The 72,089-nt window shown below is 32.7% G+C and overlaps 4 protein-coding genes across 21 annotated transcripts in view; 2 read left to right on the top strand and 2 right to left on the bottom strand.

Annotated features, from left to right (window-relative positions):
* Positions 1 to 3,529: 3,529 nt before the first annotated feature.
* On the bottom strand, positions 3,530 to 53,551 carry LOC102618551 (alternative NAD(P)H-ubiquinone oxidoreductase C1, chloroplastic/mitochondrial). 3 transcript variants are annotated; one of them, XM_052444619.1, is made up of 12 exons: positions 10,176 to 10,306; positions 10,065 to 10,143; positions 9,756 to 9,940; positions 8,673 to 8,768; positions 7,262 to 7,328; positions 6,952 to 7,135; positions 6,480 to 6,573; positions 6,145 to 6,357; positions 4,720 to 5,127; positions 4,498 to 4,574; positions 4,028 to 4,131; positions 3,530 to 3,940 (listed from the first exon to the last, which is right to left on the bottom strand). In XM_052444619.1, exons 2-12 carry the CDS (start codon positions 10,111 to 10,113, stop codon positions 3,801 to 3,803), a joined length of 1,617 nt encoding a protein of 538 aa, XP_052300579.1. In that variant the 5' UTR covers positions 10,114 to 10,143; positions 10,176 to 10,306; the 3' UTR covers positions 3,530 to 3,800. The 3 variants fall into 3 exon arrangements, with proteins under 3 accessions (XP_052300579.1, XP_006464939.1, XP_052300580.1); XM_006464876.4 differs by having other exon boundaries at positions 10,065 to 10,256; XM_052444620.1 differs by lacking the exons at positions 8,673 to 8,768; positions 9,756 to 9,940; positions 10,065 to 10,143; positions 10,176 to 10,306 and adding an exon at positions 53,546 to 53,551.
* LOC127903775 (uncharacterized) lies at positions 22,982 to 26,775 on the top strand. 14 transcript variants are annotated; one of them, XR_008056545.1, is made up of 6 exons: positions 22,982 to 23,331; positions 23,513 to 23,605; positions 23,939 to 24,066; positions 24,283 to 25,123; positions 25,219 to 25,974; positions 26,051 to 26,775. XR_008056545.1 is itself a non-coding variant. In XM_052444622.1 (6 exons), the coding sequence occupies exons 4-6, from the start codon at positions 25,395 to 25,397 to the stop codon at positions 26,285 to 26,287; spliced, it is 699 nt and encodes a 232-aa protein (XP_052300582.1). In that variant the 5' UTR covers positions 23,088 to 23,331; positions 23,939 to 24,066; positions 24,283 to 25,123; positions 25,219 to 25,394; the 3' UTR covers positions 26,288 to 26,775. The 14 variants fall into 14 exon arrangements, 6 of the variants coding, with proteins under 6 accessions (XP_052300581.1, XP_052300582.1, XP_052300584.1 ...); XR_008056542.1 differs by having other exon boundaries at positions 23,513 to 23,592; XR_008056543.1 differs by lacking the exon at positions 23,513 to 23,605 and having other exon boundaries at positions 22,983 to 23,331; positions 25,219 to 25,488; positions 25,603 to 25,974.
* On the bottom strand, positions 52,471 to 53,539 carry LOC102618076 (protein DOG1-like 2). Its single transcript, XM_006464875.3, has one exon. It carries the CDS (start codon positions 53,479 to 53,481, stop codon positions 52,618 to 52,620), a length of 864 nt encoding a protein of 287 aa, XP_006464938.1. The 5' UTR covers positions 53,482 to 53,539; the 3' UTR covers positions 52,471 to 52,617.
* Positions 53,552 to 69,403: 15,852 nt separating the features above from the next.
* Positions 69,404 to 72,089, top strand: part of LOC102617414 (uncharacterized) — a 5,108-nt gene continuing 2,422 nt past the window's right edge. The window contains exons 1-3 of one of the 3 annotated variants that reach the window (XM_006464874.4): positions 69,404 to 70,521; positions 70,591 to 70,754; positions 71,865 to 71,939. In XM_006464874.4, the coding sequence (XP_006464937.1) occupies positions 69,870 to 70,521; positions 70,591 to 70,754; positions 71,865 to 71,939 (891 nt within the window). In that variant the 5' untranslated portion in view covers positions 69,404 to 69,869. Of the gene's footprint in view, positions 70,755 to 71,864; positions 71,940 to 72,089 lie in introns of all 3 variants that reach the window. The other 2 variants (XM_006464873.4, XM_006464872.4) reach the window with 2 other exon arrangements.

Raw genomic sequence — 72,089 nt, forward strand, 5'->3', positions numbered from 1 at the left:
TTACGTATAATCAAATTTGCAAGTTTCCTAAGCAGAAGAGAAAATTTACATTGATTTTGTCTTGGGTGGTTATACCCAAAGTTAATCAAAGGTTGACTAAATAAATTGTCTTTAAATAATAAGAAATCTTGTAATTAATTTTTCAAATTAAATTATGATTAATCTGCTAGTAAATTATTATTATTTAAATAGCAGCCATGCTTATTAAATGGAAGTGAAATGGGCCGTTGTCCATCTTTTGCATCTCGTTTTTCAAACAACTCTCCATTCAATTCAAAGGTCCTACCAATACAAGTTGTGGAAATAATTGGGCCTTAAAGATTTTGTTTTTTTATATGTATGCTATAACGTAACGGCACAACATTTAAGCATGATTTTACTGCGTCTGCACGGCGGTCCTGGTGGATTGGGACCATTATTAAATGTTGACAATTTGTGTCGACATTTGGGGATTATTCTGTAATTTCAACTTCACCGTGTGAATAAATATATGCTACTAGTACAAAAGAATGTGAAATACTACCAACATTGGATGCATCATGCATGTGAGCTCGTAAGTTTGCATTTAAAGATACTAGCATCACATACATCACTCATAAGTTATCAATAAATAAATTTTAATATTTGTGTCGTTGATGTGCGGGTGGTAAAATAATAATTTTCAATTAAAAATAGCTGGTTATATTAAAATCAGAGATAAATTAAAAAATTAAAATTAAAATCAGAGATAAATTAAAAAATAAAAAGACACAAGTTTAATATAGTATATTTTACCTTATAGTATACTAAAATTTGTATTCTTTTATCTTTTAACTTATCCTTAATTTTAATATGGTTGGAAATCTCTAATTACAACTCTCTCTCCCCCTATATGTGTGTGTGTGTGTGTGTGGAGACAGATTCAAGGGATACAATATTAAAGATAATTTTAGGCATAATTTTTAACCATTAGATAATTTAGATTGAGACCAAATAAACTGTGAAGATTAGATATATGATTTAATCATATTTCTTAATTAGTTTTCTCTTTCTTATTAAAACTCTCTCACACATTTTACCCCTCTTTTTTTTCTTGTCCTAAATTACAATTTTTTTTTCCATTTTACCCGTTTTTTTTTTTTTTGGTCCTAAGTCCCATTTTTTTTTCTTCTCTTCCACCACTCGTTTCTGTACGACTCTTGAACTCATGCTTATGATTATAATCAAGTCTTTTTTTCCCCCAATAACCAAGAGTATGAATAATCACTAGGTTTCCCCTTGGCTTTACTGGTCGATTGTTGTTTGAATATTTAGGGTTTGTTTGGGATTAATGTTAGACAGCTATATCTTAGAAGTTACCGCATTGAAGTGTTTGGTTAGTTGTTGTAGTTTAGAAGTTACGTTGATATAATTTTATACTTGTGTGATGAAAGTTCTATTATATCTTTAATAATATTGTCAAAATTATTATTTAAAAATTGTATTTACTACATATTATTAACTTTTATTTTATAGTTATATATTTTTTTTACAATAATTGTAAATTAAAAGTTACAGTACCTCAATCTCAAATAACCCCTTAATATAATAAGCCACCATAATTTAAGCTCTGGTACTGGTAGAGAGAAGGAGCGACCAAATTAAAATTAGACAGCAGCAGCTAAAATTCTTAACAATTTAATATAACAGGTGAAGCTTGCGAATGAAGTATGCGTAATGCCTTTGGTAATTGAATCTGATACGATAAGCACGGTAAAATAAATTAATTGGGAGACTAATTAATCTCTAGCAAATAGCAATTGTGGAGTGGAACTCAACATGCCTTTTCCAAATCTTGTGATACAGCAGGCCACTGCTTGGCATATCAAATCTTATCAAAAGCAGTGTGACAAGTTTTGATAATTTGTCCGAATACGACATAAATTGACTCACCATTTAATAAGTAAACTTAACATAGATAATTTTTTCTTTTTATTCTAATTAAAATGGACGTTTAAACTGTAAGAAAATTATGCAACAGAAGAAGGTTTTTGCAGTTGGAACGCTTTTGGGAAAAAAAAAGGTCAAAATAGGTTTGAAGTGATGGGAGAGAGAGGACATTTAATAAGGCCAGGTCCACATTAATTAATTAATTTTTAAAATTATAAAATTATATATCAATTTTAATATTAACCCTTATATCAGTTATAATTCAATGATTAAAAAGTTGCATTTAAAATTGTGGATGATATATATGTATATATATATATATATATGTGTATGTATATTTTCAGTTGTAGGTGCTTTTATTTTCATGTGGATATACTATTAAGTTATATAGTTTAAAAGGGTCAATACATATAAATTATTAAGCCAAATAATTTTATAATGAATTGAATACTGATTCTATTAAAATATATGACTTAGTAATATATCTGTATAAAAAAATTAAGAACACCTGCATTTAAGAATTTTGATATATATATATATATATATACATACACGCACAAACACAAATAGAAATCAATTAAGCCAAAGTGCGTGTGCATGTGCGCGTGTGGGCTTAGCAGATTTTAACCGTTTTGAAGAAATGTGACCTGGCGTGAAAGCAGTAATGAAAAAGCTTGGCTCTTGATATGGAATTTGTTTCGAGCGGTGCTGCTACCCCACCTTCGAAACCCACGTGAAATCATTTTCGTTTGTTAAAACACCTCATTTAATGATTGTTGGCATTGGCTGCATTTTCCAGATCAATATCTTGACTGAAACAGCCGTCAAGACAGCTTTCCTTCGTTACGAATTTCAAGAGGTGCGTAAACCCTATGTCAGTTAAAATTCTTTGCCTATTTGGCACGACGAAGAGTCAGCAAAAAGAGGGTCCACTGCCAAGCTAACCGAAGTTTAGTTATAACTAACTTGAAAAATCTGGAAATCTAGTTTTTATAAAATTGGTAAGAAATTTTTGGGAGGCTTATGCTAGTTTCTGGGAAATTTTGTACGGTTGATACCTCTGTACGTTTCTTTATCATAAAAGCTAAAAGGGACAAGCTGTGTTTTAGCCGCGGATGTAGATGCTTTATGTACTGAAAAACCACATAAATTATTTAGAGGTATAAAAGAAACTATTTGTGGGTTATTGTGTGTTACGATTAATTTTTAGTTCAAAAAACAACATATTAGTATCGGAGCCTGGGGCTCAAGACTGTCCAATATGTCAGGGTCTGAGTTTCATTTTGACAAGTTTAACGGAAATAAATGACTTTCACCAGTGAACGCAAGATTCGAACCATTTTAGTGCAGCAAGGCCGTGAATAAGTCTTGGAGCCTGCATCCAGTTTAGGCAAGAAAGTGGGTGCATCCAGCAGGTCCAGACTTCAAACTAATGAAGTTTGGAGGTCTTTTCCTAAGAATCAAAAGGGCTTTATGTCATTTTACCTAAACATTAGGGTCCAACTACCAAATACCAATAGTCCTTTTGCACTTCATTTATCTATAGATCCAACAATTTCATCTAATCGTCGAAGTATCCTTTCGCAGGCAGACACCACAGACCAAACTAAAGATACCAACCTTGGAACAAACCAAAATCTATTTTACTATTTATTGCAGTTTGTGGTCAATTTATACATTGTTAAAATGCATATTTGGGTTGATTAAATCAAAGAAAAATAATAGAATTAAAGCATTTGAAACACATTCAATTTAAAAAGGTACAAAACAAAGAGAAAAGAGCTCCGTACAGGACATCGACTTTCGATATTCCATCGACAAATTGACAGGAAGCAGTTGTCTACGAAATACAACAAAGGCATGTGCTACTCGGCCTCGTCTTATGAGAGAATCTATGAGCTTGATAAAACCTTTGTTAAGGTGCTCTGTAATAAAGCAACTGAATCTATGGCAGACTTGGTGAGCCAGCTGACTCCAACTTTAAGCCGGTGCTCATCGGTCGGTAATCTGATCAAGTATGCTAATTTCCTCGCTACAATTAAGGAAAAATTAGTTGCTAAGAATATAATGCCAAAGAAAAGAAAGAGAATCAAATGTATGAGGACACGGAGAACCTTACCGCTGTGACCAATAGGGCCATCTAACGTTACCCCCTCAACAAAACTTGGTGAGACAGCAGCATCGTTTCTACCAAGAGTCATCATCTCCCCTAAATTTTGAAACCTGGAAATTGATGGGCAAGGGTGCAAGGCCATGATGACAGATGTTTTCAGAACTGATCCAGTTGGCGTAAGTTATGAACAAAATGTGCAGCCATTCAAGATATCAACAATGAAAATATTTCTAACACCATGTTAGGATATTGCTCAAAATAGCCAGCATCCCACTGGGAAAATGACAAGAGGAAGATAAAAGTTCATGAGAAGGTAGTTCAAATCTTTCCAATCTCACATTAAAGTTCCAAAGCATGCAGTTCCATGCTAGTGATGGCTACCAATTCTATCTAGTATAAGTTACGCAATTTCATTAGTTACTACAAAATAAACTCAAGTAGTGCCACTAATTTAAGGAAATTCCTTGACCACCAACCTGAAGGGTAACAATGGCCGATCATTGATTGCTGCCCACAGATTCCAACCAGCAAAGTCAGCCTGTTGAAAGGCAACCTGAGAAGAGCATTTAAGCAAGTCATCAAACTGAGGCAAGTGGAAAGATGTACATAGCAAAATGAGTAGACAACCTCAGTTTCCCTGGTCATCATTAAGGCATTGCAAGTTCATCATGTATGAAATTGAACCAAGAGCATTATACCTGTGCGGTTGCTGGAAGAGGCCTTCCACTTGAATCTCGTAGAGCAGAAGAGTCACCAAGTGCAAATATACGAGGATGGCCCTTAACACAGAGAGTTTCATCTGTTTCTGCTTGTCCTCGAGCATTAAGGGGAAGATCATGGAGTCTGTTATTGGGTGGCTCCACATGAGGAAGAAGAGGTTTGGACCCGACAGTCCACAGTACCAGGTCTGCTTCAAAAATTTGACTTTCTAGCCCCTTTATGGCAGGTTGAAGTTCCAGTATATATTTATCTGAATTTTTGTCTGCTGCAATGTTCGGAATAGCTCCGCTCTCTGGCTGCTTCACTGAAGCTTCAAACTCACCCACTCTCCTAATACAGCGGACAAAATAACCCAAAACAAGTTGAACTTTCCTGGCTGAAAGAACCTGAAATCAGTAGTAAACATAATATAGATTAACAGTAGTGGCTAAAATTTTAAAATATAATTTCCTCAAGTAAAAGGTGAAAGCATCAAACAAGATGTCATGCGCTGTAGGTTCAAACATTTGGACATGATGTTTAAAAGCACCCTAACTTGTCAAACTATTAAATTCATAGGTCACATGCTTCCTGCTATTAAAATGTAACTGTTTTTGTTAGTTGAGAACAGATAAAAATAAACATTTCATACAGTTTTCACTAGAGATGCAGACAACCTTCCGTAAAACCCAAATCCCTCTCTAGCATAATCTTCAGCACTTTCCTTCCAAAACCAAGGAAAAAAGGAGAAAACCTAAATTTTGGTCAAACATGTTAACTAAAAATATAATAAGTTTTATATATATCCCTTCTTTCATTATTTTCTCCCTCTTAAGAAAAGCTTTGGTCCAACATATACCTACAACAAAAATCAAAAGCCAACATAAGCAATTCAAATATAAAGAAAATGCCTATGACTGTTATTCTCTTTGACATTATGCTTTCTCTCATTTTTTAAATGAATACATTTTCGTCAGCCATTGTTAACTAGGTTTGGTTACAAGAAAATCAGTGCACTTCCCCTTCGGGTCTTCGGACTCACCAGAGCAGCTGACATGGTTGGGAACCAAATTTTACTCAGTTTCACTAGGTCAATTTCACCAGAAATCAAACTGTGAAGTTAACATATGAAACTACTATCAACCGAGGTAAATGATGATTATAAAATCATTGTCGAATTTTAAAAACCACAAACCAACTGCATTTGGTAGGACTCTTAGATCTTCAATTCGGCTACTTATAGAGGGTACCTACTATATCTACTATAAATATATTTACTTAAGGAGCATGAATTAATAAAATGACGGGAAAAAGAAATGGAATCACTTGATATAGTCTTAGAAGAATGCATAAAAAGGTTATTGTTAAAACCAACAAGAATACCATGCAATAACTGTCTGTGAGCCAGCATCTAGATTTCTTACCTTTAAGGCAGCTTCCCTATTGCCTGGGGTACCAGTTGGGCAGATGGTAGTTTCTACATTAATAGCTTGAACTATTCCTTTTTCTTCCAGTCTCTCTGATACAGTTGCAGCTAACTCAACTCCAGAGTAACCACAGCCAACAACAGCCACGCGAATCAGAGAGTCCTTACCAAAGTTCCTCCGCTCCAATTCACTTAACTTTCGATCAACTCTCTGCATCAATGATACAAAAATGGAGAGGAAGATAACAATAAATCTGTTGCAGTATTGAGAAACCAGATCTGTCTGCATACAGTATGATAGAAGGGATGTATTTTATCAAGTCAAGCTCTTACACATGCATCTTCCAGAGTAGAGAAAGGGAATGCAAACTCTGCAGCACCTGGTACAACATCAAGTTTAGGTTCAGCTCCCAAAGAAAGAACCAGCCTGGCTGCCCAGGGAAATAAAATAAATTAGTTGGGGATTCTTAATTAACTCAAAGTCCAAAAGCAAGGTAGTTGATATGCTTAGAAGTCTGAAAAAAGGAACCATACATAATAGACATATCCTGCAAAGTCTTATTTAACTTTCCACACCATACTTCTGTAGGCAGAGTCAATAATCTCAGTACAATCTGATGCACCTATTCTCTTACATATTTTATGAGAAAAAAATAAATAATATTATGACAGACATCAGCCAAGGCCTGATAATAAATTTTTGTGATATGTATTTAGTTTTATTATATTATTTTATTTCAACAAGAAACAAGAAAAAGCTATATAAGTAACAACTGAAAGAGGCCTGGTAAACTTCAAACTATACCAGTCATATTCAACGATAAGGCCACTCTCAAGCAGAACAGTCCCTCCACGGGTACATGTCATTGGCCCGTTTACACCCAAATGGTCAGAAGGACATAGCAGTTTTACCCTGTCTTTGAAAAACTGCACACCAGTATTTGCAAGCAAATCTGCAAAACGAGGAGCTATCTCCCACGCATCTACTTCTGCAAGAAAAGCACTTCTTATTATTTTGGCAGCCATGTAAAATATTTCTCATATGATAAAAAATCCAGTTAAATCATCACTAGAACCTAGGAGGAAATATCAATATAACTGTTAGTACATCAGACCTCCAGAGAGAAGCTCATACAACATTGGTTTGAAAACAAAGCGCTCAGACTGATCAACAAGAAGTACCTGGTCCCACACATTCAACAAAAATTTAATGCATTATGAGTATGATTTGAATGATAAAATGGAACTGAATAACTAATCAGACAGCGTCAATGCATGAGAAATCACTGAATTAACATCCAATTCTGTGGGTATCAGAAACGTTTAGAGATTTTCGGTGTCAAAATTGGATCGTTTACTCAATAACATGGCATCTGCTTAAAGCTAATTCTTTAGAATTAGTACACATCCACCAAGATCACTTCTTGATAGTTGGTACATATGGAACTATTCACATAAGGGCATCAGTTTTCAGAAAAACAAAATTGGACACGTATTAATTCATTAATTCATTGTAAGCCATTGACAATGTATAATAAGTAGGCGATTAGATTTCTGTCAAAATCTCAAACCTTCAAATTAATGATCTTCCACAATAAGTTTTTCTTTTGAAAAATAAAACCATTCTTCAACCTCTTCAATTTAATTTCATGAAAATATCATTTTACATTACCAAAAAAAATTAAGAAACACAGCAGGTCCCTACCTAAGGAGCAATCTGATTAAACAGCATAGATGTAAAAACATACTATATTTTGTCTTGGTAAACTCTTAATAACAATATCAATTATATCATGTATTTCAGTTTGCAATAGAGGAATACTAATTGCTGAACAGCACTTGTCTATATGAAACCTGCAGATATTTATTGTTTATGCTTTATTAAATAAAATACTGTTCTTTCAAACTAACAAAGTCCTTGCAACAACCAAAGAAGGAGAATCATTAATGAAACAGAATGTAATTTATGCCTCCAAAGAAGCTGATGTGCATTCGAAAAGACTAATGGAGAAGTTTAAAAAACAAAGCTTTCAACTGCACGGCACATGAAAATAGCTTAAAAGTCTTGATCCTGGGAAGTATGAGGAAATTATGACAATCTCGAGGATGTTAGACAACTGAAGACAGAAGTTATCAAAAGGTTTCTTCACTTCTTTTATGCAATCCACACCAAAGAGAAGAGAGACACATGAAAGGAACCTTTGAATCACTTCTCTGCAGTTAACTTCACCTTGTACCAAGGACCAAACATAGACTTAAATTTGGGAAAAAATTCTGGCCTCCCAAATCATAAAGGTTTAAATTCACCGAAAACAACATTGTTTATCAACCAACCAAATAAGATTCCATGAGTAGTCTTATGCCTGTAACAACCAGACTACATCTATCTTCTTACAATTCATCAATGACAGCATTGCCTATCAAACCTATAATGGATGCAAATTTTTGATGGAAGAAATATACCAAAGCAATAGGAGAGAGAGAAAATAAAATTAACAGCAACCAACAACAATAATAACAACTTACTTGCGGCTTTTTGTCATCTTGCCATACAAGTGATTCTAGTCTTAAAGCAGTATACAAGCCTCCAAAGCCACCACCTAATATACAAATCCTTGGCTTCTGTAATAAAAACTTGTTGCTGTCAGTATATATGGTTCCTAAGAACTAGAATTGCTAATTGATCTCTCTGCAAGAGGAAAAGGTGCCATAAACTCAAGCCATAAGGTGGGGATTATAGGAAAGATAAAATAAAACTAACATTAAACTCAAGTGTCCTATAAAATTTAACAATGCTGTAATTTTGTCTCTACAAAAGGCAAAAGAACCAGAAAAAAGAACCAAAAAAAAAAAAAAAGAGTTATCTTCTTAATACATAAATTAAAAGAAAACAAAAGACTTAATTTTTTTTTACCAACATAAAATAAAATTACATAATTACAAAAGATTTGATAGGCATCTCCCTTTCAAGAGAGATTTGAAAGATTAAGTGTATCTCCATTTCATGGAGAAGTCAGGGGAAATGGTTGTTGGCTTGGAACACTATGGCAGCAGGGGTGATTGATTCATCGGTCGGCGAATAATTTATTTAGGCCAAAGTTCTGCTAGTAACTAAAAAGAATGGTGATCGATAAGGGTGAGGGATAAAACTAGTTTTTGGAAGGAATTCCATGGTCTCTACGAGCTTTGTAATCTAACTTGGCGCGTATTTGTTAGTGGAATATTCAATCTGGTAACATTTGCTTTAGAAAAATCTGTGCATGCAAGGGTCACCTAGAGTGCGCAAGAGTTCAAATTCAATGGTCTAACTAGGGATCCCACCTTAAGGATCCAATTCTGCATGGAAGATATTCACTTGGTCCAATCTGGGAGTAACTCTGCAGGTGTATAAACATGAAACCTTAACTACTGTTACTTCTAAGTCCTAACAAATGCTCCATTGTTTAAGATTCTATTGCTGTAGTGTGGGAATCAAAGCATTCGCTATCTGAACTCATGTCCAGAAGCATCTCGCTAAATTCCAAATCATCAAATGCATCAGTTGTGAAATCATTAACTTAAAAAAAAAAAATTACTAAGCACGAGATTTTGAGAGGAAGCCAAACAAACCTTCTTATCAGGCCACGTGTACGTTTGAGAAGCTGATTCGTCTTCGGATGTCACTACTAAATCGCCATTTCTACCCGATGAGTTCGAAGCAGCAAAACTAATAAATCTATTCTTCCGACAAGTTTTAAATGACAAGTAACTTTTTGATGAAAAAGGAAATAGCTTACTCCACGCACCCGAATTTCCTGATTAAAACGTTTAAAGGACAAAAAAAAAAAAACAAAATTCGATTCGACTTAATTTGAGAAGAATTAAAAATGAAACCTCAATTGGATTTCATTTGAAGCAAGAGAGAGGAAACAAACTTACGTTTTAAAGGTAACAGCGCCGCTGAAGCAGATAAAGCAATGGAGGCCATATAAGATGCTAGTAATGCTGCTTAATACAGGTCTCGAATCCAAGTAATGCTGCTCAATACAGGTCTCGAATCAGATTTAAATTCATAAAGTCTGATGGTTTGTGAATTTTCTGACCCGTCTATGGCTCCATTTTTTCCACGCTGCTTGCCTACAAGCAGAAAAGAAAACAGTATTATCGAGAATGAGCTCGCTTGCCTCGTTAAAATATTTCGGGGCCACGACTTAGTTAACTTACAGCCATCAAATTTCAGGCGTTGGATTTTAAATTCATCCATCCAACGGATGGAAATTACTGTATGCTCAAAAATATCAGTGGGCAATCAACCGAATTGACGATGGTATAGGCACAAATAAAATGGTTAGACATATTATCAGATTATTATCATTTTGGGTTAACTTTATTTTGTCCCCTATTTAGATTTACAAACTTCAATTTACTGATGAAAATTTTAATTTATTGTCAACTACCGTTAAATCCCTATTAGTTTTAATATCCAAAACAATAAAATTATATTTGAACACATACTGTAATAGTCATTAGATCCCTAGTGCATGTTAATTCAACGTCAGCATCTCTCCACATGTCATATCTAACCCTTAATATTTTATTTTATATATTTTAATATGTTAAATCATATATTTTTTTGAACAATACTGATGTTTTTCCTGGGTCAAATCCCGAAAGTTCAACAAAACGACGCCGGTTTTTTTTTTTTTTTTTTTCTTCTCCATAAAACTTTGCCATTTGACTTAGGCAAAAGCAACAATAGAAGCCAGCTGTTTTTCTCTTCCTCTTTATTTCACCACACACTTGAACGACAGAACCCAAATGCAGAATCCTTAAGCTTTATCTTCCTCCAAGGCCATAGGATTTGGCTTAGATAAGGCAAAAACAAAAGCTTGAATAAAGATGACTTTTGGCATTGTCCCTTAAAGATGAGTTTCTACATTAACAGTAGCTGTAAATTTTTTCTAACAGAAGATTGAGTTTCGGCATTTACCCTAAAAGTTGAGTTTCGATTCTACGTGGCTTTGCATAAGCTAAGGTATTGTCTTCTTTGGCAGCATATTATTTTCGAAGCTTGAATTTTGATTGAATTTGGCAAAATCAATTTTTCTTACATACATTAGGGAAAGTAGTTAGCTGTATATTCTTGATCAGTCTCATTTATGTTCTCATGTTTATATGAAACTTTATTTTGGGTTTATTGGCGAATTATATGCTCACGTGTAATTTCTCGGACTAACTATTAATTAGATCTATAGATGCCCTATATCACGCATATAGGCCAAGATTTATTCATTAACTGTTTGTATTTGTCAATTTTATGAGAAAGCCGTTTGTTTGATTCACAAGTGCCATACAAATGACCTTTGGGATTAAAATTTAAAAAGCTATCATTTTTTAGTATTGAGTTAAGATGGAAATAAACACATAATGAATGATGGATAATTTGCAAATTTAGCATATGTAAAGTATCAGCGCCAAATCTTGCGAGGCTGTTTGCAGTTGCTTGTTTCCAAGAGTCTCACACTCTTCGCAGTTGTAATGAGACTGCATTGTACTTCCCTTGGTGGTAGAATTTGCAAAGAATTTGTTGTTTTATTTCGTGAAGCGATATTGCTGCTATTGTTAAATTACGTTAATATAATGGGTAATAAGCTAAGTATTTGTTTATATATTTCATTTTGAATGTAGATTAATAAGCTGAGCATTTGTTTGTATATCCCAACCTTATGCTGCAATGCTTTTACAACAAGCTTGAGCTGTTTCAATTTGAATCTTGAGCTGTTTCATTTTGTTTTTAAATTATTGTTTCTAAATTTAATGAATTTATGATAATTAATTAATAATATATTGAATTATTTTAATTTGCAGTAGTTAATGGACAATTTGGAACAAGTGGAAGGAGGTTGATGAAGTTGAGGAATTGCATGATTTACAGAGGGTTGATTTTGAAGAAAATAATGAGGAATTAGTGGAAAAAGTTGTTAAGCCTAAGGTTGTGATGTCTTTTAATAGTCATGATGAAACGTTTGAATATTACAAAGCTTATGTCATTTCCAATGATGTAAAAATCTTATAGAAAGGGGGGGGGGATGATGGGAGTTTGAGATATGTGACATAAACTTATGGGCGAATCAGCAAGTCAAAAGCCAAATCCACTAATGTTTTGTGGCTTCAACCTAACCAAAAAAATTAGATGCAATGCTAAACTTGGAGGACATTTAGATTTTGTTAGCAGAAAATGGGTAATTGGAAATTTAAACCTTGAACACAACCATGCCGTGAGTCCGAGCAAGAGTAGGTATTACCGATGCAACTGTACCACTAGTCCTTTTGTTAAAAAAACAACTTGAAATAAACGAAAAAGCTGGAATTAAAATGGCTCAAAGTTTTAAGTCGATTGTTATCAAGGCTGGTGGCTTTGAAAATGTCTAATTCTTAGAAAAAGATGCTAGAAATCATATTGACAAGGTGAGGCGATTAAGGCTCGGAGAAGGGGATGTTGTTGTAATTCAAAGATATTTTAAGAAAATGGAAACAAAAAATGATGGGTTTTCTTTAGTCTTGACTTGGATAAGAGGGTCGATTAAAAAATATATTTTGGGCAGATCCAAGGAGTAGGGCAGCCTATAAAGACTTTGGAGATGTTGTTACATTTGACACCACATACCTTACAACATGCCATTTGCTCCTTTTGTAGGAGTTAATCATCATGATCAATCAATTTTGTTAGGATGTGAGTTGATTTTGCATGAGGACACATAGATGTTTACGTGGTTATTTAACACATGGCTATCATGTATATCTGGCTCTCCTCCCCTTGAAATCATTACAGATCAAGACAAAACGATGAAAAATGCAATTAAAATTGTTTTTCCAAATACTGGGCATCGATGATGTTTATGACATATACTAAAGACGGTGCTTGAGGAGTTGAGAATGTATGCAGAATATCAAGACATTAGAGTTTCATTTCACAGACTTTTGTTGAATTCGAGGGAGCTTAGCATGACATGTTAGATAAATATAATATTGGTAATTATCAATAGTTAAATGATTTGTATAAGGAAAGAAATCGTTGGGTTTCATGTTTCATTAAAATTACTTTTTAGGCTAGAATGTCAACCACTCAACGTATTGAGAGTATGAATGCTTTCTTTGATGGGTATGTTAATTCGAAAACAACTTTGAAGCAATTTGTGGAGAAATATGAGAAAGCAATGGAAAATAAAATGGAGAAAGAATGGCAAGCAGATGCTAGGTGTTTTAGCCAACAGATGCCATGTTGTACCAGTATTGCAATGGAGAAGCAAGTTGAAGAAGTGTACACTATTTTCAAGTTTCAAGAATTTCAGCAGGAGCTAATGAATAAGATATATTGTGAGGTTTTCGGTTGTGGGGGATCATAATATAAAGTTATTGAAAACAATGGAAAAAGTAGAAAAAAGACTTTTAAAGTCATTTTTTAAAAAGATGAGGGTGAAATTCGTTATGTGTGTTTAACGTTTTAATATAAGGGTGTTCTTTGCAGACACGCCATTGCAGTGTTGTCACGTAACCTTATATAATTACTTCCTGAAAAGTATATTATACGAAGATGGAGGACATATGTACGGAGATGCTACAGTAAAGTCAAAGTCAGTTATGATGCGAGGAGTTCGAGTATTGAACATCAACGATATAAAGAGGAGTGCATTACTTTTTATGATGTTGCTGAGGTAGCTTCGAAAAATGAAGAAAGCCATAAAAATATTATGGGTTGGATCGAGAGAGTAATGAAGGATGTATCTCTTAATATTCGATGTGACGGTGATGATAAAACCATTGATGGTGGATCAGGAAGTTGTACCGAAATCATACATGATCCAATAGTACCTTGTTATAAAGGTCGTCCACATTGTCAAAGAAAGCAAAAGCAATTTAAAAGGTCAAAATAGAAGTCGAATAATGTTTAGATAAGCACAACTGTAAAGGTAATTATATTATATCAAAGTAATTTAAATTACTTTAATACATTCATTTTAAATTAATTTAATATATATTTTAAATGTGTATTGGTTGCTTTCGTAGGACTCGGAAATACAAGATTTATCTTCTCAAGTGGCTACTACAATCCCAACATAAGAGAGCAATATGACCATAGTAATATTTTTTAATTTGTTATTTCCATTCATTGTCATATGTTTGATAATTTGCGTTTAATTTTTTTTTTAGTTGTACAACAACTAGCAAAGCAAGCACTCCCAGAACATGCATTTTTTTCCTCTTACTATCAGTCTTGGATAAATTACAGCGGATTTCATCACGTAAACTTCTAACAATTACCACAACAAAATTTCAAGGATGCCAATCGGAGGGAGTTTTCAACTAATGAACCAAGCACATGATCGAAGTTCATTAAAATTGGCTTGATGAATCAATCAAGTTAGCTTATGTTTTTATGTATTATTGTAAAGCTAATGTAATTTGGTGCATGCATATTTCAGCATTTTCAAAAGCTCAAGATACTCTTTATAAACCTTAGACAAATCATCATTTTTCATGAACTAAGGTTTTATGGTTTTTAAGTAAATGATTTTATTAAAATGGATGTTTCTAAGATTTGAGGACCAATTCTATTTTTCAAAATTCTGAAAATGGATCTATTTGAAAAATATTTAAATGAATTGGGCCATAGTATAATTTTGAGAAGTATTTTTTTGGGTTAAATTCTAATTTCAGAATACTATGAATCAATTATAGAAAGTTAGCGGCTAACCAGCTATACAACAATTGTGGAATATTGATTCTAGAGAGAGTTAGCAGCACAATTTGAATTTAATTTCTAACTCAGTTAAGTCAAACAACTCAAAAACTATAAGTATTGTGACCACATGAGAATATATATATATTATATGTATGCTCTACAAACACTATAAAGGAAGCTGAGCTACCCTAGTTATTTATTTTTGATTATTTGGGTTATATTTGCCATATGGATTGAAGATACTTCATTGCTCCTGGTATACTTGCTTACTTCTTGATTGAATGAGACAGAAGCTAGTGTTGTTGATTAGTACACCAAAGGTAGTAGAACTCTGCAACTACTAATTCATGGGTATATAAGTAGATTGAGAATTCCTCTCTATAAGGGTAGGCAAAATCGGGTTCGGATCAACCCGATCAGATTTCGAGTTGATCGGGTTGGAGAGAAACTCATCTGAACTCAACCCAAATTTTAGATCGGATTGGATCAGATTTAAAATTCGGGTTGAGTTGGGGTCAATTCGGGTTAAGGATAATTTTGAGTCATTTTTGTTAATTTTGGGGTTGTTTAATAATTATTTAATTATTACAAAATCACTTTTACGTGATTACTTCATTTTAGTCCGTTTCCAGTGATTGCCATAAAAAAAATATAAACTGAAATAAAATTGAAAATTTTGTGAGCTTGGAGGACTTGGTGAATCTTAGTCTTGGTCTCATTGGAACAACCGTGGGTGGCTTCACGCGGATCAAGCGGTGGCCAATGAATCAAGCAGCAATGGGTTTCATCGATGGCTTCACGGGTTTCGTCGGTGACTACTAGTAGAGCAAATCTGATCGAAGTGAAGTGGAGCAACCGTCGATGCAGCAGCAAGCAGATCTTGTCATCAATGCAGCAGATCCAGTTGAAGTGGTGTGCTACCACTGGCCCGCTGTTGTGCTGACCTGCTGTTGTTGCTTGTAGTTGTTTGTGTGAGTTGTGAGAAAGAAGAGAAGGAATAGAGTGAACAATGAAGTGACTTCTAAACTTCATTTTTATAATTTACTTTTGTCTTCTTTTTTCTAAAGTGGAGCTCTGGTGTTTGCTTGGAACATAGAGAGTGTTGGTGTGAGCCATGGTGTTCGTAACTGTTTAGTTTAGCCATTTAGGTTTAGTTTTTTTTTAAAGCAACCTGATCAGGTTTTTGGATTAGATTGGTTTTTACCCGACCCGATCAGGTTTACAAGATTTTATCCAATCTAGTTCTATTCACAACCAGATTCAATCTGAACTCGAAATTGTTCGGGTCGGATCGGGTGTTTTGCCCACCATTCCCTCTCTATATCAATTGAACACAATATAGTATAATCATTGTTTTGCATAATAGTAATGTTTTTGTGGAAGAAATTCTATGAAGATTTGCATAGCTGAGATATTTTAGGACAACTGAGCTACACCTAAGAGGTATGGATAGCATAGCTCAAGGAAATTCACTCCCTCTCTCAGGTTGTTTAACTAAAATTTCAATGGTCGTTGGTAATTACTTGATGATAGAACCACAAATTTTATACAAACTAATATGACATTAATGAACTAGTTAGATAAAAATAATAGATGATCCATATAATTTGCTTTAACCAGTGTAATTATAAATTGAGCAGCTCCACATATTCTAAGTTTTTTATTCCAAAAACTACCCTAAATCATGTGGCGTTATCAATTAGTTGATGATATATAATACAATTAATTTTCTTGGATCTTTTAAAAAATTAGCAATCTCTTAGTTAATGACACATCATTTGAGATTAAATGCATGAAAAATTAGTGATGCTATCATTACTCTTATAAATGTGTACAAAATTTGTGGTCTATCACTATTCTTTTTAAGGTCATTCTATGATGCCGTAATTAAAATTACAGTATCAATGCCGTAAGGGACGTAAACTATTAGATTTGAATGAAAATCACCACCATTAATTATAAATAAATAGGCGACCTGTTACCTAAGTAGCAGGTAATTACTATTTTTTATTAAAGTTGTAAGTTACATTTACTAGTCTTATGTGTAATTTATAAGATTAATGTGTTATTTGCCACTTAATGTTGATTTACAAGTTTTATGCGATATTTTACAAGTTTTTATTTTATTTATAATTATGAAGATCAATTTACAACTCCAACATTTAGGGGTGGGCAAATTCGGTTTGGATCGGTTTGAGACATATTATCAAACCGATCCAAACTTATCGGTTTGAAATATTTCCAAACCGATATGGACATAAATTTTCTGTAAACCGAACCGATCCAAACCGATTGGATTGGTTTGGATCGGTTTGGATCTTCGGTTTGAGCTTATTAGCAAAATGTCCACTTCTTTTGTATTGTTGCATTTAAATTATTTGTTATTTTTTGTGTCTGTCATCCAAATTGATATTGTTTTTATATTTGTTCACAACAAAATACATTCTAATAAAGAAATTCTCCCCATGTTCAATCAAAACGAACTCACAAAATTCGTTGACAACAGAATACATTCTAATAAAGAAGTTCTCCCCATGTTCAATCAAAACAAACTCACAAAATTAAAATAAACTTGAACAACATTTGACAGTCAAAATATTGTGCATCTTGTCGTCAAAACTTATGGCCCAATTGCTTTTCATTTGTCAAAATCTGCATAAAATGACAAATATAATTAGTTAGAAAAATAATCAAATAAATTATGATCAATTATACCAAAATCCATTTTAGCTTTGACTAAAATTAAATAAAACCGTAGCAAGAAAAATAAAACCAAAACATACCTCAGGGCTCAGGTTCCGATTTGTGAAATTATTGCAATGAGACTTGAGAATGAACGATTGAGATTGAGAGAGTTGGGAACGACAGGAGGTGAGAGCTTCTCTAATTAATAAAGATGAAAAAATTAGTTATGTAATTAATTAATCAAATAAATTATCATTAATTATTCCAAAATCCATTTTAACTTTTGACTAAAATGAAATAAAATCTTAGCAAGAAAAATAAAATCAAAACATACCTCAGGAGACTTGAGAATGAGCGATTGAGATTGAGAGAGTTGAGAATGATAGGAATTAGGAAGCACTGGAGGTGGAGGCGGAGGCAGTTGTGAGTGTTGGAAAATTAGGTTTGTGTTTTTGTTCTTATAGTAAGAGGTATGCTATTGTGTATGAAAGTGTACATTTCCTTTGTTATTAATTCAATACTAAATTGACACATCATATATCTTAAAATTTTTTAAATTTTGGATTAGATCGGTTTGAATTGGTTTGGAATCCTTCCAAACCAAAATCCAAACCAAGTGATGTCGGTTTGCAATCCAATAAACTGAAACCAGTGTTTTTACTGATGAAACCGATCCAAATTGATCCAAATAGTCGGTTTGGATCGGTTCGGTTAAAATATGCCCACCCCTACCAACATTAATTTACCATCTTTTCCATCAATTTACTAGTTTTATGTGTGGCTTACACATTTTTTGTCTAATTTTAAACTTAATGTCAATTTACAAGTTTTATGTCATTTTTATAAGTATTTGTTTGGTTTACAATTTTTTTCTGTAATTTACAACTCCAACATTAATTTACTTAATTTTTCATCAATTTACTAATCTTATATATGGTTTACACATTTTTTTGTTTTATTTTAGACTTAATATCAATTTACAAGTTTTATGTCATTTTTCTAAGTTTTTGTTTTCTTTACAATTTCTTCTTGTAATTTATAACTCCAACATTAATTTACTCTCTTTTCCATCAATTTACTAGTTTTATGTTTGATTTACGTATTTTTTGTTTTATTTCACACTTATGTCAATTTACAAGTTCTATGTCATTTTTTTAAGTTTTTGTTTTCTATACAATTTTCTTGTTCCAATTTGCTACTCCAACATTAATTTACGCATTTTTCTTCAACTTACTACTCTTATGTGTAAGTTACAATTTTTTTTGTTTCGTTTCATATTTAATGTCAATTTACAAGTTTCATGTCATTTTTCTAAGTTTTTTTTTTGTTTACAATTTTCTTGTTCCAATTTTCGACTCCAACATTAATTTAACCATTTTCCCTTCAATTTACTAATCCTGTGTGTGGTTTATAAAATTTTTTTTCCTTTCACACATAATGTTAATTTACAAGTTTCATGTCATTTTTCTAAATTTTTGTTTTGTTTATAATTTTCTTGTTCCAATTTACAACTTCAACATTAATTTACCATTTTCCATCAATTTACTAGTCCTATGTGTAGTCTACAAATTTTATATTTCATTTCACATTTAATGTTAATCTACAAGTTTCATGTCATTTTACTAATTTTTTTTTTACAATTTTCTTGTTCCAATTTACAGCTTCAACATTAATTTATCTCTTTTTTCCATCAATTTACAAGTCCTATGTGTAGTCTACAAATTTTTTATTTCATTTCATATTTATTGTCAATCGACAAGTTTCATGTCATTTTTCTAAGTTTTTGTTTTCTTTAAAATTTACTTGTTCCAATTTACAATTCCAACATTAGTTTACCCAGTTTTCGTTCAATTTACTAGTCTTGTGTATGATTTATAAATTTTTTGTTTCTTTTCACACTTAATGTTAATTTACAAGTTACATGTCATTTTTCTAAATTTTTGTTTTGTTTACAATTTTCTTGTTGTAATTTACAACTCCAACAATAATTTACAATTTTTCCATCAATTTACTAGTCCTATGTTTGGTCTGTAAATTTTTTATTTTATTTCACATTTAATGTCAATTTACAAGTTTTATATTATTTTTCTAAATTTTTGTTTTGTTTACAATTTTCTTGTTCTAATTTACAACTCCAGCATTAATTTACCATTTTCCCATCAATTTACTAGTCTTATGTTTGGTTTGTAAATTTTTTTATTTTATTTCACATTTAATGTCAATTTACAAGTTTTATATTATTTTTCTAAGTTTGTATTTTGTTTACAGTATCTTGTTTCCATTTACAATTCTAACATTAATTTATCAATTTTTCCATCAATTTACAAGTCCTATGTTTGGTCTGCAAATTTTTTGTTTTATTTCACATTTAGTGTCAATTTACAAGTTTTATGTCATTTTTCTAATTTTTTTGTTTACAATATCTTTTTTTCAATTTACAACTTTAACATTAATTTACCCCTTTTTCAATACATTTATTAGTCTTATATGTCGTTTGTAATTTTTTTTATTTTATTTCACACTTAATTTCAATTTTCAAGTTTTATGTTATTTTTCTAGGTTCTTGTTTTCTTTACAATTCCAATGACCAATCTACCACTCCAACATTAATTTAACCATTTTTCCTTCCATCTATAAGTTATATATGTGATTTAGAAAATCTTTGTCTTGTTTCACATTTAATTGAAATTTAGATTCATTAGTTTAGTGGGTTGACTTAACTTAAATCCAATGTGAAATTGGTTAAAGAGTTCATTGACATCCTTTTGAAAGTCTTTGATAACCTTTTTGTGTTATTACTTTTCTAGATAGTATGATATGGAGGTGGACATGAGTTGGGTTGGATAGGGTTCGTGAAAATCCAACCTAGTCTATTATTAAATGGGTTGAGATAAAATCCACCAAGCCTAATTAAATAAACTTGTTTAACCTAATTCAACTCAAACCTTAAATCATCAGGTTTGATTAATTGGGTTGAAGGTCAGATTAAAATTTTAAACTTGAAAAAAAAAACAATATGAAGCTTGAAACAAAACTTATTAAAATCAAATATAAATCTATTAGAACATGAAAATTCCATTCACTATCTAGTGTGAAAGCTCAAAAAATTCGGGTCAAGTCAATCGAGACAAAATTTTGACTGGGTCTTTTTGCCATGTATACATGTTTATATCTTAATTTTTATTTTTATTTACCAAAAGTAGGTATGGTTCATTCATATTTCATTTTTTGGAATTTGGATATTTAGCAGAAATAATTAAATATATGATAGATTAGGGAAAAAAATTATATCATACAAAATCTTGTATAAATTTATTTTCTACAAATTGATGTAATATAATTTATTTGGTTGGATCAAATAGCTATTGGCCCACATTACTTGTTTTTATTATTTTGTAATTTCATTCAACCAATAAACTTAGATTACATTAGTTTGTATAAAATAAATTTATACAATAGTTTATTATCACTCATCAAACAATGTCAGATGAAACAAAGAATGAATTAAATAAAAGTAATGAATTAAATACAAAGTATCATTAAATTGAAAAGAGTGCAATATGTTGAAAAATGTCTCATCATTAAAGATAAAAATATTATAATATTATTTTCAAAACCAATAATGATAGAGGCAAAAACAGTTTTGTACAAACTAACCTAGAGAAACTGATGTGGCATAGAGGTATTTGTTGAAGAGTGATAATTATTATTTTTATTATTTGTGCTTATGTGGGTTCATGATGGTCTATATATATTTTAGGTGTATATATGCGTGTGTGTATATATATTTTCTAATAATAAAATCGTAAATCTATCAATTTTTTCTCACCTTCTTTAATTAATTTTAAAAAATTATGTTAAAAAATGATGACATCATTAACAACTAAAAAAATTCATGACAAAAAAAATTACTAAAACAACATCGTGATTATCTTTTTTCTTTTTTTTAAATAAAATTATTTTCCTTAAGTTTCAATATCACCTTAGACTAATGAAAAAGAAAAAAACAATTCACCGTCTTTGACCTTCAATTCCCAAATTTGAGTTTTACCCTCAATTCTCCTAAATGCAATGCCAAGATCCACCAGATCCGAACCCGAATCTACTGGCACGAGGCCTATACTCGATCGCAATCTAGATCATTGGGCGAATAGAGGTGACATCCTAATTGTTTGCGGCTGATTTTGGGTCAATGAATAAAAAACCACAAAACCAACCCAAGAACAATAAATATATATTTTTGTTGGGGAGCGGGGTACCTCGCTTGTTCGGCACGTGCGGGCTGTTTAGGGTTTTTTTTGGAGTAAAGGAGGATTGAAATGGAGGCGGATATGGAGGGGGTTTGACTTCGGGTGCGGAGGGCTAGTGAAACTCGTCTTAAACCTGCGAAACAACCAAAAAAGAGGTCAGAGGTGGAGCCGGGGGTGGCCGGCAACCACACTCCAACGCTCAAGTCAGATTTGGGTTATCTCAGGTTAGAGAGCTTGCAAGCTCTCGGTAATAGAGGTTTTGAGGTTGAAGAAACCCTAGTTTTTGTGGTGTGTGTGTTAACTTACTTGATAAAAATTAAACCTGAGTATTTATATGGTGTACCCTAGGTCACCGTGCCGCCTGACGTTATTTTAGTGGCGTTCCCTGCTGTCATGTCAGGAATATTCTTATTTTCATGTGTATGGTGGCTTAGGCATTTCAAAAATATACGTGGAGAGCAAGTTTGTGGCGTATTCACGTGCTAGGCTTAGTGGAGTGGTCCCACGTATCTCTACAATTCTGTTGTAATTTTGCAAGCGTAGCAGGAAAAGCTGGTGGTCCCAACTGTCATAATATCAAACTTTTGGAGAATTTGCTGGCGTTACAGATGGCTGTCTCCTCTTTTGTAGCACAAGATTTGCTCACGTATTCAACCGATCTTTTTGAGATTCGGGGCCTGCATATCCCTTCACATTTTTAAGAAGGCTTTTTGTATCCTTACATGGTGTACCCGAGATACCCCCAAAGTACTTAGGGTAGCCGGGGTACCTAGGGTACCTTGGGCAAGGTATCCCAGATAAGCCAATTTCTTAAATATTGACACATGGTGCTTCATCATTGGCCCCATATTTCCTTCCGGAACAACATCCCCCTAGTTTCTTTGTGGCGAATGTAATTGAGGCACAAGAAACACTTGGAGGAACTGTGTGTGATAGGTGGCAATATTTACTTTTTTTTTTTTTACAAACATTGAATTGATGTATGTTTTCACGTCTCTCCAGCTTTTCTTGGGGAAATGGTAACCGCCTGACACATGATTTGAATTTGAAAAAACCCTTTTGCAAAATTATTTAACCTCTCACTTCATGAAGTACGATTTGTCAGGTTTAATTAAACATTTTCCACTCCTTTTATGTTATCACTTTATTTTAAAAATCCCAAAAAAAATCTCCCATCAAGTTTAATTTCTTCCAGTGGCTTCTTGCTTGCTCTGGCTTTTGAATTTCAAAACCAGTCAAATCTTTTCAACCGCAGGCTTCACATTGTTTTCTTCATTTTTTTTCTTTTTTGACAAACCATCTTTTACGCGTTTTCATTTCCACTTTATTTTACTCTCTTTCATTTTGCAATCCCAAAAAACTTTTTCTCTTCCTCTGCATTCTCTAACGCCTCCTCAACTCCTTTTTTTTCTTTTTTATTTTGCCTTTTGCTTCTTGTTCCTTCGGTTTTATTTCTCATTACTTTTTGGCTTCTTGTCTTTTTCTTGAACTTGTTTTCTCCTGGGCTTCATTAACATTTCACATCCAGGTAAACAATTTTCCTTTACTTCTCTTTTTCCTTTCTTCTTCTTAGCCCACCACCATTCTTTCTTTCTCTTTTTGCTTTTCTCTATTGTTTCGGTTAACTCTCTTTTTTTTTTCTTTTTTCTTTCTCTTTTTCTTTCCCTCTCTGTTGCACTTCTTTTTGCGCATTTCTGGCGGGCTCTCAGCGGTTACAGCGACGATCTCCGGTGCCCGATCTGTCCGGCGCGCAGCCGCGGCTCGCGGCTTCCAACGAGGTCTCCTTTCGGTGGGTTGGCGCGGTGCTTCTCTCCCCCACATTCACTTATTTTTCTTCTTCGCTCTTTTCTTCCTCTACTACGTTTTCTTTGGCTTTTATTTTTTTATCATCCTGACTTCCTCTTTTTTTTTTTAATCATCTAAGCTCTTTTTTTTTTATATCATCCTGACTTCTCCCTTTTTTTTTTATCATCCAAGCTCCTCCTCTTTTTTCTTTTAAATAATCCTGACAGCTTCTTTTTTTTTTTTTTTAGAAAGACTCCCTTTCTTTTTTTTTTCCATGCTTACTTTTTTTTTTAATCCAGGCTCACACTTTTTTTTTTAATCTCTAATGGATTTCATTGTGCCCATGACAGCCTCTGCACAACTTCATCTTTCAAGCTTGTCTTGGCGATCCGTGACTTGTCTTGGCGATTTACAGTTTATCCATCTCCAAACTTGCTTTTTCCGGCGACTAAAATTTGATGCTTTCGGTGAAATCTAGGTATGAATTTTTATACCTATTTTGGTTTCTTTATTGTGGCAAATACTGTTATGGTTTTGTTTCTAGTTTTCATGCAAAGTGTTGGTATTTTTCTTTTTTGTTTATGCTTTTATTGGTGGATGTTGGTGTTTGGCTTGTGATGGATGAGGTCTGAAGTTCTGGGGGCATGTTTTAATGTGGAGGCTTTCTTTTTAAACTTGTGTCTTGTGTTTTTAGGGGAACAAGATAGGGAGAAAAACTATTGGGAAAAAGGGTCGTAACATGGTCAAGGAGTCGGGGGAGACGATTGAGGAGGCTCCTCTTTTTGATTCAGCACCTTATATATCCCTTAGTGACGACAATGAGTACCTTTTAGCTAGTCTCAAGATATCTCGAACCAACCCTAGCAGAAGATCAAAAATTAAAGGCAAACAACCAACCAAGCCAGCCCATAGAAAAACCCGTGCAAAGAATTCTAGACCTAAATCTCCTATTCCTGTTAGTATTCCTGAACCTCCCCTGATCTCCCCCTCTATCTCTGTAGCTCGTAGGCTCTATGCACTAGGTGGTAGGCCAGCTACTCTGAGAGATTTAGAAAGAGTTAGAGCCAAATACAACATACCTCATTCTGTCCACTTTAGGGTACCTCGCAAAGGCGAGCGCCCTGAGCACCCTCATTCTGATGGTGTTGCCCTTCATATTGACTTTTTTTACTTAGATCTCCGTTTACCTCTTCAGTCATTTTTTAGAAAAATGTTCATTGAGATGAAAATTGATCCTGGACAGTTATCCTTACCCAGTTGGAGATTGCTCACGGGTCTGGAGGTTCTATGGCTAGATATATTTGGGGATGATATTTCTTATGGAGATCTGAGGGGGCTTTATCAATTGAAGAAGCTTGCTGGTTTATCCGTAGCTTATTTTGCTACTTGGGGGGTTCATGGTAATTTGGTGAGACCGGATCCCTCGCTGAAAAAGGGCTACAAATATGGGTGGTTTGTGGCTGAGGGCGAGTGGGGGAGGAGTATTCTAGTGGGGAATGAAGTGTTGCAAGTTCGAAACTTCTTCAATGAAGATAGTATGTGTTTCTTTCCTCCTCTCTCATTTTTTATGTATATATATATTTCTTGCATGAATTTTCTTCTTATTCGTTGTTTCTTGGGATTTTTACAGACATCACTTGGTCCAAGGGAACATGCCCAATTCATGAAGTGGGGAGTAAAGTGAGTGGTGTTATAGAGAAGTTCCAATTTTTGCAGAGTGAGGGTGATGTTCTCAGCACTACTCAGCTGGCGAGAGCTGGTTTGATTTAGGAGAGTCTTCCATCTTCTTCGGGGAGCGATTCACGTATGACTATGTGGTGTTGCTGGGGTACCCTGCCTTCATTGGTTCACTGGGGGTGCCCCCACTATTTGAACAAACTTTTCTTTTTTTTTTGTTTTGGTGATCATCTCTTATTTTTTCTTAATTTGCCTTTTTGCCAGTGACGACTCTGATGCTTATTTTTCTAATTCATCTCTTTCTGACCATTTTTTTTGTTTGCTTGATATTGGATAGGTATGGACCCTTTTGCCGAAGATTTCGACGCCTTATTCAGTTGCATGAGTGGCAGTTCCTCTAGTACCCTGGGTACCTCTGCAAAGGGTGATCGACCTCCCATCGTTCTAGACACCAAGGGTAAATTGCCCGTCTCCTTTCTTGGGGGTTCCCGGGGTACCTCGGCTACCCACAAGAGGAAGTTTGGCCCCCTTTTCATGGTTATAGGAGATCTTATAGAGGGTGAGCTGGACCCGGTGGCAAACAAACAGATATGTCACCTGGCCGATTGCTTTCTCCATTCCTCCGAGTGCATTTCTCCAGACATGGCCATAGAGGCAGATAGATTTGACTTAAATGAGCACTATAGCCGAGCGCTCAAGGTTTGTCATGGTGAGAGTGCCTCATTCTCTTTTTTTTTGTGTGTGTGTCACTCATTCTCTTCTTTATTATTATATTTTTTTTGTAGGCAGCCTTCTACCTTAGCCACGGTTTTCATGACTTTAGTGGCGTCTCGGCTGCACAGACCGAGGTAGAGAGGCTGCGATGTGAGGTTAGACTCGGCCAGTCTCGGGAAGAGAAGCTTGGAGAAGAGGTCAGGGCTTTACAGAGGCGCTTGGACGACCACGCCCGGGAGAATAGCCGAATGTCCAAGAAGTTAGAAGAGGTGGAGTCTAAGCACGGTGAGCTACTATCTCGCCAATAGGAGATGATGTACACAACTTTTACTTTTATCATGACTGAGGTCTGGAGCATTAACCCAAAGTTGGTGGTACCCTGAGTGGAGAAGTGAGTGGACAAGTCAGCTATCCTGAAGGCGATCGAGGACAAGAGGGTAATCTAAGCTCCACCATCTGTTAGCCCACAGCGGTCTTCTGGGGTACCTCTGACGGATCTCCCCTCTGTTAGCACTGTTCATAAAGGTAGCAGCTCTTTGACCGCGAGTGTTCCTGTTGATGCCCCCGTTGAGGGGAGCGGTGGAAAGGATGTTCCCCCTTCCGCGTGATCCTACTTGTTATTTAGAGTTCATCCCTAGAAGTTTTAGTAGCCTTTTTTCTTTGCTTCTGTACCTTTTGTAGTATGGTATCCCCCCTTTGATGTGTTGGGATAGTTGTCTCTTGGAAGGTTGCCTTGGCAATCTTGCTATTTTTTCACATTAAACTTCCGTAATAGACTTGATTTGGCATGCCATTGAATTCCTCGCTTATGATTACTTTGTGCAGACTTGTGGGGGTTCCTCGGGTACCTCAGGTACCCCCTTGATGTGTTTTTGGCGCTTGCATGGTGATTTCCGTAGATATGCTCGCTGCTCGTCTTAATAAAGATTATGGCGTATCTCAAATAATTTAATAATCTATGCATAATCATAATATAAAATAAAATTCATAATTGGCGCAACTAAAATGTAAATAAAGGTTATGGCGTATCTCGAATAGATTTGTGGAGTTTCCTTGGGTACCCCAGTTACCCTCTTTTTGTTTTTTTGTTCGGGGACCTTTTTGGCCCCCTTTCTTGCAGAAATGGTCAAAAACATGCTAGTTTTTCCATCTGCTTCTAGTTAATATTTAATGAAATAATGCGAATAGAGGTGCATGCTTGCCTACCTCATTTCTTTTAGGCATCCAACTCTTGTGATTGCCATTTGTCTATTCTTTACTTGGCTCAAGTTAAAGAATAGAGGTGTGGACGTGTGCATACCTTAACGGTGTCTCATGGTGCTAGAAAATGCTGGTTTACCTCGCCCTCGGGTCTTTTCTGACCCTCCCTTTTTAAATTTGTTGTATTCTTTCTTATTGGCTTTGACCTCGAACAAATTAAAGATGGCACAGTAAGATGGAGTCACATTAATGGCGAAAATTTAACTACAATCACATTCGGTAATAAAAAAAGAGAACACACATCATCTCATAAAGTAAAAAACATACTTATAAATGATAGAACTAAGGTCATTACATGATAATGTTATGTTATCTTAAAGAAATGAGGGATCCTGATATCACCATTGTCATTAGAGACTTGGGGAATTGAAAAATGTAACTAATCAGTTTAGGGTACTCTGGGTACTCCGCATGATAAAGTACACCACACAATAGATCAAATATTATAAACGCATAAGCATTGAAGAAAAATAAATAAAGTAAATAGAAAGAGGTAAAGTGCTTCCCTTTATTAGTAGTACTTTCTCAGTATGACATCATTTCACAAGTGCTTTATAATTGTTCTTTTCATTTAGAGTAACCTGTGTGCTCCTTCCTTTTCTTCCTTCGGCACCCGGGGATCCAGGGATACCTCTAACTCTTCGACTGACACTGAATTAGAACTTTGGAGTACCTCGAGTACATCATGCATAACCGCATCTACCTTCATTGGCCCTACTCTTTTTTGTTTTAGAGGACTAGTTGTCTATAATACTTTCCAGCGCGCAGCTCTCCATTATCTTGCAAGCGCCTAATTAGTAAGGCGAATAAATGCCATTGCATTGTTGGGGTACCCCAATGGTAACGGGCAAAGTGATGATGCCCTCAAGGATGACCATGTCCCTTCAGTATCTTTTTCTATAAAAAGGATTGGGATGAGATAAGATAGTTGGGTAACCGGGGTACCCTAGAGTGATCTTGACCCTCGAAGTTGACTTCCTTCCCGAGGCGATCCAAAATCGACAACTTACTGTAATGCTTAATGGCCAATCGGGACTCTCTTGCCAGGGTTAGACCCCCTGCTATCATTCAGACGTAAACTCATTTCTTAGAACCCTAGGGTACCCGGGGTACACCAGCGATATTCAATCGTTTTCCACGTGAAGTTGGACGAGGTGGGCTATGTACCCGGGGTGCTCGAGAGGGTACCTGAGGTACCTCGGCTCTCTTGGGTTTCTCCTTACTTTTCACGACTTCGGCTATGTCTTCATCCCGCTTTAAGTAACACTTATCGTCCATTTCCATTTATTATAGAGCTCGAGAATGAGCTTCCCCATATGAAAGAGGGCGGTGCTTTTGAAATGACCGCCATAACCTCCCCAAACGCAAATTCTTTTCAAAATGAGTGAGAGTATGTTGGTGACCAAACGTACCGGTACGCAACACGTCTTGGTGGAAGCGAGTTACGTACTCGGCTAAAGACTCTGATTCCCATTGTTTGATGAAAGCAAGCTTGGAAGATGCTATATTTTGGGAGGAAGCATAACCAAACTCATGAACAACATCTTTTAGGAGCTGGACTAAAGAGGATACACTACCTGCTTTTAACGATCGGAACCATGATTTAGCTGGTCTGGTGAGGGTATGTGGGAACATCCGGCACATAGCATTGTCGCCCACTCCTTTAATCAGCATCTGGTCACGATACAACTCAGCATGTTCCACAGGATCCGAGGTACCCAAGTATTACTGTATTTGAGGCGTGGTGAACGCTTTCGGGAAAATCGCTGTTCGAATCTCCATGGCGAATGGCGAGTTATACGCTGGCGCTAGAGCATTGGTGGGAATTTTCAGAAAGGAATTTCACTTGAGTTTCGAGGTACTCCATTTTTTCCATGAACTCGCGGGGCACCCCAAGTGCACCCGAGGATGCCGTAGTTGTTTGGGAGGTTCTTTTGGTGTTCAACTTGTGCCGAAGATCTTCATGAGCTTTTTGTTTATATTTGGTACCCTGGCTACTACGGGAATAAGAAGAGGCAGTGGAGCGTTCTTCCCGAGAGTCGCCGATTTGAAACTTTGAACGGGTGCCCGATGGCCCGTGCTTTGGTCTACTTCTCTCAGGTAGTTTAGATCTTGGTATGATCTGTTTCTCACCGCGTGGAGGCGGGACATCTTAAGTTATCGGGGAAGTGGTTGTCTCGGGTACCCGAGATCCTACTGCTTTAAGAATTGCGTGAGTTAAATCCTCAAAGTATTTTTTAGTAACGGGCTCCTCGTCGGGTTGAATACCAGTTGATTGCTTAACTGATTTACCTTTCTCTAGGTGGGATACCCTCCTTGTCGAGTCACCCCTCTCATCACTGTCGTGGTCCTCCACTCCATCATGACCTAGGATTTGGTTATCAGCGGGTACGCCGGGTGCCATTGTTGCGCAAGCACACGTATCAACAAGCTTAACACCGTGTGGAGGCTTTTTGTGCATTCCCCACAGACGACGCCAATTGTTTGCGGTTGATTTTGGGTCAATGAATAAAAAACCACAAAACCAACCCAAGAACAATAAATTTATATTTTTGTTGGGGAGTGGGGTACCTTTCTTGTTTGGCACGTGCAGGCTGTTTAGGATTTTTGTGGAGTGAAAGAGGATTGAAATGGCGGCGGATATGGAGGGGATTTGACTTCAGGTGCGGAGGGCTGGTGAAACTCGCCTTAAACCTGCGAAACAACTAAAAATGAGGTCAAAGGTGGAGCCGGGGGTGGCCGGCGACCACACTCCGACGCTCAAGTCAAAGTTGGGTTATCTCAGGTTAGAGAGCTTGCAAGCTCTCGGTAAGGGAGGTATTGAGGTTGAAGAAACCCTAGTTTTCGTGGTGTGTGTGTTAACTTAGTTGATAAAAATTAAACCTGAGTATTTATATGGTGTATCCCAGGTCACTGTGCCACCTGGCGTTATTTTAGTGGCGTTCCCTGCTGTCATGGTCAGGAATATTTTTATTTTCATGCATATGGCGGCTTAGGCATTTTAAAAATATACGTGGAGAGCAAGTTTGTGGCATATATTCACGTGCTAGGTGTAGTGGAGTGGTCCCGCGTACCTCTGTAATTTCGTTGTAATTTTACAGGCGTAGCAGGAAAAGCTGGTGGTCTTAACTACAATTCCAGCGACCACACTCCTACTTGAAATATCAAACTTTTAGTGGATTCCGGCGACCACACTTCGACGCTCAAGTCAGAGTTGGGTTATCTCAGGTTAGAGAACTTGTAAGCTCTCGGTAATAGAGGTCTTGAGGTTGAAGAAACCCTAGTTTTCGTGGTGTGTGTGTTAACTTACTTGATAAAAATTAAACTTGAGTATTTATATGGTGTACCTTGGGTCACTGTGCCACATGGCGTTATTTTAATGGCGTTCCATGCTGTTATGTCAGGAATATTCTTATTTTCATGCTTATGGCGGCTTAGGCATTTAAAAAATATACGTGGAGAGTAAGTTTGTGGCGTATTCACGTGCTAGGCGTAGTGGAGTGGTCCCACGTACCTCTGCAATTCTGTTGTAATTTTGCAGGCGTAGCAGGAAAAGCTGGTGGTCCCAACTGTCATAATATCAAACTTTTGGCGGATTTGCTGGCATGACAGGCGGCTGCCTCCTCTTTTGTAGCACGAGATTTCCTCACCTATTCTTTATTTTTTGACACGTATTCAACCGATCTTTTTTATATTCGGGGCCTACATATCCCTTCACATTTTTATGAAGGCTTTTTGTATCCTTACATGGTGTACTCGAGGTACCCCCAGAGTACTTAGGGTAGCCAGAGTACCTAGAGTACCCCAGGTAAGCTAATTTCTTAAATATCGACACGTGGCGTTTCATCATTGGCCTCATATTTCCTTCCCAAGCACTAATCATCTTTCAGCTTCAGGAGAATCTAAGTTTTAGTTTTGTTTATAATTTATTCTTGTAATTTTCAACTTTAATATTAATTTACCTCATTTTCTATCAATTTATTAGTTTTATGTATGGTTTACACATTTTTTATTTTATTTAAGACTTAATGTCAATTTACAAGTTTTATGTTATTTTTCTAAGTCTTTGTTTGTTTACAATTTCTTCTTGTAATTTATAACTTCAATATTAATTTACTATTTTTTTTCATCAATTTATTAGTTTTATGTGTGGTTTACAAAATTTTAGTTTCATTTTACACTTAATGGTAATTTATAAGATTTACGTCATTTTTCTAAGATTTTGTTTTGTTTACAATTTCTTCTCTCAATTTACAACTCCAACATTAGTGTACTATCTTTTCCATCAATTTACTAGTCTTATGTGTGGTTTACAATTTTTTTTTTCATTCCACACTTAATGGTAATTTACAAGATTTATGTCATTTTTCTAAGTTTTTGTTTTGTTTACAATTCCAAAGAGCAATTTATTGCTTTAATATTAATTTTACCATTTTTTCCTTTAATTTACTAGTTTCATGTGTGATTTACAAGATTAATGTGTTATTTGCTACTTAATATTGATTTATAAGTTTTTTTAGAAGAAAGTAAACCTTTCCATTTAAAACAACACTAAACCAGAACATTCATCACCTCTGCTGGAATATGGTCTACCCAGACAGCAAGCGTATTTGCTCCCACAGCAAATTTTGCTAGGGAATGAGCACAAACATTACAGGTTCTAGGGATATGATTAACAATTACATTACAAAACGTTCTTTTTTAGTTCTGGGTCTCTTCAATTATCCACCATAGTCCTGTTTTATTGCTCTTCGTGTTGTTTACCAACTCAACCACTTCTATGCAATTTGACTCTATGATCAAAGTGGAAATAGCTACCCTTCTAGCTAGCTTTAATCCCCATTCAATGGCTTCAGCTTCTGCATAGCTGACACTCTCCTTCATACCAGTTTGCATGATTCCTGCAGCTACAAAATTGTTCTCTGAGTCTCTAATAACAGCTCCTAGGCCTGCCATTTGACTCTTGTTGTTTATGGCTGCATCCACATTAACTTTGAAGACATTCTTCGGAGGAGGCTTTCACTTAAGCTACGGTACTTTGCTGTTAGTATGGATATGAGTGGCTCCATGGTTCCTAGCTCTTTGGAAAGCATCAATCACTGCTTTAGCTGTGGAGAGCCTTGGGTCTATCTTCTTACCTTCAAAAATAAACTTGTTTCGAGCATACCAAGCCACCCAGCATAGTGAGATCAAAAGCTCGAGATCAGACTTCCGCATGTTGGAGGGCATATCTTGGATGATGCTGAGGATGCTTTGGCTTGGAATATTCTGAAAATTGGGCTGGAGAGAAGCATGAGTCCAGATCTTCTTCGCTGCTTTACACTCCATCAGAGCATGGTGAATGGTTTCTACACTCCTGCAGCACATTTTGCAAATTGGATCTTGGAGACATTTTCTTTTCCACAAGTTTTCAGCTGTTGGAAGAAGGTTTTTAGATGCTCTCCACATGAAGATTTTGATTTTTTCAGGCAAATTAAGAGACCACAGATTATTCCATCTTTGGGGGGTGGGGGGGGCTAGCTGAGCTGCTGGCCTGATTTGGAAATTTAAGCTTGAGAGCCACCTGGTAGCCACTTTTTACAGTGTATTCCCCTCTTTTGTCAAAATGCTATAGTACGGAATCCTTTTTATGGCTTGGGGGGAGGGAAATTTTGAGTATAGCTTCTGTGTCCTCCTCAAAAAAATGGTGCTTTAGCTTAGCTTCATTCCAATTGCTGTCCTCAGTTATCAACTCGGCCATTGTTGTATCCATGGGCAATGTTGGAGGGGATATCGGTTTGAAAGTATCCAGTCTTGGCAGCTAACTATCTTTGTACACCCGAATATTGCTCTCATTCCCAATTCGCCATCTTGTCCCTTTTTTTATGACTTACCTACCCCAGAGGATGCTTTTCCAGATAAACGAAGGATTAGACCCTTCCTTTGCATTTAAGAAAGAGGAGTTCCTATAGTATTTGGCTTGCAGCACTTTGGATACCAGGGAATCCGGAAATTGAAGCAACCTCCAATCTTGTTTAGCCACCATTGCTTGATTGAAGCTTGTGAAATCTCTAAATCCCAGCCCCCTTCTACTCTTTGCACAACTTAATTTCTCCCATATCGACCAGTGGATTGCTTGCTTATCTTGATTTGAACCCCACCAAAATTTGGCAATAGCTCTTTGGATGTCTTCATAAAGCCCCTTCGGAAGTTTGAAAACGCTCATGGCATATGCTGGGATGGCTTGAGCGACTGCTTTAATCAGAACTTCTTTTCCTCCACTAGAGAACATTTTATGGTGCCAGCTGGAAATTTTGCTTAAGACCTTTAATTTGACATCCTTGAAAAAACTCATATTCTTCCGCCCTATCATGGATAGGAGGCCTAAGTATCTTTCATACTTGGGAACCACCTTGAGCTTGAAAATACTCTTAATCGCTGAAATCTGCCCTTCAGAAAGTTTACCACTTAAAAACATAGATGACTTTTCAAAGTTAAAAATCAGCCCCGAAGCCTTTGCATAAGTATCAAAGAGACCTTTTAGATGCTTGCAATCAGCCACTACAGCTCTTGTGAAAATTAGACTATCATCCGCAAAGAGGAGATGGGAGATAGTAACATCTTTTGCAAATCTTAATCCCTTGATTTGCTAATTTCTTTCTGCCTGGGACAGTAAGTTGGAAAAGACCTCAGCACATAAAAGGAACAGGTATGGGGAGAGTGGACACCCTTGCCTAAGCCCTCTTTCAGGAAAAATCAAGCCTCTTGGTACTCCATTGATGATAACTAAGTAAGAAACAATGGTAATACATCTCATTATTAAGCTTATCCACTGATTTGAAAACCAGATTCCTCATAGTGTGCTCCAGGAAATACCATTCTACTCTGTCGTAGGCCTTGCTTATGTCTAGCTTAAGAGCCACCAACCCATTTCTTTTGCTGTTGCTATGCCTAATCTTGTGAAGGCATTCATAACCAATAATCACATTGTCCGTAATGAGTCTATTGGGAATAAATGCACTCTGAGTCGGGGAGATGATTTGGGATAAGGTTGGTTTCAATCTATTAGTTATTGCCTTGGCAATGATTCTGTACACAACATTACATAAGCTTATTGGCCGAAATTCAGTGACTTTTCGGGGCTTGGCAACCTTAGGCACAAGGGCAATGTGAGTATGGTTAAGAGAATCTAGGTTACCTTTGTCATTGAGAATATGCAAACAAGTAGTTATAACTCCCTCTCTGGTTGATAGCCAATGTTTTTGGAAAAAAAGCAGCCGGCAATCCATCTGGACCTGGGGCTTTTGTTGGACCCATCTGAGCCAGTGCTTCCACTATCTCATCTGATGCGAATGGCTTATCTAGCTGGTGGTTTATCTCTGAAGTTACCTTTGGCTGCAGCTCTGATACGGCTTCTTGAATCTGAACATAACTTGGATTGGAAGTTGTGAAAAGATCTTGAAAAAATTCACTAAACTCCCTGTCGATATCTTGTTGGTCCTTCAGCCACTGACAATTATTGTCTTCAACTCCCCAAATTTTATTTTTCCTTCTACGAGCTGAAGCCTTCGCATGAAAAAATTTGGTGTTTCTGTCACCCTCTTTTAGCCATTCTGCCCTTGCTCTTTGTTTCCAGTATATCTCCTCATCCATTAGCATGTTGCTAATTTGATTCTCCAGCTTCCTAATTTGCCTCTCATCCATTGCATGGCCCGAGCTTTGTTTAGCCACCTTCAGCTGCTCGATTAGCTTATTTTGTTGCTTTTCCTGGTCTTTGAATTCTGAATTGCTCCAAATTTTGAGGTTGGCTAGGGAGCTTTTAGATATCTTTTGGAATTGCTGCACTAGATTTGCCTTCGATCTCCCTCCAAACACAGCATTCTTTGTTAACAATGTTTTTGCAATCTTCGTAAGAACTCCACATGTCCTCGTAGTAATTTCGGCTAAAGGATTTATTTTCGTACTTCGTGGCCTTGTCTCTTTCTTTCACCTCAATTAGAATTGGGCAGTGATCTGAAACCCAGTTCACTAAGCTTGCAACTGTTGAGTCTTGAAAAGTTTCAGTCCAATTTTTGCTACAAAGAACTCGATCAAGTCTTTCCTCAATGAATTGGGAATCGTATCTCTTATTTGACCATGTATACTTGTATCCACTATAGCCAACATCCATCAAATTACATGCCTCAACTGCTTCTCTAATGCTAGCTACCAAGTTTGAGTTTCTATCCCCCCCTCCCCGATTTCTCATGCAAATACAATACTTCATTAAAATCTCCCAAACAGCACCAAAGAAGAGAAAAAAATACCTGCCAGCCTCTTCAAAAGTGTCCAGGTGTGGTACTTCTGAGAAGTTTTAGGGTGGCCATATACCCCCGTGCACCTCCACACTTTTCCACTGTCATTGTGAACCAAGGCGTTAATGTGATGCTTTCTAAATGACTTTATTTCAACCTTGTCTTTAGCATTCCAAAACAAAGCTAGACCTCCTCCCATTCCATCTCTGTCCACCGCAAAACAGTACTCGAAGTTAAAATTTTTGCCTTCTACATAAACCTTCCTAGCCAGCATTTTAGTTTCGCAATAAAAAACGATCTCTGGCTTATGCAGGTGGAGAACTTTCTTTATGGCTTGGCGCGTTCGAGGCTTCCCTAGACCTCGAACGTTCCAGCTTAGGACCTTAATGATTGCCAGCGGGGCTGGCTCCCAGCTCCCGCCGATATGTCCTCTTCCATATGTTCCAATCCCACCACTGCATCATGCTCTGTATCAATTAACTTCAGTTGAAGCTTTGCTTTGGGAGAGCTGAGGAACTTCCTCCTGTGTGGTTGCTTCAAAAGGCTTAAAGTTTTAATGCGTTTGCTATCCGGGCTAGGCCATGTCAGCTCACTATTTGGTCTTTTTGTTCCTATCTGCCCAAACACGTTTCCACTTTCACCTCCTGAAGATCTTGCTTGCTTTTTCCACTTTTTGATTTTGGGCCGAGGTTTGACTTTGTTTGGCCCATTGTCCACTCCTTCTCCATCTGACGTTGACTAGTCCTCTTCTAAAATATTTGAGTTATTCTTTTTCATGATTTTTTCCCGCTTGTTTGCACTTCCCGCCTGAGGGCTCTTGGTTTTAGTGCTGCTATTACTGCCATTTTCCTTACTCTGCACCTTACTGCTTACGTTGCCCATGATTTGACTTTCCGCTGGTAACTTTCCATTTGGGTCCTTAGTCAGCTGGATCGATTCGTTTGCAATGTCAAGCTTTTGATTTGTGGCTCTTGATGCTCCTTTGTTCTCCTTCTCAGTTACCATGGTGCTTAACTGTAGTTTTTGGGATTCAATCGGATTCAGTTGGTTCTGAGTTGGTTTTGGGACATTAACTACTGCATTACTATCTTTGGTATTGACTTGTTCTTGAAAGCCTTTCTCCCTCGTTCGATTTAGTTTTTTTTTTCCGATTGTGTCATTGCTCTCATCCAGCCTCCATAAGGAAGCTCCTCTTTAGATTAACCTTTGTACTTCAAACACTCCCTGTATTGGTGGCCGATGTGAGCACAGCTAAAGCAAAAATCTGGTAATTTTTCGTATAGAACCGGCATTGGAATTTTTGTCCCATCTACTTGCACAAAAACTACCTTCTTCAAAGGTTGTGTAACATTTATGGAGATTCTAACTCGAGCAAACTGGCCAATGCATTCCCCTGCCTCATCCGTGTCAATTTCCTCTACCTTGCCAATCTTTTTCCCAACCTCTGTGACAGCTTCCTTGTTCATGCACATGATGGGTAGATTGTGGATCTGAACCCAAAATGATGTGAACATGAATGTTTGTTCCTTTATATTAGCCACCCCATTTGGCTCTGTTAATACTAACAGTGCACGATCGAAGTGCCATGGTCCTCCCATCAGTATTCTTTTTTTCTCCTCCTCTGAGCCAAACCTGAATAGAAAGACATTATCACCCATGCTTTCTACCTTGATTTCTTTAACCGTTCTCCAAGCTAGTTGCATAGCTGCCTTTAACCCTTCCTTGTTGACCCCTCGTGTGTGAAGGATTTTTCCCACCAAACTATTTACAGCAGTTTTCTCCCCTTTTGTCTTCATCCTTCCCATGAAAGTAACGACATCCTCTTCTTCCTCTTTTAATGCGATTGCTTGACATTTCCTGATTAGTTCCTCTGTATTCATTCCGAAGATTAGAGATAAGCCAACTTTAAAGTTGCTTAACTAGAGTTGCCTTCTACCGATTGCTTGACCCTTGTGGTTTCTAGATTGTAGACGTAAAAGAAGATTAAAAAGAAAAGAGATAAAGGAAGATTAAAAAGAGAAGAGATAAAGGCTAAAAGGAGGCGAGAATCAAAAAAGAAGAAGAAAGAACACCCAATCTTGGGGTGACGAAAGTTAAGCCATGATGGCTTAAAGCAACTTTCATTCAAGCACCTTTTTCAGAGAAAAAGGCACTGTAGAAGAAAGAGTTTATTCATAAAATCTATATTGATTTATAAGTTTTATACAATGTTTACAAGTTTTTGTTTTGTTTACAATTCTGAAGACCAATTAATAACTCCAACATTAATTTATCTTTTTTTTTCTATCAATTTACTAGTTTTATGTGTAATTTACATATTTTTTTGTTTTATTTCATTTTTCTAAGTTTTTGTTTTGTTTACAATTTTTTTTTTGTAATTTACAACTCTAACATCAATTTACCTCTTTTTTCATCAATTTACCAGTCTTATGTGTGGTTTACACATTTCTTGTTTTATTTTAGAGTTAATGTCAATCTATAAGTTTTATGTCATTTTTCTAAGTTTTTGTTTTATTTACAATTTCTTCTTGTAATTTACAACTCCAACATTAATTTACTCTCTTTTCCATCAATTTATTAGTTTTATGTGTGGTTTGCAAAATTTTAGTTTGATTCCACACTTAATGGTAATTTACAAGATTTATGTCATTTTTCTTAATTTTTTTTTTACAATTCCAAAGAGCAATTTGCTACTCCAACATTAATTTACCCCATTTTCTTTCAATTTACTAGTCATATATGTGGTTTATAAATTTTTTTGTTTCATTTCACACTTAATGTTAGTTTACTAGTTTTATGTCATTTTTAAAAACTTTTGTTTTGTTTACAATTTCTTATTGTAATTTACAACTTACACATTAATTTACCATTTTTTTCATCAATTTACTAGTCTTATGTGTGATTTACAAAATTTCTATTTCATTTCATACTTAATGTCAATTTTTAAGTTTTATGTCAATTTTCTAAGTTTTTGTTTTATTTATAATCTCGAAGAGTAACTTATCACTCTAACATTAATTTACCCATTTTCTCTTTAATTTACTAGTTCTATGCGTGATTTACAATTTGTTTGTTTCATTTCACATTTAATGTCAATTTACAAGTTTTATGTCATTTTTCTAAGTTTTAATTTTTTTATTACGATTTTGATGATCAATTTACCTCTTGCCCCTTGTCCTTCAATCTACTAATTCTATGTGTGATTTAGAAATATTTTATTTTATTTCACACTTAATAATTATTTTCATTTATTAATTTAGTTTGCTTGACCCAACCCAAATCAAGTGTAAATTTGGCTAGAGTATTGGACTATTGGCATCCTTTTGAAAGTCTTTCAAAACCTATTTGTATATTTTATAATTTTAGATGGTGCCAGATTAAAATGATAGTAACAAATTTATAGTAAGTATGAATTTGACTGATAAATTCATGATGAATCTATAGTAAGCACGTTCGCAACTTAATTTATATTTTTATTTATCTAAAGTAGGTAGGTACCATTATTTATCTAAAGTAGACAAGTATTTGCCCTATATATCATGGATTTGGAAAAAAAAAAAATTCATATCATACAAATTCTTGTACAAAATTTTTTTCTACAAACTTATGTAACATAATTTATTTGTTTAGATTAATTAGCTCTTAGCTCGCATTATTTATTTTTATTATTTTTTAATTTCATCCAACCAGTGAATTTTGATCACATCAATTTGTATAAAAATAATAACTATTTATTTAATTAAAAATAAAACTTAAAAACATGGCATTACTACTTACTGATAAACTAATAAGTTACAAAATTAGTTTTATATTATATTTTTTTTATTTGATTCGTTTGTGAATTGAACATAATTAAAAAATTTTAGCCCGCAAATCAATTCGTAACGGGGAAGGGATGAAGGGGATTGACATCCCCGTACACTTGCTCAATATTTTGTATATGCCTCTGTCCCGTCAGAATTGCTTAAGGGGATCCTTGTCTCCTCCCCTAAATAATATCAAGGGATCCCCGAATAACCCTTGAATGACCGATATGTTTTTAGTTTCCGAATTTGATTTAATCATATTAAAATAAAAAGTTTTAATAAATGTAAAGTTTGACAATATATCTTAGTAAAGTTTGGATGTTATAGCTTTAGCCTTTTACTTTAGTTTTTTTTTTATTAAATAAATGTTTAAAACAAAAATTTTGGGCCAAGTCCTTTTGAATAAGACTTGATCAAATAGTAATTCAGGACACAACTAGTTAACTAAGCCCGAAAGTTTCATAGTATATTTATATAAATATTTTGATATTTGTTATTTATACTGATATGTAATATTTTATTATTTAAATAATTAATAATTCTAAAAAACAAAATTAAAAATTAGAATGAATTGGGGAAGGGATGAGGATTCTAACTCGTACCTTTCCCTTCGCCTAAAAATAAATTGGGCAAAAAATCGACCTTGTCCTTTTCCCGAATCAGAAAGGGGGTATAAAATTATAAATTTAAAATTGAACTAAAAATCATAAATTTGAACCGTAAAAACATCATAACCACAAGTGGTTCTATATATATTACACACACACACACACACACACACACACACTCTAGTCTCCATTAAGTCAAAATATAACGATCAATCCCATTTATTTTGAACATACTTATCAAGGTCCAAAATTATGAAATCAACCTTAATTCCTTATGTCCGATTTTGCCTGTTGAGTATAATTGTAAGTATTAAAATAGTAAGAGGATTTTTTTTCACGTGCTTATATGTGTAGGAGTTCGATTTAAGATTATTCAGATCTGCTATGAACTTTCTAGCCTGGGATTGATAGAAACTGGGTTAATATTTCAAATTCGATTTATATTTTTCGTTTTATTTCAATTATTAGCTTCCTTCTTTCTTTCTTTCTTTCTTTTTTCCCCACTAACTAGCTTTTTACCCAAAACAAAATTTAGTTTAAATAACAAATAGAAAGAAAATGGTTTTCTTTTTTGAAATAATTGGATTACTATGGGTGAATTGATATTTTCTAAAAATAAAAATGAGAATGAAAATTATGTTTTGCAGTTGCTAAATTTTGAATTTAAGCATAAGTTTGGTATTATTTTCTATAACTTGTACTTTAAAACTGAAAACATTAATATGTATTCGGTAGACATTATTGAAAATAATTAAAACAATGAATATGTGTTCGGTAGAACAATCCTATAAAAGTAAAATTTTAGTAAATATATTATCTTAACATTTAAATATAATTAATTTGTTTTTCCATGCTATATGATAAAAAATTGTAAAATTTTGATCATTCAAAATTCTTTTTTAACTAGTCAAACGAAGAATCATAATGAATACAAGCAGAATTTTATACAAGATAAAGTTAGCTTATAAGATTCAGTATACATTTTATAATAAGTAAGGGCAAAACAAAGTTAAGAAGAACATTGTTAGTTATCACCGTGTTACTGAATCCAGGAAAAATTGAGAGCAACCAAAACAAAATCCAAGTTACTCAATGGGTCACACTGTATAAGTGTTCAAATTAATCTATCATGAGTAGTCATCCATTCTTTTGCTTCTTGATATATCACATGGTCTAACTTGGATACTTTTTGTTACTTTCATCTTTGTAAAAATGCCCAAACATCTGTTTAATAATCCCATTAATTTGAACAAATAAAACTAGCTAGCTCCCTAAACACCCATTGAGTTTGCAGTATTTTCATGTAGCAACAGAACCAAATTTTATAGTAATTTCTTATTTTTCTAAAGTAATAGTTATTTCCTATTTTTTAAAGTAATTTCATACGTGTTTAATTACATTGATCTGAATTAATCAACTGTAAGGTGATTTAAGAAGATGAAGGAAAAAAAAAAAGGAATTTACGGAAGAAGAGGCAGAAGAAATGGTCAAAGAAGATGATGAAAAGAAGAAAGGATGAAGAAGATGCGGTATAAAAGAAATGAAAGAAAGATTTTTATATTGTTTATTTTTTATGTCTTGAAGTTTGTTCAGGGAATTGTTTTGTAGAATGAAGAAAACGTGCAAATCTTTTTTTCTTTAAATTTATACCTGCAAAAATTTTATTTTTTAAAACAATATTTGATCGGCTTGTAACCGGTTAAATATAATTTAATTAAATTTTTTGTTATATTAAAATAATTATGAATCGTTGATCTAATTTAATGGCCCATAATAATTACTGTATTAATGCTGTGATTTTAATCACTAGCATCATAGAATTTTCCTTCTTTTTAATGTGGTGGTTATATTGAGTTGAGGATATTATTAGATTATTAATAGAATGATAATTAAGATCTTAACTATAATTCTAACATGACTCAGGGCTTGGATTAAATGTAGCTTCTTATGCAGAATTGTGATTGTAGAAACAGTGATGCTATTAGTACTAACACTATTTCAGAATCCTTACAAGACCAAGTTCTAAGTAATGACATTTTACCCTTGAAGAATTCACCAATGTGAAATTCATTAGTTTGAATTACGGTATAAGTGAGGATTAATTATAATTATTTTTAAAATTATTAGGTAAAAGGAGAGAATTAAAATCACTTTCACGTGTTAACACGAGAGCTAAAGATATTTGTTGAATAAAAATGGATGTGCTTAGAAGTGAGTGAGTTAGCTGTGTGAATTTCACTTAATAGATCGAGGGTTTAATAAGAATTTTGAAGGGCTGAGAAGCCTCACTCTCGTAGAATAGCAAGATTTCAAAAACCTCAGAAGGACTTATATACAGTGTATGTGTGCGTGTATATATGTATATGTAAACACACACACATACGGGCCAAGCTATGTTGGTCCACCTCTGGCCGAAGAGACTAACCGTCGCTAGCCATCAAGAATGTTTGCACGTGCGTTTAAGAGATAATGATGCCAATGAAGTTATTTCATTCATGCCGGGACTGACCACCGGCGGTGAATAATTGATGGATAAGATGCTTTACAAAATTTGAGAATCCAAGGACAATAATGTCCAAAAATCAGGATTTTGGCTAAAAAGAGTAAGAAAAAAAATTGAGGTTAGAAATATCTGATCGGATTGGGATTGGTAGCTTCATGAGAAATTTTAAAATTTCTTCTAAATATAATGTTAGTCATATAACAAATAAATAAAATTATGATACGTGTATATTTATTTTAAAGAATTTACTGATTATATAAAATTTAATTATACATATTATACATATATTAGTTATATTATCTCTAATGTATTTTTAAAATTCCTCCTGATCTGATTGGCAAGCTAACTAAGAAAAAAAAAATTGATCAGTTGACTAGCCCTAAACCTAATTTTGATATCTCGCCAACAATCACTCACAGCTCACAGCCGCTCTTCACCTCTCACCAAGCACCCAGCTCCACCGCACCAAGGGATAGAACCTTTCCACCGCAATTCACGGGATTTTGCCCAGCCCAAGTATTTTATCATTACTTTATTACATTTTTAGTTCCACCATCATTCAATCAGTTTCTCAGCTAATTTTGAACGTGAATTTTTTTTCAATTCATTATTATCTTATATTTTCCCACAGTAAATTCAATTACTGATGAAAGGGGAAGTGAAAAAAAAAAAATTGCATATTCATGATATCACACATGCTTCATCCACATGTCTATTCCCATTTGTTTCTTTCCTTGATGATTCTGAGCACCGAAAATGATAGATTCTCTCCTAATTGTTTAAATTTAGTGAAAGAAATTAGTTTAATTGTAAATGATATAAAAAAATTAACTTGATTGTAACATTTAAAATTCAACACATTCATATTTTGTCGATGTTTACCTCCAGTAAAAGAAATACAGATAGCAGAACATAGCATGAGCAAGATGGAACTTAGCATGCTAGTTAATTATTGTGGATGAGTATTTTGTACAGCACATCGGTACGATACTTTAACAACTCTTATCTGAAAGTTACTAAATAAGAATTGAGTTTCTCAAGTAAGTTAGCATGCTTGTGGAAGAGACGGAGAGAAAATAGAGCCATTAAGCTAAGAGAGAATTTATATCATTCACAAGAGAGTTTGTATAAATATCCTTGAGAGCTTACGAAATATATTTAGTTACTTACAAGTTGCTTGATCTAGAGCCTTTACATTGATAACAATCTCTAACGTATGCTTGTATCTATAGAGTTGGCTATTACTCTAACTTGAGCAAATATTTTCAACAAATATTCTAGCTTAATTAGTGGAACAAATCAAGGCTTACTACTGCTTTAAGGTAAGAATTGTCTAAGTATCATGAGCACCATACGAAATGTGCTGAACAAAATACTCATGCTGTGACGTAACTCTCAGTTTTTTAATGTGTACATGTATATACAGCGGCTCACACAAGACAAAACAGGGGTGCAATATAATATTATGATTGGGAATAGTGTATGGGCTGTTTAGCCGTAATTTCGGTTGAAGTGCCAAACAACAACTTTTTTTTTTCCCCGACATAAATCTCCTTCAAAATTATTAAAAAATATTGATTAATGTAGTTCTGACTTTACTGTTCACACGCCATTTTCTTCATTGTCAAGTTTCGTTCCCGTCGTCCTACACAATGCAAATCCTTGTACTTTTTGCTTGAACTGCTCTTTTTTCCTTTTTTATTAAATAGCTTTTTTTTTTACTCTTTTTTTTTATATTAAATATAGAAGGGAAGTAAGGATTTATTCAAGGTATCTAGTTAAAAGTAAGGATTTATTCAAGGCATCTAGTAAACTTTCGAACTAATGTATATAAAAAGGTCGAAAAATCTAATTTTTCCACCACCATCATATTTATTTAGTTTAAGGAAAATTATCATTCGTATACCCTATAAATGCTCTGTTATTAAAAATACTACAACACTTTGAAGGTGTATCAAACGTCCACCCTAAGTTGGCAAAATGTATCTGTCATCCACCAGACCGTAACTTGTTGTTTAAATAAGATAACATCGGAGGAGTAATTGGTCTTTTCATATGATACAAGTGATAATTTAAGGGTATACAAGTGATAATAAAAAAAATTTAAGGGTATACAAGTGATACTTTTCAAGAGTAAAATCGTCAATTTGCTATAATGTTGTTAACTTTCAAACGGCAACTAACGGTTTGATGGTCGGTAGATAACTTTTATTAATTTAGGCTGGACGATTGATAGACCCTCAAAGTGTTGTGGTACTTTTGATAATAGAATATCTATAGGGTATACGAATGAGAATATCCTCTCCTCACCTCATTCTTAAAATTTAAAATTAGGGTCAACCTATATGATTAGTGGGAGCAGAAATTTCATATTATATACATTGAGAGAAATTCTTCTAAACCATCCTAGAGGTAGAATTAATTAGTAAATCCAATATCAGACTAATTTTCGCATGTATCATTTGACTAAAAATCTTAAACATTAAATAAAGAAACTTGGATCCTCAGTATTTAATCTAACATCTCTAGAGGTTGTTAAAGATTTTAACACGTATGCCATCCAAATATTTTTATTAAGAAGATTTAAATTACTCTTATTTTTCCTTCTTAAAAAAATATTTTCAATCTTCAAAAAAATCTAAAATTAACGTACTACCAATAGACGTTAACTCCCCATTTTTTATTGTGGTCACCACTTCTTACCTTATTCTTTTTTTTTCTTCGAGCTAAGAGCAAATTAAATCTATGAATTTTTAAACGACATGTGTTAAGATCCCCATAGATCTTAGTAGATGTTAGATTAGAAGAGGATTTGACTATAAGCTTATAAAGTTGGGATATAAGAAAGTTGATACAAATGGCACTTGATGTGTTATCAATTTATTAGTGTTGTGAAATTATCTCATTAATGGTTTATAAAAATGATGAACGAAACTTTTGTAATAGAAATGCCTCCAATAGTCATAATTATAATATTGTGAACCTAAATTAATGTTTTATCCCCTTCCTCGATACAAATTCGGGCAGTCAACTAAATAAACATACTAGAAAACCATTCGCACTCGCATTCTTCATTGAGCTAATCATAGAATTAGTTAACTTCCTTTCTATTTTTTCAATTTGTTTTGATGGATAAATTCTCATTTAGACTCTATATTTTGACCTAAGTGCCTATTTAGTCCTTATATATTAATTTTAAACACATATTAATGGTTCTTGTTGGTAGAGAAAATTTTAAAACCCAATTCGCTCCTCTCTTAGGTTTTTTAGCTAAAAGTTTCAATGGTCGTTGGTAATTATTCGATGATAGAGGCATAACTTTATACAAATTTATTTTCTACAAACTAATATGACATTACTATATTGGCCAAACAAAAAGAAAAATAAATGATCCATATGATTTATTTTAACCAGTGTAATTGTAAATTGAGTAGTGCTATATATTCTAAATTTTTTAGTCGAAAAACTATCTTAAATGATGTGGATTTCATCAATTAGTTGGTGAGATAATACAATTATGGTGCATTTACTAATCAGTAATCGAAATTGGTTGGAAGAAAAATGGATGGGAATTGACTTAGGCTAGAATCGGAATGGAGAATGGAAATCAGAATAAATTGTTTGCTTTTAACTGTACGAATGAGAATGGGAATGAGTTGTATTGCCACTCACGTATTTACTTTATCTTGAAATCAAAATGAATTGTTGTAAGTTACTAAAATGACCTTAGTTGATTCTTGTCATAATTTATTATAATAATTGTGATTATTTTTATTCAAAAACTAATTATTGTTAATATCAACAACAATAACATAACAACAACAACAACAACAATAATTGTTAAAATTATAATAATAATAATAATAATTAATTTTATTATATTAGTTAATAGTATTGTTGTTGCTACTGCTGTTGTTGATGCTATTATGATGATGATGATCATCATCATTAATTTTATTATAACTAATTAATGATTATTGTTTTCACCAAATTCTCACTAGTATTCGATTTAAACCAATTAGGTTGTTCTCACCAGATCTAGTTCAAATCCGATTCAAACAAATTAATTCATATTTACGGGGAGCTTGTGCTAAGTTTGGGTTTACGTGTATTTTTCTTATGCTTAGGGCAAGTGGCATAGTTGAGGTACACTAGATGCTGATCTAAAGTGATCTGCGTGATAAGCTAAGGTGGGCATATAAGGAATAATAAAGAGATTTCAGGTAAGCTTATACATGAAAAACAATTTTGACCTCATATTGAAAATATAGTAAAACAAACCTAAATATAAAAAACACATAACGTTTACATGATTCTGTTTTTAGTTTACATCTACTGGAGTAAGTCATCATCAATCCACTATATAAATAAAATGTTAAATAAGAGTTTACATTATCCAAGATGAATAAGATGAATAACACAAGCTAGATAGCTATATAGAGATGCTTGGTGTGATAAAGATGAAGATGGTGGAGAAGATGATGAATGTAGAGAATAGAAATGGCCTCCTAAAATGAAGAAGTGAGTGATGATATAAAAGAAGGAGAGAGAGTGAGAGAGAGGAACCCCACAAATATGAGTTGAATAAGGCATTTATGAATGCTAGTTGTAAGAAGAGAGCATAAAAGTTAGGGATATATGTCATCTTTAAGTTAAAATGAGAGAATTTTTTTAGGACTGTGTATCATATTTAAGGAAACGAAACAATAATATTTCTTTTGTACTAAGTTTACTATTTCGCGTAAATATCTTAGAGTGTCCAAATTTGACCATTGATTTCCAAGCCCATCCAATATAGTAAATTTTTCCAAATGACATCTTTATACTACTTCAAGTATTTTATCCGCTTTGCCCTTGTAATTGTCCACACGTCATTCATTTCTTGATCTAAAAATATCCTTCCACATTTACACCCAAACAATTATTATTATTCTTAAAATTATTATCACCATTATTATTATTAATTTTGTTATCATTAATTATTATTATTACTATTAACAATAACAATAACAATAACAATAACAATAATAATAATAATAATAGCAGTAATAATATAATAATATAATATATTATTATTTTTATTCAGGACAAATGTGAAATTATGAAATTTGAGTGAAGGTAAAATGAGAAGGTCAACAAATGAGAATTTGATTCCAACCCTCCTCATGAGAATCGAGTTCCCATTTTTTAATGCCAAAATTATGTGGGCCCCACATATTTTATTCTCATTTCTACTTTTATTTAGCCAATACAAACTATCAATCATTCTATTCATTCTCCAATCTGAGATATAAACGCACCATTAATTTAATTGGATCTTATTAAAAATTACCAAACACTCAATTAATGATATATCATTTGGAATAGAATTTGAGATGTTTATCATTACTCTTAAAAATTTATACAAAATTATGGCTCTCAACTATAATGTGGTGGTTATATTAAATGAGACGATATTCAATTATAAAATAGAGATACTAGGGATCTCAATTATAATTCTAACATGAATTGGACTTGGATCAAATGACTTCTCATATGTGGATTGTGATTGTAGAAAGAGTGATGCTGCTAACACTCCTTTAGAATCCCTATAATACCTTCAGTTTTATTTGTTGATAATTTTATCCTTGAGAATTGCAATACTGAATCGTGAACACCCCACTTCTTCATTTTCAGATTTTTATTGATTAAAAAATGCTTGTATTGACATCCTTTCAAGAGGCTTCTTCATTAGCAAACAATAAAACTAATTGAACAGGATTTGGATCTTATTTCCAACTTTGATTGAAGCTATATATATATACGGATTAACAGCGCTCTAAACTTACATTTATTTTTTATACTAGTTTGAAACCATTAGATTTAAGACATATTAATGATCAAGATTTTGGAAAATTAATAACATAAATGCTTAACAACAATAGTAATTAATGTACTTTCTCTCTCCACGTCAGTATCCTTGTAAAACATGATTTCTCTGTCCTAAGTTTTCTCAGTACCTTTTTATGTTTTTCTCTTGTCATTGCTAAGCCTTTAAGTTTGCCCGTTGAATGTAAAAAAAATCCGCAAACAGGAATGACTTGCTTAGTCATAGGACGCTATTGCACAACAAGAACATATCCATCATTAAATCATTCACAAATGGATATTTGATTTCTCGACTTAAGTTCGTGTTCTTACATCATGTTTATTATAAATTGCTGATTGCCTAAACATTCACTGATTGTCTTCACTATTAAACAAAGAAATCAAGATAGAGAAAGAATAAGTATTTTTCATAGAAAGAGTAAATATTTTTCTTAAATTGAATAAATCTATTGCTGCTTCTTGTTTGCTTCTCGCTTATTCATCACCATTTGCACCCATAATCTTAAGAGTAATTTTGATTTTGATGAGGAAAGAAAGAACAATTAATGAAGAGAGAAAAAACAAAAGTGAAAATATTAGTGAAAAGGAGATAACAAATAAGAGAGAAGCAAAATCTTAATCAAATATTCATCACGTCCCACAAAATCTTGGCCGTTGATATGCATTAAATCTAATGGTTATAAATTGGTGTACAAATATGTGTAATTTTAGGGGGCTGCTAGTGTGTGTGTATATATATATATATAACCAAATGAGAGCTCATGATTTTTTTATCGGTTCAAATACATCCAATATAATTTGAAGAAATCATTAATGTAAAATTCATTAATTTGAATTATAGTAAAAGTGAGGATTATTTATAATTATTTTTGAAAATATTATGTATAAGGTGAGAGAATCAAAATATTATGAATGATGAAAGGGAGGTGAACAAAAAAAAAAAAAAAATGCATAGCCATGATATCACACATGCTTCGTCTAGATATCTATTATCATTTGTTTGTTTACTTGATGATTCTAAGTACCAAAAAATTGTGGATTAGGAGTCTCTTTTAGAGTTTTTTTCCTCTTAATTTTTTAAATTTAGTGAAAGAAATTGATTTAAATTTAAAATTTAATTTCGATCACTTATTTTAGTAGGAACGATTAATGGAGAAATAATACTAGGAAAGAATCTTTATCCAAAAATTATCATTTAAAACTTTTACAAAATGGATGATACAAGAAATCTAATCTGATTTTAACCTGAAGTCAATTAGATTGGATTGGATTGACTTCCGTTACCAAAATCAAGGAATTCGAATTAGCCTTCAAGAATATTAAATAAATAAATAAATAAATTATTATAAACCTCAATTTATATTATTTTTTATTCAAAAGACAAGCAACAAATGGGTGTATATTGACAATTTTTTTAATAAAAATAATGGATTGTTAAGATTTACAGTAATATGGGGAGTATTTTAAAGACTACATTTTATGATAGGGTAATCCAAAATTATCCCCCAAAATAAGTAAAATTTTCCTCTTTTTTGCTAAAAATAATATTTATCTATATTTGTGTCATTCTTCTCAAATAGATGGTAGTTCGCACGTTCATATTTTGTCAATATTTACCAAAAGTAAAAGAAATACAAGTAACATCACATGGCATCAGTAAAATGGACCTTAGCATGATGCTACCTAATTGTCATGGGATAAGTTTTTGTGCAGCATACTCCCGCGGTACTTAAACAATATTTATTCGAAAGTTGCCAAGTCTTGATCTCTTCGACTAGTTAAATTAGAATGCTTGCAAAAGAATCAAAAAGAAGTTAGAGCAATTGAGGCAAAGAGAGTTTGTACTATTAATTTATAAGAGTGTGTGCGTGTGTAAGTATGCTTGAGAATTTAGAGAATGCTTTGAATTGCTCACAAGTTGCTTGATCTTGTGGTGCCTCTACACCACTAACAATTTTTCGTGAGGTGCTCGGATTCAGAGAGTTGGCTATTACTCTTATGTGAGCTTGGTTGGCAGGTGAGTGCAAATCTTAACGCTAACATCACTTATTAGAAGATGAGTATTTTCTGCAAATATTGTAACTTAGTTAATCAAGAAGCTTAAGGCTTAATAACTTTTAGGTAAAGGTTGTTTAAGTACCCTACAAATGAATGTGCTGTGTAGAATACTCATGACGTAACATAATACTTGGTTTTTAATGTATATAGAGTAATGATACAGCCACAAACTCTTGTACAAACTTATTTTGTACAAACTGATGTGGCATGATAAGATTGGTTGAATTAATATCACTTGACCCACATGATTTGTTTTTATTAATTTATATTTTCATTCAACCAATGAATTAATACCACATCAGTTTGTACAAAAATTTATGACTGTATCATTACTCATGTATATATAGAGAGAGAGAGAACAGCGGTGCAATATAATATTATGATTGGGAATAGTAAGTGGGCTGTTTAGCCGTGATTTCGATTAACGCCAAACAACAACTTTTTTTTTTTTTTTTGGGTGACGTAAACTTCCTTCAAAATTATTACAAAATATTAATAATGTAGTACTGCCTTTACTGTTCACACGACATTTTCTTCAGTTTCAAGAAAACGTGACCTTACTTGCGAGTTTCATCCCCGTCGTCCTACACAACGCAAATCCTTGTAGTTTTTGTTTTAAACTTTTTATTCATTATTTTTTTTATATTTTTTTTACTTTTTTCTTTTTTTTTTTAACAAATCATTAAAGTAAGGATTTATTGAAGGTATATATTTCCTTTCAAACTAATATATATATCACTGTTGAAATATCTAATTTTTCCACCACCATCATATTTCTTTGGTTTAATAATCGATAGCTCTTCACCTCATTCTTAAAATTTAAAGTTTGAATCAACCTTTATGATTAGTGGGAGCAGAGATTTCATATTATCTACATTAAGAGAAGTTCAACTAAGCCATCCTATAAGTACATTTGATTAATAAATCCAATACCAGATTAATTGTTAGATATACATTTGACTGAAAATCTTAAATGTTAAATAAAGAAACTTGGATCTTTGATATTTTATCTAACATCTATAGAGGTTTGTTAAAGATCTTAACAGATACGTAGTTCAAATATTTTTATTAAGACGATTTAAATTACCCTTATTTTTCATTCTTAAAAAAAATTGTTTTCAATCTCAAAATAAAATTCTAAAATCAACTTTCTACAATAGAAGTTAACTCCCCATTTTTTATTGCCTTCACCTCTTCTTACCTTGTACCCTTTTTTTTTTCCCTTGAAGCTAAGAGCAAGTTAAATCTATAATTTTTTAAATGACATGTGTTAAGATCTCCAACAAAAATCTTCGAAGATATTAGATCAAAAAAAGATTTAGTGATAAGCTTATAAAGTTAGGATGTAAGAAAGTTAAGATAAAAAACTTGTATTTGTGATACTTTATGTGTTATTAATTTATTAGTGTTATGAAATTATCATATTAATGATTTATAAAAAATAATGAACAAAACTTTTGTAACAGAAATCCTTCGAGTAGTCATAATTATAATATTGTGAACTCAAATTAATTTTTTTACCCCCTTCCTCCCTAGTATATGAACTCAGGTGATCATTTAAATAAATATACTTAAAAACCAATCACACTCGTGTTCTTGATTTAACTAATCATAGAATTAGCTAACTAACTTTCTTTTTCTTTTTTAAATTTATTTTGATGGGTAAATTCTCTTTAATCATTATATTTTGACTTAAGTGTCCATTTAATTCTTATATATTAAAAAATACATCAAAACACCGTTGCAATTAAATATGTTACATTCTTATCATTACTTTTTCTTTCCTTTTACAATAATATCATTTCAGAAATATTCTTAATATTAATTAATTTATCTATAAAATTAATTAAAATGTAATCAATAGTTATTTATTAGTAAATTGATCAATAAATATCAATGTGAAAGAACTAATAAAGAACTAATATTTTCCATACTTGTGTAACCATCTTACTAACAATTATTTTATAAAATGTATAAATGTTTGAATAAATTTTTATGGTACTTTTAGGTTAATTTGATAATTTTTTTCATTATTATTTAAAAAAATTATTGCAAAGATATTATTGTAAAATAATATAATTGCATAAATATCCAATATGCTATACACACACTACCAATGATAACTTTTTAGTTTATATATTTATTTAAGCATAACCCAACTAGCAATTAAACAAGAAATTAAGCTTAAACAGTAGATTTAAAAAAAATACACATAAAACATTGATTAAGCTAGCCGCCTTTGCTTTATACCAAGCTTGTCGGTTAGCTGCTGGTAGTAGCACCGTAAAGATGCCTAGCATCTCTTTGTTTCCCCCAATCATGAAGCCTCAAGTGTAACTCAGCCGCAGCAATCAGGAAATGGACGGCCTGAATTGGAGTCAAAATGTCAATAACAGCTTTAAACGTTTTCAGCCGTAGATCATCAGCCTTGTGAAAGATCTCCTCCAACTTTGCCTCTTTAGTTACGAAATTGGACTCAATTTGATCATCCATAAGCCTGCGGTCGCTATCCTGACGGTCATCATTGGTACTCATCAACTCAGTGACAACATGTGATAACTCCACCAGGGACGAATCTGCAACCGTCTCTTGATACTTTGCCAACTTCTCAGACAAGTCCTTCTCTTCCTTAATTATAACCCGTTGTAAGCCATCAACTCGGGTGAGTTGAGTGGGAGAGAGGTCACCCAAGTCACCAGAACTCAACCCGCGAATCAAGTCATGGAGTTTGCCTTCGAGTTGTAAGCCGGATTTTGAGTAAAGCAAGTGAAATGCCATGCTGGGTCGCCAGCCACCAATCCAAAGAAAAGAATCCTCAAGCGAACTTCTCCATGAAGGAGTCAACATACCCAGCACGTCTAGCTTCACCCATCTTGACTTGGCTCGATAATACTGCTCGTAATGCTCAACCACGACACGGACTTGTTCTTCAAAATTGCTGCTGCTGCTGTTGTTTTCTTGCTGTTTGGAAGCAGAAATGAGAGCTTGTAGATGTTGGTTTTGCTCGACAAGCCAGCTCTCGAAGAATTTTTGAAAGCTTTCGCCATCAGAATTATTGTTATCACCGTTTCTGATGGCTGCAGCGGATGAAAGGAATGTGACTATGCTGCTTGGGAGCACGGACATGGACAAGTCTTTCGTTTAGTTCAATGAATCAGTAGAGAAAACGCCGCTGGCTTGGCACATACACTTGCGGCTTTTTATAATATATCCACGACAAAAGCGCTAACATGCAGTGGCTGAGTAGGTCGGTTACCCTATGAACCGCATGCAGCTAATTTAATTATAAAAATGGAAGCCCTTAACTTACAATTGGGGCCATACACTGTTTATGTGTGTGTAAGTTAGATGAATGTAATTTAGTAATTACCTATATAAATGCTTATTTAGTCCGTGTTATTGGAGTCAATTCCACTGCTGTATGTTCCGATTGCAAGATTTTTACGTTATATTAAACAAAAATATTTTATTTAATAATAAAAAAATTAAAATCTAATAGTTATAAAAGTTATTATAAGTATTTTTTTGATAATTTTTGAACGGGAAAAATTAATTGAATAGTTATAGAAGAATTTTTATTACTATTTATATGTATTAAGTGTTGATCGGGTCTGAGATTTTTTACTTTATTAAAGTTTGGTATATTACTATTAAGTCAAATGTCTTAATAGCTTTTACATAAATTACACTATTAAATTATATGATTTAATTATATTTTTAAGAGAAATTTCACAATACATCAAAATTAATACAATTAATTAATACATGTATGATATGTATAATTAAATTTAATATAATCACCACTTATTTAATGATCTTTTAAAATAAATACACATATTATATTATCACTAATGTGTTATAAAATTTCTCTATTTTTAGAATCTAACAAATGCATATTTTGATTGGAACATTTATAATATATAAATGTAAAAGAGATGAGATAACAAGATCTAGATATTTTAACTAGGGTACAGTTGGTGGCGATCACGTCACAAGAGAGGAAATGGACGCGATGATAGACGCTCGAAAGATGTAGAAGATGTCATTTCTTGTTTGTCGTTTTTCTCTTAAACAAACCAGGTTTTGAAACAATGGGCGTGGGTGCATGTGGTGTTAACTGATGTTGTTCGACGTGTAACTGGCTTTTACTGTTGTTATTAGTTTATTGTCCAGTTGGACTTGTCTCTTTGCATAATAGTATCTGCATTGTACAAGATACTGACATCATGTATAATTAATTTAAAAACTAAATGGATTCAATGCTCTAGGAGCCACGCGCGCGCGTGTGCACACACACATGTGTTCCAATTAAGAATCACGACTATATCAAAATAAGAAATAAAATAATAAAAATATAAATTTTAATGTACTGTATTTTATTATGCAACTTATCAAAATATGTAAAACGGTGTAAAATTTTAATAATAAAATATATTTTTTGGTAAATTTTAATACTGACATGATATGTCAGTAAAATTTTAGTAGTAAAATAATAATATCCCTTTATTCTTTAATGTAATTGGATATATCATCTCTATTCGAAGTTTCTGGCCACTCAAATGCTAATTTCACGCTATGTCAAAACTAAAAATTATAGAGTTGTTTTTTTTTCTTTTTTAACGCCAACACAACTTTCAATATTATCGTTTTTTTTTTATATTTTATTCTTTATTTTACATGATTTACAATCAAAATTACATCAAAATCTCAAAAATAAAATTTGTGATATGAAATTGAGATAATTGGATCTAAAAGGAGTTCGATTTACTATTAAATATTTGAAAGTAAATTGACTCTATGATATACGGGAGAAAACTCAAACCAATATCTATATAGGCTGTGAAGGAGTGAGCATATTGAGCCAATATTGACGGTAAAATTCTAAAAGCATAGAATTAGAAATTATATATGTACTTAAATTTTAAGGTTATATTACTTTTTTTCAATATTGATTTATTTTATTATTATAAAATTAATGTAGGACGTTATTAGAAAATTTTAAGAATTTAATAGTTTTACATTTTTTTGATATTTTTTTATTTTAATTCGTGTCTCATTAAAATGTATTTAGTATTTTATTTCAACTTAAATATTTTTTAATTTTTTTATTTAAATTAACTTTAAAAAATAGGTTTACCCTCCTTACGTATACATTAATTCAATGTATAGATATGCTTCCTCTTCACGTATACATTAATTCAATGTATATGACATGCTTTGTCAACATTAATTTATAAAGCAAAAACAACCGATAACTAGCTGCACATGCCACGAACAGAATTGGACCGCTAGCTAACGCTTAGCTTACCTTTCAATGAATCTCTCTCCACTTTCTTTACGCTGAACCAAATGCATTACATAAATATCTTGAAAAACTCTGCATTATACATATATATAAAATATTAGCAAGTGGGCAGTTTAGTCGATAGCAGCATTAAACAGGAAATTTTCTGGTGCTCTCTTGCTCGCAGTTGCCATTTGACGGAGCGGGCTAAGCGGAAGCGGTATTGATAGAATAGATAGCACTAGATATTATTCTAGTACGGAACCAAGTTAACGCGATTAATTTACACTCTAATTGAAATATGATTCAATTTTATTTTAACTCAAATGACTTAATGAGATTTTTAATAACGTTTAAAGCCGTTTAAAACAAGATTATATGATGCTCTAATTCAAACGACCCTACAAGAGAGATTTTAATAAATAATTTCAAAAAAAATTAGAAAATGAGATTTTATTGAATAATTAAAATTACAGTTATGAAAACAATAACAAGATCTCTCTATTTATAACACCTATTTCCCTAAGTTAACTTAAAAAAGGAAAGTAAACCACAATTATAATAGACATATAAAAGACTAAGACACTTATCATAATTGACCTTAATTAAAGCAGAAAGTGTTAAAATAATAAAAATTTCTAGAATCTTAAAATAACGTCCTACATTGCTATTGTATCAGTGAAATATATCACTATAAATTTCTATATATTCATAACTGATGCATCCTCATGAGCTCCTAAATTTACTTGAGGATATTTCTCTACATAATTGATTATGGTTATATGCTTATATTATTATATCTTTTACATATATACCTTAGTTATTTCTAAATTAATTCGCACTAAATTAAATTCTATTTTACAAATCCTTATCTTATTATATATATATATATGTATATATATAGTGAGGACATCCTTACTTTGTCAGTAAAATACAATAAAACACATATTTCAATATATTAGAGATTGTGTTTTATATCTGTTAGTGTATTGAAATCTATATATATATATATATATATATTTTGTATTTTACTGGCATCCTCACTTTGTCAATAGAGAATGATTATATATATATATATATATAGACTTGTAGTTTTTGAACTAGTGGATTAAGTATGATTTAAGGGTTGAGATTTTGTGTAAAATTTTGAGTTTAAAAAGAGGGGCTCCCTATATATGTTAAGAAAAGCAGGTTTTGAAATGTTCATGCAAAAGAGAGCCTAAAAATGATATTTATGGTGTGTTAACTTATTAGTAATGGGAATGGATATTAAGGAATGAGATTCAATAATTTGTTTGATTTCAAAATAAGGAGGAGGAATGAGAATCGAATTAGTGTTGGGCCTGCTAATTTAGGAATGATTAGCAGAGAGGAGTTAGGAATTAGAACTCCATTATTTGAATTGACCAAATTAGCCAACTGAAATCTTATAATTTCCATTCTATTCTCTATTTGACTATTTGAAAAATTAGAAAAAAAATGGATCTGCACAATCGATCTCGTTGCCACTGTTGCTCGCCAATGTCGTCGCTGAGCACTTGCCATCGTCGCCGCAACCATTGCTACTACCCGTTATCACTGTTGCTACCTATTGTCATTGCTGCTACTCGCTACCAATGCCATATGCTGCCATTGTTGTTGCTCACTGCCTACTGCTGCTGCTGTTGCTCACTGCCGATGCTGCCTGCCACTGTTGCTATTGCTCCCTGTCAATGCTGCTGGCCGCTATTGCTGCTCGTGTCGGTCATTGTTGTTATTTCTTCACTACCAATTGTTTCTGTCGATGATGATGATGATGCAATTATTATTATTAAAAAATTTGTTGTGATAAGCTTTTTTAATTATAATAATCACAATTATTATGACAAAAAAATAATAATAATAACAATAATAAATTCAGAGTAGTTTAGTAATTTGCTATAATTCATTCTGATGCCAAAAAAATAAAATAAACCCATCAATGACAATATAATTTATTTTGATTCTAGTTCATACATTTAAGTAAACATGTTATTCCGATTCTCATTCCTTATTCTTAATCCAACCCATTTTGATTCTAGCCTATTTCAATTCCAATGCATTCCGATTATTAATTAGTAAACACACCATTATTAGAAGAAAAATGAGTGGTCATGAGTTGAGCACAAAAAAAAAGACAAATGGATGCTTTGATTTGTGTCGGGGCTGCTTGTGAAAGATTAACATAATCTGAAGAACATGAGAATATTTTAAGAAGCCAATGATCTAAATCAAATTAGTCGTTTCAATGGTTAGCATTTGCAAAATTGAGTCTGGATAAACCTGATCGGATTTACAATTTGGAAAAGAGCCGTCCCAATGTAGTCTGAATCCTAAATCTTATTTGAACCAATGTTTGGATCATATATAAATTTTTGAATTAATTTACATTTCATCCAGATATGATCGATTTAAATTTGGATGACTTCATCAAGCAAACACATATAATCGAATACTTGATAGGTGTTATAATATAAATAGATAATAGAAAAAATTCATAACCAAACAAGATACTAAATATTACCTTGTTATTAAGCTTACATTAAGCTAATATTCATTGTTGGCAAAATAATGAAATACTATCACACATAAATATAGGGTTCAAGAGCTAGGGTGGGGGAGTAATATTTCCGATGTGGGATTTTTCATTCTTCTAAATGGTGAAAGTTCACCACTTAAGTTTACAATACTTCCCCTTTGAACTTTCTCATTTAGATACTTGACTAGGTGTGCTTAATACTGCCTCGTTAAAATCTTGCCAGTAAAACTCAGTGGAAAAAAAAACTTGGTTGAAAGAAAGAGTAAATAATACACATTTGTCTAATATAGTTGCTAGATTTCTTATCTTCAAGATATGCTTCCCCTAATGAAATATCTCCTTAAATGTCTTGTATTAGTTTGATAATTTGTTAAGTCAACACATGCTAATATTATGGACTAATTTCTCAAACGTTAATGTGGGCAAAACTTTAGTAAAAACATTAGCAAAATTATCAGTGGAGCGTATCTACATGACATCAATTTTCTTTTCTTACTGCAGCTCATGAGTATAGAAAAACTTTGGTGAGATATGCTTAGTTCTATCTCCCTTGATGTATCCTCCTCTAATTTGAGCAATACAAACAACGTTGTCTTCGTATATAATTTTTGGAATATCTGTGGCAGAAGTCAAATTACATGTGTTCTGAAGATGATGGATAATAGACTGTAGCCAAACACATTCTCTGTTTACTTTATATTATGTAAGGATCTCTGAGTGGTTAGAGGAGGTGGCAACAAAAGTCAGCATAGATCACCATGAAATTGCTATACCATTGTAAGTGAAAAGATATCTTGTTTGTGAACGGGCTTTGTGGGGATTAGAGAGATAGCTTGCATCTGCATAACCGATAAGGTCAGGATTCTTTATCAGTTGACTTCAATAAAATAACCCCAAGACCGATGTTCCACAAAGATATCAAAAGATATGTTTGATGTCATTCTAATGTTGTTGTGTTGGTGCTGAGCTAAATCTTGCTAAGAAGTTAACAGAGAATGCAATGTCTGGTTTGGTACATTGAGCTAGATATAATAAAGCAAATATTGCATTGAGATATGATACTTTTAGACTAGGTATCTCCCGATCATCCTCTTTAGGGCATAATGGATCTTTTTTAGGATCGAGAAACTAAACAACCATAAGAGTGCTTAGCGGATAAGCTTTATCCATATTGAAGCAATTTAAGATTTTTTCAACATAAGATAATTGATAGATAAGCACTTCGTTTATTTTTTGCTCAATGATCAAACTGAGATAATATTTTATTTTTCCAAAATCTTTTATTCCAAATTCTCTCTTTAAATATTTGGTAGTTTTTAGAACTCTTTAGAAGTTCCAATTAAGTTTATTTCAACATAAACTGGTATAATTGCAAATACATATTTAGATTTTCTAATGAATACGCATGGGTAAATATGATCATTTTGGTATATTTATTTAATCAAATATTGACTCAAATGATTGTAACATATGCGTTCAGATTTTTTCAATCCATATAAGGATTGTCATAACTTGATTGAACACATATTATGATCCTTTGATTTAAATGCTTCAGGCACTCTAATTCCTTCAGGGATTTTCATATAAATAGTAGCTTCAGGTAAACCGTATAGATATGCAGTCACTACATCCATGAGATGCATGTGAGCTCTTTCTGAGACTGCTAAGCTAATTAAAAGTCAAAACATAATGGCATCCATCACTAGAGAATATGTATCTTCATAATTAATATCTGGTCTCTGGGAGAAATCTTGTGCGACTAGTCGCACTTTGTATCTAGTGATTTCATTATGTTCATTATGTTTCCTTACTAATACCCATTTGTATCCAACATGTTTGACATCTTCAGGTATCTAGGCTACATGTTCAAAAACTTTTTGTTTAGTTAGAGAAGTCAAATATGCTTGAACTGCTTCTCTCCATTGAGGCCAGCCATGTCTTTATCTATATTCATCAACAGTTTTAGGCTCAAAATCATTTGTAATTTCAGTAATTATTGTGAATGAAAAATATATTATCGATGTTTATTTCATTAAGATCCCACATTTTCTTTGTATAAATATAAATTGTAGACTTTTCCTCATTTTTGTGTTTTCGTATCTCTTCTAAAATTACTATCTCTTCATGGACTTGTATATCTTCAGGGATCATCAATCCTTCTTGAATTGGTGCTTTAGATAATGTGGGTTCATTTATAGCTTGAACATCATTTTCATTAGGATCCTGGTCTTTTATTCTTCTCTTCTAGGAAGCACTGTCTTTGGAATCAAGTACTCATTAGCTGTTTTTATACTTGATTTTTCCTGTATGAATGACCACCCAGGCTCACGTATTAGCAGCTGGAGTATGTGACTTGGTTGCCTTTATTACATTTGTAAAACATCTAGTAGTTGATTTGCAATTTACTACAAATGTATTGTTCTTCGTATTTCATTTTCACATAGACTAGTATGAGAATCTAAATGAGGCAAAGTGAAAACTTTCCCAGAAAATTCATTCGTACTTTAAGAGGCTTCTCATTTTCCAATGATGGAAAAATTGTCTCATTAAAATGACAATCCACAAAATGAGCGATGAAAAGATCACCCGTCAAGGGGTTCAAGATATCTGATAATTGAAAGTGAGTTAAAACCGACATAAATCCCCAAACAATGTTGGGGTCCTATCTTTGCGCTAAGGGGTGATATAAGAGTATAAACAACACAACAAAAAATGCGTGGATGAGAAATGTTAGGTTTTTGACCAATTACAAGCTGTGATGGAGAATATTAACAATAAGCAGTGGGTCTAAGACGAACTAATGTTGTAACATGTAAAATAGCATGATCCATGCAGATATTGATAATTTTGTACACATAAGTTCTTGCAATTATCTGTAACCATTTAATTAATGATTCTGTCAATCCATTTTGTGCATGTACATGTAGAACCGAATGCACAATATTGATACTTACTGAGGTACAGTAATCTTCAAATGTCTTATATGTAAACTTACCAACATTATCTAGACGTATAATTTTGATTGGATAATATGAAAATTATGCCCTTAATCTTATAATTTGGGTAATGAATCTTGCAAATGCAACGTTGCAAGTGGACAATAAGCAAACATTAACCATCGTTCAAATGCATTAATCAAAACCATAAAGTAATGAAATAGTCCACTAGATGCATGAATTGGTCAACATATATCTCCTTGAATTCTTTGCAGAAAGTTGGAGATTCATGACCAACTTTAAAAGGAGATAGTTTAACCACAAATTTTCCTTGTGAGCAAGTGAGACAAACATTCTCATTAGACGATAGAATCTTCTGGTTCTTTAATCAATGTTCATGAAAATTTTCAATAATTCTTCATATTATTATAGATTCAGGATGTTCAAGTCGATTATACCATATAAATATTTTTGGATATATTAACTTCTAGTTCATCATTGTATAGCTTTCAATTGTATTTATGATTGTGTAATATAATCCCAATGAGAATACTTTGAGTTTTTCCAATGTGTATTTTTTCCTTAAGACATTTTTAGTAATAAAGAGATATTATGCATTATTTTCATTTAAAGTCTCAATATAATATCCATTTCAGCAGGTATCTTTAAAATTCAACAAATTCCTTTTAGATCTTATTGAATATAAAGTATTTTGGATTATTGATTTTGTTTCGCTTGCCAACAAAAGTATGGCTCCTCTGGAGCCTTCTATCAGGTCTATAGGACTAGATATAGTATTTACTTTTCTTTCAAGTAATTTTACCTCTAAGAAATATTTTTTATCTTGAAAAATAATATGTGTGGTTGCATTATCAGCCAAGCATACATCCTCAACTTTTGTTTTCAAAATAGATAATTTATTTCTAAAATCCATAACATTACATTAAACAAAAGTTCATGCTAGACATCATAATTAGATATGAACATTAAGTACATCTGATGAAACTACAAAAAATACAAAAGTTAACAAATTAGTAACTTACATAATAACGAGAGCTTTATTAATATAGACATCACCAATTAAGTGATCGTTTTCCTCTCTGTGTCTTCAAAGCAATAAGAGGCATCAAGATAAGCCAGATCAATAGGATCTGAGTTATGGACTAAATTAGTCTCAATCTTTCCTTTTTCATTTCTCGAATGCCTGGTAAAGGTCCATCAAATGTTTACCAATCCGGCAGGCGCACGACCAATGTGTTACTCCCAAGTATAAGAGTGTCTAATTATAATATAACCCGGTGAGTCCGGGGTCGAACCACATGGAATTTTAAATCCAGTAATCAATTTAAAACTAAGAAAATTAATTATGAGGAAAAAAATTATTTGAAATTAATTTAAAAATATGCTAAGGTTCGGGATTCACTTTCTGTATTCAAACTATAATTTTAATACTCTTTAATTTATATTTTGCCCTCACTTTTACCAGTTAATTATTATACATTTAATTTTGTGTGTGGATAAATATGGAATAAAGTACCTAAAGTGCCACATAATATTAATGTGTCGACATTATGTCAAAATACCATACAAATCTAAAGAAATTTATAAATTAACATGACATAAATAACTAGAAAATAATAAAATAAACTTAAAAACTCATTTGAGAAAATAATAAATTTAATAGTTTGAAACATTGAGCTTCACCTTTCACCCCAACTTAGTAAAATTAGTCACTCATATTGAAAGAAAACACAAAACTCTTTTTATTTGATAAAATTTTGAAATATGTTACAAGAAAAATTGATACAAAAGGAAACAAGAAAAGAAAAAAAAGAAAGACAAAAATTCTTTAGTTCCCTTTTGGCTACAACTCTCTCTCTTGGCTTAAACTTCTCAATCCTCCTCTCGCTTCCCGCATTTCCTTGCCTTCTATAGGCAAGGAATGCATTATCTTTATTTATTTTATTATTATTATTATTATTATTATATATATATATGTACATTAAAATGTGTAATGGTCAAGTTGCCGTCACGAGAAACCAAATTGCTTGGTTTTTGTTCTTTTGTTCTTTTTTTTTATTCATTTTCATTTATTTATTTATTTATTTACATCTCCTCAATAATGCTTCCAAATTGCTCCAGCAGTCCTTCCTTGTTCCCGCTTTCAATTTCAATTTATTCCTGAAAAATATTTATAAGATAAAAATTAACATATTGCGAATTAATTTAACACAAAAAATTATTTGGGGAGCATTCATATAATTTATAAGTTATGCACGCATTAATCAACACTTTAAGTGAAAAACTAATAATTTTATCCTTATTACACATACACTTTTTAGTGTTAATCAATACCATTCAAGAGGAAAATATCCCTATGATGTTTAAATCTTTCATTGAGGTTACTCCACAAAGTTAGTGGATCCTCCATCGTTAGATATTGAGCTTTTAGGCTCTCATGTATAGGGTGGCGAAAAAAAATCATGGCCTTCGATTTTTCTTGTAAAGATGTCTTCTTTCCTTCTACTATAGTGCCTTCCAGGCCTATAGCTTGCAAGTGCATTTTGGCATCCAATATCCAAGAAAGGTAGTTTCTTTCGGAAACTTCAAGAGTGAAGATTTGTAGATTCGTGAGACATGCCATTTTTCAAAAACCTTAATTATTAATGATCAAAAGAAAATAGAAATAAGTATCACAATATAAATATGAAGTATTAAATATAAACAAAAACAAAAATTATGAAATATAAAGAAACTTCATACATGTATTTAGAACTTTAGGTTCAAACTTAAAATTATAAATTAAAACTTCAGGTTCTAATTTTTAATGAGGTTAGAACTTCAAGTTCTCACCACTTCATTTGTGTTGCACACTTTAGGCTACAACAATAATATTCAAAGACATATATATGCAAGAATAAATCATAATTTATTGAAATTAAAATAACTTGATAGCAGTTAAACTAGTCATATAAGCAAATAACTTAAGCGAAATAGGTGGTTGAACCAACCATATAAATAAATTAAACAAGTCATGTTGACATAATAATAACAAATTAACAAAATAGCAATATAAAGATAATAACAGTATAGGCGGTATTATAAAACCAACCATTAAAATTATCATAAACAATAAACAATAAAAATAACAACATAATGAAACTCACAATATAAAAACATAATAATGATAAAAGCATAAAAGAAATAAGGATAAATAAACTCAAGCAGGAAAAATTAAATTGCCCACATCAAGTCAGCCATCATGCTGATAACATGTTTTAAAATAAATAGATAATAAAAAATTATTAATCAAAGTATTAAATAGTAGCTTATTATTATGTTTATATTAAGCTAATTTTGATTGTTGCCAAAATAATGAAATACATCACACATATATATAGGGTTCACAGAGCTAGGGTGGGGAAGCAATATTTCTAATGTGGGATTTTTCATCCTTCTAAATGGTGAAAGTTCACCACTTAAGTTTACAACAATAGTCTATTAGCTAGTTAATCAAAAACTACAAGTCTATAATAGAAAAGAGTAAAAATATCTGATAAATTGTATTCTAATTGATAAACAATACCATACTAGAACTGAAAACACTAAACTAGAGCTTTTTTTTTCCCACAAATATGACGCCAAATTTATCGACACCAACAAAAAATAAATGGAAAGAGTAATTATTATATGTTGAATGTTGGCTAAACGTTGACTTCAATGGCTCTGATTGGCTAGGGTCGTGTTCAGCTGTGGGTGGTCAGGGTTCGCTTATGACATTTTGTTTTAATTTGGGAATTATCGAATGTAGAAGATTACTTTTTGATTTTTTTAATTAAAAAGTATTTTCTTTTAATTTTTAAGCTCAATCTAATGAGATTGGTCAGATTTATTCGGTTTCGATGCAATCCACATCCAATACGATCAAAGTTGGAGTTAAATCCAATCAGAATCAGAACATAATTGGATTGGTTCGGATCAGATCTGTTCGAGTGAAATCTGATCTGATAAGCAGGTCTAATTTTGTATAATCAAAGTTCAATGAGCTATTCCTTTACAAAATAAACAAAATCATGATACTAGCGATCTCTTTAAATTTAGACTCGATATACATTTTCAAATATAGCTTATTTAAATAGAGATTTTATAAGTAGAACTTTTACAAAATATTTAATTGTTTAGCTTTCAATGAGAGAGTTTATTGAAAAAAATTGTAAAATTAGTTCTAAAGTTATGTTATTAAAGGAATGAAATAAGTTAAGGATATTTTAGACAATTTCATATTTAAAAAAAAGCTTTCTAACCTCTACTCTCAAAAACCCAAAATTTGAGCTTTTGTTAGTAGAATAAAATAGCTTACGTAATCACCAATGAGCTTTTGAACTGGTGGGAGAAACTTGCACTTACAATGGTGAGAGCAAGGGTTCGAGCCTCCATAAGAGCTTTATGGAGGTTAGTTTCAATTCTCCCTTAATTATCAGCTAATTGAGTAGAGAAACTTGCACTTACAATGGTGAGAGCAAGGGTTCGAGCCTCCGTAAGAGTTTTATGGAGGTTAGTTTCAGTTCTCCCTTAATTATCTGCTAATTGAGTAGAGATTGTCTCTCCCTTACGAAATGTGAGTGGAGTAGACACCTCTCGAATATTAGAGAGGGTTTAAAAATTTGGGCATTGCCTCAGTGGGTCAATATACACGCAATGCAAAAGTCCCAATTGTATAATTTGATGGTAAATAGTAATATTCCCAGCTGTATAATTTGATTGTAAATAGTAATATATGATGTAATATCAGTAACAATCTTTGAATAGGAGAAATAAAAAAAATAGCTTACATAATCCTCAAAATCTCTACTTAAAATACAATCACACAACACAAAAAATTGTGAAAAGAAATTTCAAAATTAAATAGGTTATACCAAACATGCATTTATTCATTTTATTTCCTAATAAAGCAAGGATAATCTTGGATTGAAGCATTCTATGTGAGATTATTTGGAGAATTGTATTAAAGATAAATTTTAAATTTAAAAATTAGATTTTGAAAACATACTCCTTTCATTCTTTTTAAAATCTGTTGTACAATGGGGTTACTTCGACAAAAGTAATTTTGAAAAAAAAATTAACAAACCTGAATTTACTCTTAGTTTCTCAAAATCACTTTGAATTTACTAAAAACAATCCTCAACTCTCTCATCTTTTCATCTTCTTTGAGCTCTAGGGTTTTCAAGTGAATTTTTCTTCACCCTTAATCACATTACTGACTTGATCGTTGGAATGCTGTCACCTACTATCAAAAAAAGGACTAAAATGAAAGTTTACTATTTATTCCAATTAATGTGAATGAACTAAGTTAAGTAATTTAATAAACCAACAACAAATATGTTAAATTTTAGAGAAATTTTGTCAAAATAACCATTTAAAAGTAAATTGATTAAAAGCAGCAATACCCAAATTTTATACATGCATTTAGTAACAAATTACGATTATCACGTAATTTTATAATCATGTTCTATTAGTTTGGTGGTAGTGTTAAATCCCATGTTTAGTATATGAGATAGGAAAACATTATTTATTTATTATATTGGGACCTGCCATTTATAGTTTTATACCAAACATTTGCATGGCCCTTGTGGGGCGAGTTACTTAGGACTATTTTGTTAAATTAAATTATAGGTTGTTTCTTCATTATATTAATTAATATTACAAAATACTAAAAATTAGTATAATAATTGAAAATTAAATATTAAGACTAATAAATAATTTTAAAAAAATTATATAAAATAAAAAATCATAATTTTAATATTATATTTAGTTATTAATTAATTAAAATTACTTTGAGATAATAATTTAAATTATTGGTGTTTAAAATTAAAAGTATCATTTTTTAATTCGATCTAATCCTATAATGCACTATGCACAAGCAATACTAATTATAGTCAAATATAATCCTTTCCTATTTTATCATATCCTAACATGTCTAACACAATTTAATTTAATCCCAAATATAAATGCACCCTTAAAGGGAAAGAAACAAAAAAGGAAAAAACTCAAATCCTCGTTGAAAGTGACAAAAAAAAAAGACTAAATAAAAAAAATAGTAATAGATTGTATTACTTAAGAAGAAATACAATAAAAATAAACATATGATAAATTAATAACCTCCATTGTAGAATAATTTTTTACGGTCTACACATGGACTAATAGGCTAAATTAATAATTTTAATAAATTAATAAAGATAAGAATTTTGTAAAATCCCTTATAGAACTTTGTGGTCCCGTTCCTATCATAAATTAATAATTTAGTAAAATTAAATTACAATAGATTCTTGACAAGTTAATACTTGATAAACTGATAATCTTGATTAAATAATAAATTTTTGCCGATCCCGACTTGAAGTCAATGTTGTAAATTAATAATATAATAAAATTATAAGATAATAAAAATTTTAAAGAATTTGATTTTCCTATAGAACCCACTTACTATATAAATTAATACAGTATAATCTCTATAAATTAATATAATTGGACCATACAAAACCTATTAATTAAAAGAGGTATTAATTAGTCGATAAATTGGTAATTATTTATTTATATTAAAATTTAATGAGCACATGTTTAATCAACAAAAAAATTATTGTATTTTGTTGATCTAACTAATTAAATATAAATTAACCTATTAAATTTCATTATTTAATCAATTAAAAATTATGCAAGTTCAGAGGTTTTAAGTTTGGATGAAATCGTTGCTAAAATCTTTTTTTTTTTTTGTTTAATTGCAATTCGAGAATTCAACCCAAAACTTCTAGATGAAATAAGAAAAATTAGAATGAGATCTAATGAAATTTAATTTTCAAGAAAAAAAAGTAATAATAGAGTCAGACTTATTAATAAATATCACAATCATGTGGCTTTTGTGAAATATATTCTCAATGTTATTTGCTGCTTCTTAAAATAGATTCGGAATTGGATTTCATCTCTACTTTAATTCTTTCTGTAATGCAAAATTTCAGTTTGCGCTATTGTTTCACAACTAGAGCTGGCAAAACGGGTTATCGGGTCGTGTTCGTGTCGTGTCAACTTCGTGTCGTGTCAAATTTAGGTCAACCCAAACCCGACCCATTTAATAATCATGTCAAAATATTCAGACTCAAACCCGACACAGAAAAATAATCGGGTTACCCAATAACCCGCTTAATATCTATATATTAAACAAAAGTTACATTAAATATTAACAATTTATCATACATATGTATGCACATTCATACATCCATACATACATACATAATTTATCAATATTATAAAATATACATATCTACTAAAATATTACACACACTATTGAGGTTTTAATTATATATATGTAAATAATATTATATATCAATATTATAAAATATACATGTCTACCAATATTTTATACATTTACACTATTAAAGCTCTAAATGTATTTAAAATTTTATAAATAAAATATTGTGTCTATATTCATCCTTTTAAAGAATAAAAAAAATCATCTCTAATATTTGAGTTTTGATGACAAGAATCTACAAATTATTTTAAAATAATCGGGTTATTGATCGGGTAAATGGGTCAAGAATTTTAACCCTAACCCGACACGGAAAAAAATTGTGTTGACCCGAACCCGACCCATTTAATAATCGTGTTAAATTCGACGACCCATACTCATTTATTGGTGTCGTGTTCGTGTCGGGTAATCGGGCAGTGTCAAATTTTGCCAGCTCTATTCACAACAAGCGTGTTACCGTGAGATGAGATATGTCATGTTTAATATAGGAAAAATAATAACTCTACAACGTTCAAGTTATAAAAAATGTAAGATAACTAATTACTATTCAAAATAAATACTAAATCAAGTTAAATAAATACCATAAACTTGATAATATTTTCTATAAATAAGGAACTTCTTCCTAAATTAATAATTGGTTAATTTATCAGAATATTAATATTTACTAAATTAATAGATTTTTTTTTATAGTTTCAATGTTATTAATATATCAAAGTTTTACTAAATAATTGACTATAGTAAATAAAATATGGCTCTATCATTCCTTGTTTTTTTTTCTTAAAATTAAAATCTATATTAAATCTCATCTCTTATTTTTTTTATATTGCATCTAAAAGTTCTAAAATTACAACAAAAAATTGTGAACCAATAATTTAAGTGATTCCTTGTGCATGAAAACTATTATGATTTAAATGTATGTTTATTAAATTTTACATAGACAATATACATTAATGCACTGTTACTAACAGATATTAATTTACCGAGGAAACAAAAATAGAAAAGAAAAAAAAGAAAAATAATGCCCACCAGCTGCAACTGATCATATACGAATGGACAGTAAAACAAGTAACGGCGGAGCGATTGTGGAGGAACAGCAAGAGAAGAGCAGTAGCAAGCAAAGGCTGCAAAGCAAAGTATATTTGTGCAACCAAGAAAGAATATGCAAAACGAAAGTTATCTGATTCTAATACTTATGCTATTACAACACTTCAATTATTAAGGACAGGTTCCTTTACTTTCTTGAATTTTCGGTTATCCATCTGCCCTATTATTAAGGTTTCTTTATTAACACTTTCTCGATTTTTAGGGTTTTGTTTGCATTAGCTGTCTGATCACCCTTTTCTCATGAAAATAAAAATAAAAAAAAGTGTTGTAAAATTTCCAAGAGTTGATGATTGGAATCTTTGATCTGGGCACTTTGAATCAATTAGCTTGGCTGTGATGGGTGGTAAGGAAAATGTACCACAAACGACAAACACTGGTGGTGAAGTTTGCAGAGTTGAAAGTGCAGAAGATTCACGTTGCAGTCTAGACAAGGAGGTGGGGTTACCAAGTTGCCGAGTTTGCCAGTGTGCTGAATCTGACAAAAGGGGAGATGTTGCTTTAGCATATCTGGGTATTACTCTGCCAGTTCAAAAGCCAGAAGCTGAAGCCACCCCCAAAAGTAATGGGGACACACAACAACCCGATGGTGAAAAAAATCTTGTCAATAATGAATCTGGTTATGTACAGTTCATTAGTCCTGATGGGGAAGTTTTCATTTGTAATACTAATACTGATTTAGAGATGGGTCCGTGTCATAATCAAGACACGCTTATTGAACTTGGTTGTTCTTGCAGAGGTGATCTTGCTTTGGTACATTATGGCTGTGCTCTTAAATGGTTTGTTAATCATGGATCCACCGCTTGTGAAATCTGTGGTAATGGTGCAAAAAATATCAGGGTTTCTGACTTCAAAAAGGTTCTTATTGCATTAAAGGACTTTGAAGCATTAAGGGAGCGCACTGCTACTGGAGAACCCAATCCCGCACATGTGCATACAAGTTCTGGTGTTGATCCTGATGCTGTTGCTGCTATCAGACGGCAACGGCTTAGTGAGATTTCTTTGTGGTTTAGTCCACATAGCAGTAATAATAACCATACTTATAGCAATTCTACTGCAGTTTCACATGTTGTTTCCGAGCAACCTTTGAGTACTGTCACTGAAGATGTTGCCGCTGCTGAAAATCCTGCTACCAAATGGGCTGTGGAAGGTACAGGGATTTTGCTTGCCACGGGGTTACTCACTGTCACTCTTGCATGGCTTATTGCTCCTCGAGTTGGAAAGGTGTGTTGGATTAGGCATCATTATGCTTTATTTGGATTGTGTATAGATGGGGTACTTTTAAGTTTCTTGAGTATTATGAAGGATATGCAATTTAGTTCATTACATAAGATTTCTTCCTGTTTAGTCAGAACTTGAAGATTTAAGTAAAAACCATATTTAACTCAAAGTAACATGCAAGTGTTGGATACATCCCTAACAAGACATATATAAATATGGAACTCTGTGTTAGCAGCACATCTTAGTGTTGGTTTGGGGTGGCATCTGTGCATGGCATGTTATTTGTCTTCTCAAGAAATGTTAGTCTCGCTACAAATTTTTGTTCTACATTGGGTTTTATTGCTTATCACTTAGCATAATTCTTAATTCCCTTCAATTGCAGTTTGCATGATTAATAGTCATCGTTTAACTATGTTATGAAGTGTTGTTGGATAAACTGTTAATAGCAGTCCATGTGATATTGTTGTCTAGGGAAATCATCAATTAGCAGTAGAAACTTCTGTGTTTACTGGTTAATATATGAGCTAGATGTAAAATTGTTCTCTTAAATTCTTAAGTGGGAGATTATAGTCCTCCTGTTGTTCTGTGAGATGAGTTAAGTTTAGTTTACTGGCACTAAAAGATTAAACAATCAGTTATTAACTGTCATTTGCTCTTTGTAGAAACCTCTTTCTTGGACACTAAGAACATATTTTTCAGATAAGTTTTTCCTGGTGTTTGTCCAATTCTTTACCAAACATAAGAAATGCAAATGTAAATTCTTTGTGTTTAAGTGGAAGTTTCTTTTCAGGAGTTTACCCCCTTTCATCGAAACAAAGATAACCTAAAGTTTTGTGCTTTACTCTTCAATTTTGAAGTTATGTATTAATTTTAGGAAGTAATGTCATTATTTTTATTATTGTTGTTATTATTTGTTTCTTTGTTTTGTTTGCAATCGTCTATATGTTCGAAATACTTTTGGATCATATTTCTTGGCATTATTGATGTTATATAGTAACCATGTATTTATCTAAATTTATTCTTTTGTAATTTTTAATGCAATGTGAAGTGTCAATCTCTTTATTCTCCATGGGATTTGTATGTTTATCTGATTGGCTCCATTTTGATGTGCAGAAAACGGCTAAAAGTGGTCTTCATATTCTCCTTGGAGGCATTTGTGCTTTGACGGTTGTGGTCTTCTTTCGCTTTGTAAGTAATTAGATCCTGTTTCACGTGGTTTGCATTTCCCATGTATTACTGTATTTGATTTGACTCAATATAGGTTCAGTTACATGTATTTTTAAAACTTAGCATTTTGAGTTTTGCTATCCTGTACAAGCAAATGAGAAGATGAAAACG

The sequence above is a fragment of the Citrus sinensis genome, chromosome 7 (assembly GCF_022201045.2).
Source record: "Citrus sinensis cultivar Valencia sweet orange chromosome 7, DVS_A1.0, whole genome shotgun sequence".
Classification (NCBI taxonomy): domain Eukaryota; kingdom Viridiplantae; phylum Streptophyta; class Magnoliopsida; order Sapindales; family Rutaceae; genus Citrus; species Citrus sinensis.

Bases quoted from the DNA above. Each gene is read 5' to 3' on its own strand.
- LOC102618551 (XM_052444619.1), bottom strand. From the start codon at position 10,113: ATGGCCTCCATTGCTTTATCTGCTTCAGCGGCGCTGTTACCTTTAAAA. The intron at 8,769-9,755 runs GTTTGTTTGGCT...TTTTTATTACAG, and splicing joins ACACGTGGCCTGATAAGAAG to AAGCCAAGGATTTGTATATT. The intron at 7,136-7,261 runs GTCTGATGTACT...CTTTTCTTGCAG, and splicing joins GTATGAGCTTCTCTCTGGAG to AAGTAGATGCGTGGGAGATA.
- LOC127903775 (XM_052444621.1), top strand. From the start codon at position 24,328: ATGGTCAAGGAGTCGGGGGAGACGATTGAGGAGGCTCCTCTTTTTGAT. The intron at 25,124-25,218 runs GTATGTGTTTCT...GGATTTTTACAG, and splicing joins AAACTTCTTCAATGAAGATA to ACATCACTTGGTCCAAGGGA.
- LOC102618076 (XM_006464875.3), bottom strand. From the start codon at position 53,481: ATGTCCGTGCTCCCAAGCAGCATAGTCACATTCCTTTCATCCGCTGCA.